Source organism: Sinocyclocheilus grahami, unplaced genomic scaffold, assembly GCF_001515645.1.
Source record: "Sinocyclocheilus grahami isolate Dianchi unplaced genomic scaffold, SAMN03320097.WGS_v1.1 scaffold44.1, whole genome shotgun sequence".
In the NCBI taxonomy this organism is placed as follows: domain Eukaryota; kingdom Metazoa; phylum Chordata; class Actinopteri; order Cypriniformes; family Cyprinidae; genus Sinocyclocheilus; species Sinocyclocheilus grahami.
The window spans coordinates 2491123-2561594 of record NW_015505223.1 but is presented as its reverse complement, the minus strand read 5'-3'; the positions used below and the strand labels follow the sequence as shown (position 1 = coordinate 2561594).

At 34.9% G+C, this 70472-nt stretch overlaps 4 protein-coding genes across 5 annotated transcripts in view; 2 read left to right on the top strand and 2 right to left on the bottom strand.

Annotated features, from left to right (window-relative positions):
* Positions 1–1018: 1018 nt before the first annotated feature.
* On the bottom strand, positions 1019–17189 carry slc45a1 (solute carrier family 45 member 1). Of its 2 annotated transcripts, XM_016268256.1 has the most exons (10): positions 17002–17189; positions 14149–14582; positions 12481–12573; positions 12084–12308; positions 8873–9753; positions 7725–7878; positions 6836–7012; positions 6544–6749; positions 4840–5065; positions 1019–1598 (listed from the first exon to the last, which is right to left on the bottom strand). In XM_016268256.1, the coding sequence occupies exons 2-10, from the start codon at positions 14570–14572 to the stop codon at positions 1570–1572; spliced, it is 2415 nt and encodes an 804-aa protein (XP_016123742.1). In that variant the 5' UTR covers positions 14573–14582; positions 17002–17189; the 3' UTR covers positions 1019–1569. The 2 variants fall into 2 exon arrangements, with proteins under 2 accessions (XP_016123742.1, XP_016123741.1); XM_016268255.1 differs by lacking the exon at positions 1019–1598 and having other exon boundaries at positions 4571–5065.
* A 1940-nt stretch (positions 17190–19129) lies between these two features.
* prxl2b (peroxiredoxin like 2B) lies at positions 19130–30477 on the top strand. Its single transcript, XM_016268257.1, has 7 exons — positions 19130–19295; positions 20761–20965; positions 22192–22243; positions 22353–22416; positions 22651–22726; positions 25061–25179; positions 30088–30477. Exons 1-7 carry the CDS (start codon positions 19233–19235, stop codon positions 30112–30114), a joined length of 606 nt encoding a protein of 201 aa, XP_016123743.1. The 5' UTR covers positions 19130–19232; the 3' UTR covers positions 30115–30477.
* Positions 30478–33896: 3419 nt separating this feature from the next.
* mmel1 (membrane metallo-endopeptidase-like 1) lies at positions 33897–60233 on the bottom strand. The gene is made up of 24 exons (XM_016268253.1): positions 60088–60233; positions 57761–57925; positions 57005–57034; positions 56463–56525; positions 56197–56358; positions 56025–56105; positions 54993–55088; positions 51801–51919; positions 50950–51015; positions 50725–50859; positions 50532–50621; positions 48074–48210; positions 45671–45764; positions 45356–45484; positions 44753–44851; positions 43064–43147; positions 42817–42920; positions 42664–42722; positions 38823–38942; positions 38464–38597; positions 37111–37176; positions 36925–37020; positions 36449–36525; positions 33897–35501 (listed from the first exon to the last, which is right to left on the bottom strand). Exons 2-24 carry the CDS (start codon positions 57915–57917, stop codon positions 35402–35404), a joined length of 2298 nt encoding a protein of 765 aa, XP_016123739.1. The 5' UTR covers positions 57918–57925; positions 60088–60233; the 3' UTR covers positions 33897–35401.
* Positions 60234–63626: 3393 nt separating this feature from the next.
* miip (migration and invasion inhibitory protein) overlaps positions 63627–70472 on the top strand; it is a gene marked incomplete at its 5' end in the record, with an annotated part of 11883 nt that continues 5037 nt past the window's right edge. Inside the window, one exon of the mRNA XM_016268320.1 lies at positions 63627–63648. Coding sequence (XP_016123806.1) covers positions 63627–63648 — 22 coding nt within the window. The remainder of the gene's footprint in view (positions 63649–70472) is intronic.

Sequence of the window (70472 nt, the reverse complement as noted above, 5' to 3'; positions counted from 1 at the left end):
TTTTTTTTTGGTTGCTTTTTGACCACTGCTTTGTATAGTTTGGTTCAGGATTATAAATAAAAAAAAAAACAGTCTTGTCTTTATAAAAGCCAGTGCCTCTTGGGTCTTTTTTAACGTTGCGTTGGGGGGTTGCAAAACTTTTTTTAAAGCTGTTTGAAACAAGATTGGACATGCAACAAATATGTGAAAGAGGACTGACCTTAACATGCTCAAATTTAGGTAAAAACTAAAAGTAGTGCCTTGCACAAAGGTTAAAGGATTATTTCACCCAAAAATAGAAATTTGCTAAACATTGTACTTGCCCCTCAGGCAATCCAAAATGTAGATGAGTTTGTTTCTTCGTTGGAACAGATTTGGAGAAATGTAGCATTGCATCACTTGCTCACCAATGGATCCTCTGCAGCGAATGGGTGCCGTCAGAATGAGAGTCCAAACAGCTGATAAAAACATCACATTCTACATGACTCCAGTCCATCAATTAACGTCTTGTGAAGCAAAAAGCTGAATGTTTATAAGAAACAAATCCATCAAGACTTGTTTTTTTAACTTCAAACCATTGCTTCCAACTAAAATACAAGTCCTCAATCCATATTTTTTTCTCTAGTGAAAAAAGTCGTCTCGTCTGAATCAGGAGAGAAATATGCACAGATCGAGCACCGTTTACATGCAAAAACAGTTCTAAACGAATATGTCACTGCATTTGAGTGCGAGAAGACAACAGGGGATGGACTTTTTCATTGGAGTTAGTATTATTTGGATTATACACTCATATTATGGCCAGTGCTTTATAGTTAGAACACCTTTATCATGGATTTGTTTCTTACAAGCACTCAACTTTTCACAAGATGTTAACTGATGGTCTGGAGTGGTTTGTATTGTGGATTACTGTGATGTTTTTATCAGCTGTTTGGACTCTCATTCTGACGGCACCCATTCACTGCAAAGCATCCATTGCTGAGTAACAGTACATTTCTCCAAATCTATTCCTATGAAGAAACAAACTCGTTTACATCTTGTCCATTTCAGCAAAGCTTCATTTCTGGGTGAACTATTCCTTCAATAGATTCAGTTTGACCTCCATTTGAGATCCTACTGCGCCCCCCGCTGGTTAAAGCCCCTTCACCAGTCTTTGTACATACTTATATCAGAACGACACCTGCAGCAGAAAACCTTCGTCCTGTGACAACTGTTTAATTCTCAGAGCATTTACCTGTACAATGCAACTTACTAACATCGCTTTCCTTAGTGGAAGATCTGTACATGTTTGTGTAGATAACACATGACTGAGGAAAAGAATGTGATTATGAGTTTCGTCTCATTCAGTTCTTTATTCGCTGCTTCTGAAATTGCTTGCTACCTGGAGTTTTTAAAGGTTTGATGTGCTGCATGTATTGCAAAGCGAAACAAACAAAACAACAACAACAACAAAAAAGATGCTTAGCAATACGGGCGCACAATTGTGAGCGCTCTGGTGGAGAGTCCATATCGGTTGTCCAGATTTGTTGTAGTCACCGAACAATACATTCGGCTTGTTCTTCCGCACGAGGCTTGTTTCCGTATTGCGATCACTCACACCCCAGCCTCAACGTCCGCTCTGCCTGATAATGACAAGAATGACTGTCATTACAACGATCACGCCAGACCACAGGGAAGCAGGCATGAGAGCGTGCGTTCCATGACATGGCTCAGTAGGGGAACCATAAATATGTAATTTATGTTTTTCTTATAAATATGTCATTGGAGCGTCCACCAGTGTCAAGCCATGTTACAGTAGGCTATGGCAAACATGCGAAAGGAATATTCGTACTCATAAGGATGTGTGTAGCCTAGTAGGTAGCTAGTATTCAAATAATAAGCCTAATCACTTTAAATATACTATATGCAAACCGAAGAACCAATAGACACACACACACGTTCTCTGTTTTACTGAGGTACAGTTCGAAACAGAGGCCTACAGTAAGGCATCAGTGCGGCTTTACATGCAACCAAACCGACAGGTCTTCAAACAGTTCATTGACATGTTCACAGGATACATTTGCTTTGGATATGTGAGAGGGGTTTACTTTTATTAAAAGCAATGAACCACAAAAAAGAGAGTTCGGGCGTGCTATCAACAGTTTTGGCTTCCTCCTTCACGAGGAATCGACAGTAAAAAAAAAAACATTTCACATTATGTACAAGCCAGATGAAAGTAGTCAGGCATCACATGTACTCAAACACGCTCTCTCTCTCACAAACACACACACACACTCTACACAAGCTTGCCGTCATGCAGTCACTGTTGCAGCATGCTTATGTTTAGAAATCTGAGTGAGATGCATAGTCAAAATCGCAGCTCTTTTACCCTCTCTCACATCTCCAGTACTGCGTACGTGTGGCGTAAAGTGAGGAAGGTGTATCTGAAGCAAGCGCAAGGAGTCTGAGCTGTTTGGTTGAGTGTGTACGGGGTCCAAAATTAACTTTTACCATGTCAGCTGGTAAATTTAGTGTACACTAGGGTCCAGAAGTCGCTATTAGTTTGAAACAACAAAATTTAAAACAACAAAAATAATTACATTATTTGCATAATCGGAGTGAGATTTAAAAAAAATAAAAATATTTACTTGGTAAACTCAGTATTTGGTTTGTCTGCAAACCAATGCTGCAATTGAAGCTGACAATTTACTGTAATAAAATAATGTGTATTTTTTTATACGTATTTATTTTTCATTTATTTGTAATATTATAGTTTATATATATATGAACTAAATTATAGGATATAATTTTGTTCATTTTTACATAAAAAAAAATCAGATTTCTTCTCATAAAAATTAAGTTTTGTATGTATTTGTGTTATATATGTAATATTATATCATATGAAATAAAAATATTTCATACAATAATCGAAAATGTATTATCCTTCATGTGCTAAATTTAATAAGAAATGAATAAGAAATCTTTCTGTTTCTTTGCTTTCCATGAAAAAACTTTGATTTCAGTTTGGTCTCAGACTAATGGGCCCCAGTGTACAGTATGTATATTTTTTGTACTTTTGAAAAATGAATTATTTAACTGTTTAACCTTTCTATATTTGTGTCATACAAAATCTGTTACTAAAACATCATGATTCTGCTCTTCAAAATTTTGTTTTGGTGAAATTTGTCTGGACATAGTGCACTGAAGTTCTGATCAATAAAAAAAAAAATGGTTTCCTATAAACATCCGATGAAGTTTTCCACTAGAGTATTTGTGTCATACAAAATCTGTTACTAAAACATCATGATTCTGCTCTTCAAAATTTTGTTTTGGTGAAATTTGTCTGGACATAGTGCACTGAAGTTCTGATCAATAAAAAAAAAATGGTTTCCTATAAACATCCGATGAAGTTTTCCACTAGAGAAAAAGTTGTTTTAAAGGGATCATATGATGTTGCTAAAAAGAACATTATTTTGTGTATTTGGTGTAATGAAATGTGTTTATGCGGTTTAAGGTTAAAAAAACATTATTTTCCACATACTGTACATTATTGTTTCTCCTCTATGCCCCGCCTTTCTGAAACACGTCGATTTTTACAAAGCTCATCGGTCTGAAAAGCGAGGTGTGCTGTGATTGGCCAGCTATCCAGTGCGTTGTGATTGGCCGAATACCTCAAGCATGTGACGGAAATGTTACACTCCTTACCATACTGTGATGCCCTGTCCGGCCGGAGCGACGAGACAAAAACATTCAAACCCATTACAAACGAGGCATTTGTTGCATCCAGTGGGGACATAATTACTGATTATAATGACTTATACTGTCTTTTTACGTGTTGCGTTGCGTTGCATCGCATCGCGCCGCGTAAACATAAAACCATGTCTGCATTTGTGATCGGAGAAATTACAAACAACAAGCCCTACTCTACACTGCTACTCTAAATATGAAAATGTACTTACAGTCTGTGAGTCAGAACAGCCGGCATTGTAGTCTACTCTCCCAGTATCAGTAAACAGTCCTCCATAAAATGTGCTGCACACATCTGAATATTTGGGTTGAACTGTTCTGGAACAGTGTTGTAAATACAACTTAACCACTGATTTCTAGTCGTGTCCTTCCAAAAGAGCCGGCGGGCTTGCGGTAACCACATGTGACGACCCCGGGCTGGACTCCGCTTCGTCCACGGTGAAAGCCGATCCGGTGATCCACAGCGCGAAGTTGAAGTATTTCCTCAGCGACCAGCACGGATCAGCTCTAGGCATGACGAAGCAGATATCGTCCTCTTTTGGAAGACCAAACAAAGTAGTTTCGCTTTCACAAAGAAACACACAGCGTCTTCAGGACATGGCGGCGGCGGCAGCAACAATACTACAGCGAGAATCAAAGTTACGCCTTCTTTCTTTGCGTGAACATTTGGGCGGCATTATGCAAATCTTCCCAGATAGTGACGTAGACATGTGGGGGCGTGTTAGAACGAGCCGTTTTAGGTAGGCGTGGCTGACTCTTAACTTTTATAAAGAATATCTCTTTGGATTTGAGACTTTAGTCTTTGCAACTTTACAGATCTTCTTTATGCACCAAGAGCTTGTAACACTCCAAAGAGAAAGGAAAAAATTGAAATCGCATCATATGACCCCTTTAAGATGCACGACAGTCATTGAACTTTTATTTACTGGACTGTTTGAATTTCTTTGCTTTGATTCCCGGATATCAATGAGCTTTAGACTATCGTTTTTACATTGTGATTTAATTGATGTTGCAATTCACGGAAATTACCAAACAGCTGTCTGCTGCTTCTGGGTTGTTAATTTTGGACCCGGTGTGTGAGAGATCAGGTCTAAATGTGCAGCAGCAGTGGCTGCGTCTCACTCTGGGGAGGCTCACCCTCGGGTGGTGGCAGATGGTACACCACACACAGTGAGGAGTACAGGCACCCCACAAATGACATCAGACTCGAAAAGTACATCACGCCCTGGGCCCCACCCACCAGCGATGTCAGAGGGCCCATCGCCACGGAAACCAAGATCTGTGCCAGGAAGTACTGGCAGCTGAGCAGGGAGATGTCCACCCCCATACCACGCCTGGTCCCATCCTCTGATGAGCCGCAGAACTGCAGGAACAACATGTGGACATGCATGATTGAGGTAGGGTGACCATACGTCCTCTTTTTCCCAGACATGTCTTCTAAATTGCCTAAAATGTCTGGGTTTTAGCTTTGTTTTCCTATTGTTGTCAAACTTGCTGAATGTAATGACTGAAACGTTGTTTGACCAATAGCGTGCGGGCATCGTACATAATCGACCAATCGTTGCGTGTGAGCAGGTGGGATTTACAGAGAACGTATAAAGCAATGCAAATACACATACATATAATGAAAGCACGTCAATCAATTTTTTTTAGGCAATTTAGAAATCTCGGTCAGGACATGTCTGTGAAAAATAAATACATATTTTACCCTAATTGAGATCAATCAAAAATGAAGTCAATGACTAAGGACCTAGTTTTCGTTTTAATTTTTAGTTTTAGTAATTTTGTTATGTGTTTTTGACATTTTTTATTAGTTTTTTTTAGCTTTATTTTTATTTTAGTTTTAGTCAATTTACTACTTCACTTTCAAAATATTTCAGTTAGTTACTAAGGCAACATTTTAAATGTTTCATCTAATATTATTATATGATTTATATTTATTTATATTTTAATAGAATTAGTTTTAAAAAGTCAAAAAGATAAAAATATGTAGAACTCAATCAACATGCAGCTGAAAACCACTGAAATAATTTTAGGTCCCTCAGTTCATGAAAACTGAAAAAGAAATGCATGCTTTTTATTGTATTTACAGTGGAAGTCTATGAGGCTAAATATTACAGAAGGTTTAAGAGCAGAAATGTGGAAAGTGTTGCCAACAACAATATTGCAAATATTTATTTTATATACCTAGTTTCTCTATTATATCCCTATTTATGTGTATTGTGTAAAAGTTGCTATGTTCACTATAGTCATGACTTTAAATAATCGATATAATTTTGCACATACAGGGTTAGTAAGCAATTTTGTTACTGTTCTCATGTTCCCAGCTAACAAAAATATGTTCCAAGAACATTTAGCTAATGTTCCCATTAAGTTATGAAAATGTTATTTCTAAAATGTTCTCTGAACATTCAAAACTTCCATTTTTAAAAATGTTTTAATAACTTTTTTTTGGTCATGCGAACATTAATGAAACATTCCATTTCATCAATTTGAACATTACTTTTGAAACAAGTTGTTACATTTAAAAAGTGTTAGTTGAATGTTCCATTAATAATGTTTAAATATGTTTTATACAGTTAAATATTGTTTTATATGTTATAATGTTTTTGAAAGCATTATTAAAAACCATATAACTTTTTTCAGAGAATGGTCTCTGTTAGCTGGGTTCACAAAAATAATATTTCATCTTGATGATATTCTTATGAAATAGAGAGTATTTTAATGTTTATACTGATACTGTGCCCCATAGACTTCCATTATATGTACAGTCCCATAAACACAATTTTATTTATTTTTACATCTAACTATATTCTCTTTCTGTTCTACAGATGTTCTCACCTGCGGGCTCTGGTAGTATTCACAGAGCAGAGAGTAAGGCAGCGTGCAGAGAGAAGAGAAGAGAATGCCGTAGGTGACGCAGAGAGACAGCACCACGTACAGGTTGGTGGAGAGAGTGGCCAGCCCTGTGCCCAAACCAAAGGCCAGATAGGCGAAAAAATACAGAGAACGCAATGAGAACCGCTCCTCCAGCTTCTCAAGAATGGCTGCAAGAGGAAAAGACAAAAGAAAGTAATGTTACTACATAGAATCTTTGTGCATGCTCAAATTGTACGGTCACGCTTTTACCAACCTGAATAAAAAGCAGCACTAAATGCATAGATGCACATCCCCCAGCAGCCCATGCTGACGCCTGAATTGTAGCGCTTGTACTCCTCTGAATCGTGGTGGGCCTTTGGGTCTCCACCAAACACAACCTCCCCCATAAAGTCAGTGTAGAAGAGCAGCATCCCCTCAAATGATAACCAACCTGTGATGGGAGATGAATGATTTAGACTTAAACACTTTTGAAAACCATTGTATATTAGCTGAACCACATGCTCTTCATTTGCAAAGTTGTGCACATCCTGTGGCCGTGGAGTTTTTGTTAATTAACTTTTTTGGCTAGTTTTACTATGTTTTTAGTTACCTATAAAAGCACTCACAGATCAATTTAACACATATTCAGATCTGTTCCCTCAAATCAGTGTCATTTTAGTTGTTTTTTTTTTAATATATTATTATAGTATTTATTAATATTTTCATTTAGCTTTTATTTATTTAATTTTTTTTTCATTTTAAATAAATTTTTAGTAATTATATGGTACTTTTAAAATAATATTTCTTTTTATTTCAGTTTTAGTAATTTTAGTACTTCAACTTCCATCAATTTTATTTCAGTTAGTTGCCAAGGAATCATTGCTAAATTAGTTTTTTTTATTATTTTTTTTATTTTATTTTATCTACTGTATATTTACATTTTGTTTTACTTCAGCATTCTTTCAATTAACTTGAATTTATTTTGAAAATGATTGAAATAAGTTTTAGTTTTAATGAACAATAACAACCGTAAATTCAGAAACAAAAACTGCAAATGATGTTTGAGCTTGGTGATGGCTAATGCAACCATGTGAAATGTGCTCATTATTAAAACAAAAATTATTATTTTGTATATGCCTAATGAAATTCAAAACCTTTATTACCCAGAAAATGGTTGGTGCACAGGCTTCGTAAACATGGAGGCATCCTGTAGATGGCAGTACAGAGCAGTTTTATTGACATTTGAGAGTCTGCTGCTTCATGGGTGCTGCTGAGGTCACTGTCATAATGCATGCCATTCAGCAATATATTTGCCACCTTGGGAAAAGAGCAAAAACATGCTAAAGTTCAATGGCAAGCCAAGTATACATAAAAAGCATGAATACACACTTAAAATTTAAAAAAAGAAAAGAAAATTACAAAAAGTGAAATAAAGTGTAAGTACTAAAATTACGACAAATAAAATCAAATAAAAATAAAACTATACAAAAATATAAAAAACTAAAATCTAATACAAATTACAAAAGCACATTACAAAAAAAATACTTAAACTGAAACTACAATTAAAATGGAAACTGCAAATGTGACAATAATAGCTCATTCAAAATAATAAATACTATAATAATATAGCCTATAAATAATACTAAAATAAGGAAATTAAGGAACATTATTGTAAAATTTGTTAAATGGATTTGGGTGGTACTCTTGTGAATGGCGGCGGACGCTGATTAGGAAGAGAAGAATTGTTTAATAAAGTTGTTATTTGTGTTTTCTTTTGCGCACAAAAAGTATTCTCGTAGCTTCATAGAATTACGGTTGAACCCCTGATGTCACATGGCCTATTTTAACAATGTCCTTACTATGTTTCAGGGCCATAAAACTTAGAAAGCTCTCGGATTTCATCAAAAATATCTTAATTTGTGTTTCGAAGATGAACGAAGGTCTTTCAGGTTTGACATGAGGGTAAGTTATTAATGACAGAATTTTCATTTTGAAGCGTATTTCTTTAAATTCTCAGGTAATATCAATGGTATGACCTATTACAGATGCGCCCGAAATTGCAACAACAATGGCTACATATATTATAATATATATATATATATATATATATACAAATTGTTTGATCAAAATAATTGCTAGGGACAATTTAGTAGTCGCTGGATATTGGTAGGGACATAGGGTACCTAGCGTCCCTAATAAATTCTGCACCCTTGACTTGTGTATGCAAATAATACGTGGTTTAGATACTCATACAGGCAATTTAAATTAGGTAAAAATATATGTATGTACATTAACTACAGTACACACTGACCTGTTGACTGAAGGTGACAGTGCGCCTACGACCGTTGTCCAAACCGCCGCTTGGAGCAATTAGCGGGTCCTCCATTAAGGCCAGACTCTGGGGGCGCTTCAGTATCCCTGAGGTACTGCCTCGCTGTGATCCCGATGCAGCCTGTTGGCCCTCATTAGGCTGGTCAGTGGGTTCAATGGCTTGCTTTTGCTCATTAGCTTGCAACTCCTCAGTCGCCAACAACTCTCCATTAGGCTGCGAGAGTTTGTTTTGCTGTGCAACTTCATTTGCGGTAGGCGCTTCGCTTTGAGGAGGAGGGGGCGTGTCCCCCGGTGGAAGAGGCGGAGCCACTGACTCGGGTTCTAATGGAGTCTGCTGTCCAGTGTAGCATTCAATCAATACTCTGTCTATATAGGAGGTGCCTAAGGAAGAAGCAAACTCATTAATGCCTGTGAGCAAGTTATCCCGACTGATGAAGCTGCCGTATTTGGGCGTCAGAGGACTCAGAGGGGAAATGGGGCTGGCGAGGCCTGCGTAGAGACGTGCGTTGGCGCTGCTTGAGCGGCCCAGTTGATCCTGGTAGTGGCAATTGGAGAACTGCCTGTTATAGAGGGCTTCCTCCTCGTCCTCATCATCCTGGTCCATAGCGGCTCCGGGAGGAGGAGGTGGGGAGGGCGGCAGAGGAAGATTGGGGCTCTTGAGGTTTCGGGCGCTTCTGGTTTGAGGCTGAGGCTGGGGTAGAGGTCGCTCAGGGATACTGGTGAGGGTCATGGCCGTGGTGGCGGCGAGGGTGATGCTGGTGAACAGGTATATGACCCGGAGCTGGCCACCCATTGACCTTCCGAACTCAGTTTTATCCCAGTTAATTCCACCCACAATGTAGCCGAAGCCGCCGCCAAGACCTGAGTTAAATCAAAGTTGCAACAGTAATGTGATTGAGGGTTGCTGTTTGTAAGTAAAACTTTTACATCTTTATTGATTATTAAATAATTATAATTATTTTATTTATTATTAATTTATGTATTGTTGGTGATTGAAATAAATCTTAAATAAAATAAACTAGTAGGTGAAGTGCTAAAATTACTACTACAACCAAAACTGGAATAAAAAGAATAAATACAGAAAAAACTAATTTAATAAAAATGACAAAAGCAAATTAACAAAATTGCTTAAACTGAAACTAAAATTAAAATGAAAACTGAAAATATAAAAATAAAAATAAAAGCAAATTCTAATTATATACTGTAAATGATATTATTAATATTATTAAATACTATAAAAGTATATAAATAATGATAAAATAAGCAGTGGTGTATAAAGTACCTGAAAGCCATACTCAAGTAAAAGTACAGATATCTTACCAGAAAATGACTTTGGTAGAAGTTGAAGTCACCGTTTAGAATATTACTTGAGTAAAGTCTGATATTTATTGTACTTAAGTACGAAAAGTATTTTTTAAATCTTAAACATACTTAAGTATTGAAAGTAAAAGTACAAGTAAATGCAAAATGGAAAAGAAGCAAATAAATATATACTGTATAAAAAAATGTTCATACACAGTTGAGTAGCAAGATTGTGTTCAGTTTTAACTCTTTCTTTCAGTTTGTATTTTTGGGTAAGAATAAGAAGCACTTCATCCGGTACTTAGTGTATTTCATTCCAACATAAGAAAACATTTCTGGAATCTGCATCTGACATAGCATTTATATGTATTTACACAGTTAATGCATCTCAGAGGGGACATGGATGCATTTAAACTGCAGTTACAGATGAATAAATAGGCCTAATGTTTTGTTTTTTTACATAAAACGTTGAAAATAATTTAAAACGTGAAAAAATAGTCGAAATGTGAAATAAAAACCGCCAGTAGGTGACAGCAAGTGACTGTTAATGAGTGAGTCGTTCATTCAAACTACTGATTAATTCAGAAACCAAGCATTTGACTGTTAATGAGAGAATCACTGAATCATTTATTCAACCGATTCGTTCAAAAAGCTGATTCATTCAATAAGCAAACACCGTCCATTACTCAGAGATGCCAAAAAGTGCTGTGATCTTTGTTTGGAACTATTTTCGTTAGCAAAATTGAGCAAAAACAAGCAATATTACCTCTAAAATGTAAGTCACTTATTGCTTTACTGAACTTGTATAAAATGATTATTAAATGTGTTATCATGCTATCTGCAGAAAAACGGTACTCTTTGTGTGATATAGATTAAGTTAACTATATAAAATTATATAAATATAAAAAACATACAGAAGCATTTTTAGAATGCAAAACAATTTACAATCTACAATTTAGAATGCCTGGAATTTTGAGTTTTAATAGACTAATAAATCAACATGCGTGCACTCTGTGTGCGATTTGGTAATATAGCCTACTTGATAATGTCAGATCACACATCATTACAACAACACTTACCATATTAATCGCAGAAGATATACTGTATATCACACACCCCAGACTCGACTTGAGTGGAAAATGAATCATCCGTGGTTGTGCGCGCACTTGTATGCACATGAGCAGGAGTCTAACTTGCAAACGCAAGACCACTGATTTGTCAAACCTGCATTCCTGCAGACCATGTTCTTCTGACTCTTGACTATTTTTGTAGGAAGTAACGAATATGCTTCGGGGAAATGTATCGGAGTAAAAGTATACATTTTAATTCTGAAATGTAGTGGAGTAAAAGTAAAAGTTGGCTGAAATATAAAAACTCAAGTAAAGTACAGATACTCCCAAAAAATACTTAAGTACTATAACGAAGTATAATTACTTCGTTACATTACACCACTGCACTGAGGGGATTTTTTTTTAAATATTGTAAAATGTGTTGAATGGATCTGGGAGTAGTATAATTTCATGGCTAAATGAATATAGTCAAATTAGCCAAAAAAAACTACAACTAAAAACCAAACAAGAATTAAAAATGTTGTCTTAGCACCTAACTGAAATAAATTACTTTAAAGATGACACAAGCACATAATAACATAATATTACTAAGACTTCAACTAAAATGAAAATTGAAAATATAAAAATATTAATAAATATTATACTGGTATATAAATATTACTAAAATAACCCTGATGTGATTACACATATATTGGACTTTGAGAATTATGAGAAAAATAAAGTCCTTATATGAGAACCACGGCTCAAGCAGTTAGCTCAAAAACAAAAATGCTTTAAATTAATAGCTAACCATAATTAATATTAAAGTTTTTCTCTGACCTGCCAGAAGAGCGTGTATATTCAGGCCTCGGTCTTGGTCCTCTGGGCTACACACATCCATCATGTACGCATGACTGGGGTTGTCGGCTGAGTCGGCACTGAAGTCCATCAGAACCACGCCGCACACCGTCAGCACGATGCCCCACTTGTGATCGAGGGTGGTGTCCGCCAGAGCCGATCCAATGTCCCGTCCATTCAGCACCAGTGTTAGACCCAGCAGAGCCCCTACAATCACACCAAAAGAAAGAGCGGCATTTAAATTAGTATTATAATCAATTAGAAAAATAATAATAATCTCATCTTAAAACCAGAAACTGTAGTTTCGATGTCACATATTAAACAGCAAAGAGAGAAACAGCTGCTTGATTGAACAGTAACTAAATTCAGAACTGCTTACCTATCGCCAGGGCAAAAATAAAAGGTCTCCTGCGGCCAAAGCGAGACGTGCATCGGTCACTCCATGCCCCAAGAATTGGTTGCAGAAGGAACCCTGAAAATCATAGAGGGAATAAAACTTAACTGGCTAAATGTTGGCTTTGAAAATTTGCATTAGAAGTGCCAAAAAGAAAACAATTTCACACAAATAGAAAAACTGTGTCAATTTACAGACTATTTCTTTTATCTTGGCCATTCTTTCCAATATAATAATGCTTTTACAAAGTAGTCCTTCTAAAGGAATATGATAGCTTTGTGTGAGGAATAGACTGTGTTCATGAGAAAAGTAGAGATTTTGGAATCTGATTTACAAATGAATCATTTGCTTGAACTGAATCTTGTCTATGGATTGGTTGATCCAGTTTACAGAACCAGTCTGAATGATTCCGTTTGATCCCAGTATTTGAATTTTACTCAATGATCTGGTTACATCAGTTAACAGACAACTTTTTTTGTACAAGACTTTGAATATAGCATACTAGTTTTATGAATTATTTTATTTACATTTATGCATTTAGCAGGTGCTTTTAATCCAAGGTAAGTCACACTGCATTAAATTGACAAATTTATCATTATAAAACGGATAGTTCCGGTGCTTGATTCTGATTGGTTGAGCCAAGTTCGAAGCGGTTGTAAATTCCTCTACAAACTCTACGGCAACCACTTTGTTGGAACCACAACCGTTTCTGAGGAACTACATTGTTTACATTGTTTTTATTTTGTGAAACCTTACGATGTATATGGAATAACCGTTTTATAAAAGCAATAAGCCCCATGAAGCCGTGGTTTACAGTGAATTTACAACACCCCTTAGCTGTTATAAATTCACTGTAAACCACAGCTTCTTGGGGTTTATTGCTTTAGTTCATGCTTTTCATGGGAATCAAACCCATGAACCTGGTGTTGTTAGCACTGAACTACACTCATCATTCGCTTAATTTTTTGAGCTTGACAGAAAACGTTCACTAACATTTTTAAAAAGTCATATAAAGGTTAGGACAAAACATTTTTAAAGTAATGTTTATGGAATGTTCTTATCACTTTAATAATATTTGGTATACATTCTCATAACATTACAAAAAACATCCTTAGAACAACATTCTTTGAACGTTCTCATGTTATTTTTACTTGATGAATGTCCTTTTAACGTTGAGAGAAAACGTTCTTGGAATACTAAAAATAAACGTTCAAATTACATAATATTTTGGGTGAAAATAAAGTTACCAGAACATTGTATGAAACGTTTTAGTAATCTTTAATTAACGTTAACCACAACAAGAAAACTGGGCATTTTAACGTTCTTAGTATATTAAAAATAAACGTTCAAATAACGTTATACCTTGGGGGAAAATAAAGGTAGTAGAATTTTGTAAGAAATGTTTTAATAACCTTTAAATAATGATAGAATCACCACAAGAAAACTGAACATTTCAACATTCTTAGAATATTCAAAATAAACATTTAAATAACGTTATATCTTGTGCGAAAATAAAGTGAGTAGAGCGTTGTAAGGAATGTTTTTGTAACATTTAAATAATGTCATAATCATGACTGGACTGGATTTGGGTTACCTACTTTTGTTGGAACCACACGAGGAACTGTTTGAATGAATCCTTTAAGATCTACTTACCTAAAATTGGACTGATGAACCACACTAGACTGTAGAACTGGTCGGGCAACCCCATCTGAAGTAACATAGGTGTGACATACGCCGTTTCCATTGCGTAGCTGAACTCGATCCCAAACAAAACGCAGCCATTGAAGAGAAGCTCGGGACAAGTGCGTCTCGGAGGAAGTTCGCTCAGGTCAAGCTGTTCCAGGGGACACGGCGTGTTCGGCGGTGGTGGCGGAGACGGCCGGATCAGTTTCCGTCGCTTCGGGTGCCTCTGGAAGTTGTTGGCTCTATGACTGAGGTGCCGTGTGGTGGACGACGGGAAACTGGATGTTTTGGACAGAGTGGGTCTCCAGGTGTCTTCCTGGGCAATCCCAAACTTCCCCCCTACGGGACTGGACAACAGGGGGTCGCTCGGGGTGCCCATTCCAGGAGATGACATTCTGCTCACACTAAAAGGAGGGAAAAAAAGATTGATGCACATTTCAAAAAACAAGAAAAAGCAATCTATCCCTGCTCCAGCACAGTGTCATCTGCACAAAGCACTCTAAGGGTGTACTCACATTAGGTGATCTGAACCGGTTCGTTTGACTAGTGTGATCGCTCCGTACGGTTCGTTTAGCCGTCCCTGGCTTGCTTGGAAGATGTGGGCCAGAGCACGGTTCAGTTGGGCTCGGGCACAGTACGGATGTAGTGTGATCACTTACAACACCGGAGCGCGGAACAGCTACTATTTTGTGTGCACTACTGTCATCATTACGAGCGCAAACATCTTCTATTGCTACTACTAAAGTACACTTTTCAATTAATTTAATTAAATCAAGTATATTTAGGTTTAAAACGGGTCTGGTTGTCACCTTATTGATGAACAGGAATTGTATTGATGAACTTGCAAATTCGTATATTAACGTCAGCTGCCTCCATATTAATCCTCTGATACATGCAAGGGAATTCGTGGCCTAATGGTTAGAGAGTTGGACTCGTAACCCAAAGGTTGTGGGTTCGAGTCTCATACCGGCAGGGATTGTAGGTGTGGGGAGTGAATGTACAGCGCTCTCTTTCACCTTCATTACCACAACTGAGCAAGGCACCGAACCCCCATCTGCTCGGGGGTTCTACTACTTGTCGTTTCTTGCCCCAACGGCATGTGTGTTCATGGTGTGTGTGTGCACTTTGGATGGGTTAAATGCAGAGCACTAATTCTGAGTATGGGTCACCATACTTGGCCACATGTCACTTTCACTTCACTTTTCAAGTGAAAATCGCTGCATTAGCGAATGCAAATTATTAGCGAAAGTGGTTTTCTCCGTGTTATCTCGTACATGACATAAGCATGCTCCGGCCCGGATTGTTTAGTGTGAGTGCAGGCCAGAGGGGGAGTGAGGAGGGGGGATAATCGTGCTCGGGCTCGGTTCAAGGCAACTGTGCCTATAGTATGAGTACACCAGGGTTCACTAATAAGTGAAGCCCTAGAAGAACCATTTTGATTCCCCAAAGAACTTTTCAGTAAACAGTTCTTAAAAATATAATTTTTTTTCTTATTGTGAACCCAGCTAACAAAAATATCTTCTAAGAACGTTTTGCTAACGGTTCCCATTAAGTTATGAAAACGTTATTTCTGAATGATTCAAAATGTCCAGTTTTTTAAACGTTTTAACGTTATGCAAACATTAAGGGACATTCGATTTTATGATTTTGCTAACATTATGGGAATGTTACTATTGAATGTTCTCTAAACATTCAAAACATCCAGTTTTTTTCTAATATTTTAAAAAGTTTTTTCTTGGTTATGTGACCATTAAGGAAACATTCATTTTTATCATTTTGCAAACATCATGAGAACATTACTATTGAATGTTCTTTGAACGTTCAAAACATCAATTTTTTTAATGTTTTAAAAACATTTTCTTTTCTTGGTTATACAAACGTTAAGGGAACATTCCAGTTTTATTATTTTGCAAACATTATGGGAATGTTCTCAAAAAGTAGTAACATTCAAATAATGTCCGATGAACATCCAGCTAAATCGTTTTAGGAAAAAAAAAAAAAGTTCCATGAATGATGTTTAAATAATATTTTTGTGAAAACATTTTTGAAAGACTAGGTCATTCTGAACAAACGTTCTATTAGCATTACTGGAAGAATGTTTGTTCATAACTTTGAGAGTACCTTGTCAGAACATTAGCCAAAGTTCAGAGAACATTTTACTAATCTAAAGAACATTTTTCTGAAATAAAGAACCTGGAAAGATTTCATGGATGTTAAAGGTCCCTTATGGAACCGTCAATGCCAATAAAGAACCTTTATTTTTAAGAGTGTAGGTCATGGTGACATTGAGATAGGAGAGCAAAACAACACAATTGCTTAAAGCCATTGTGAAAAGCTTCACATTAGTCGTTTTATACATCAAATTGTATGCAGCAATGTATCGTGCTGAAGCGCCATTGCTTCAAGGAGGTCAGTGATATGACACTTCTTCTTTCCTCGTGCACACGACGTACTGCAACCAATGCGCAGCTCCACTGACAAGATGCGCATTGCACATGTGGTCTGTCTCTCCATAGCTGAGGAAGCAAAACGCATAACTGCAGACTCGTTCCTGCACACTTCTGAGAAATACACGAGATTGTGTCTATTAAGCAAGAATAAGAAGCGCACATAATGGTTGATTTATAAAAAAATATTTAATTATGGATGAAAAGGATGCTTGCATGAAGAGCAAGACGTGTTTATTTTCAGTTTGACCACGCCGGCCGCACTTCAGCGGTGTAATAATCACCCTAATCATTGGCTTTCAAGCTAAAAATTATACAATCGACTCCACTCATGTGTTCTTTGTGAGAGGCGTGCGGATGGAAGCAGAAATATTACCTTTATCCGCGATGCTCTTCATGCATTACTGGTTTGCGAACAGCAGACGGAAGGACTCATCATGTTGACGCTGCTGTTTAAGGTTTCATGTTTTTTCGTGCGTTCTGGCGCAGTCATTTCTCAGCTTTTATCGTGCTCCTCCGGTCATCCCCTGTTCTCGCATCTCTCCTCCTCCAGTCCATCGGCTCTCCCCCGTGACGTCACAGCATCGCCCCCCGCGCCAAACTGCAGCATCAGCATCAGCTGAAAACTGACACCTGTCTTAAAAAGCCCTGTGGACCTTCAAGATGTCATCCTGAATTAATTATTTATCATTTTCACTTTTGTCATAGTTATAACCCGAATAACAAAAACACATTCTAAAAAATGCTGGGTTGTTTCAACACAACTTTGGGTCAAATAAGCTGTTAGGTTAGTCTATACACTCTAAAAAATGCTGGGTTAAATATAACCCAGTGCTGGGTTAAAAAGGGACAAACCCAGCTATTGGGTTGTTTTGAACCCAACCGCTGGGTCAAAACAGCCCAATAGCTGGGTCAAAACAACCCAACCGCTGGGTCAAAACAGCCCAATAGCTGAGTCAAAACAACCCAACCGCTGGGTCAAAACAGCCCAATAGCTGAGTCAAAACAACCCAACCGCTGGGTCAAAACAGCCCAATAGCTGGGTCAAAACAACCCAACCGCTGGGTCAAAACAACCCAATAGCTGGGTTTGTCCCTTTTTAACCCAGCATTTTTTAGAGTGTATAGATTAACTTAACAGCTGGGTTTTAGTCCATATTTGACCCAAAGTAGTGTTGAAACAACCCAGCATTTTTAGTATGTATGTTCTAAGAACGTTTTGCTAACATTCCCATTAAGTTATGAAAACATTATTTTTGAAGGTAACTTTTTGTTAACTTTTGTTATGAACGTTTGTACTTTTTTTTTTTTTTTGCCAGAAAGTTAGCCAAAGTGCTCTGTTAGCTGGGAATGTGATATTCCATTCATTGATATTATGGTTGATACCTTTATTTGACCCTCTAACTCTAGCACTTTCTATTCTATTTTAATTCTACTTTATCTATATTTATCTTCTTTTTTATTTAAAAAAACAAACAAACAAACACTAGCTTTTTCTATTCTTCTATTCTATCTAGTTGTTTTTCTTTGTGTGTGAGTGTGTATATGTGTGTGTATAATATATATATATATATATATATATATATATATATATATATATATACACCTTGCTACGTGTACTGCGTAAGGCTAATCAAGACTTGTCATTTGCACTCATATATTGTTGCTCTTTTGTTAGTTTTGACTGCTTTTATTGTCCTCATTTGTAAGTCGCTTTGGATAAAAGCATCTGCTAAATGACTAAATGTAATGTAAATTATGTTTAAATTAAAAATACAAAATATCATATACATGTGTGTATGTGTTGAAAGGTGCATACTGTTTGCGCAATTAATAAATAAGTGATTAAACTCTTCATATTCGACATTACTGGATTTATTTGATCTCTTATTGTTTTTTGTAAACTGATTGGATACTTTGCTTTTCTTACTCAAACAAACAAACAAACAAAACATCTCTTGGTTAGATAAAGTGCCTAATTTTGTAATAATAGTTATTTTATTTGTATTTTATTGTATTTTTATTTACATTTTAATCACTTTTATTTTATGTGGAAAGTACTTGCAAACTAACACCATTCTGAAGTCAATGATTTACTATACACACTGATGTAGTGTATAGTATCTCTCTCTCTCCTCATGGTCTGTATTGATTATTGAATGTAAATCATTACAACGTTCAAATGGCAGACAGACAGACTGAAGTGACTGACCTTTGATGTGCAGATAAACCACACCCTAGAATTATCTTATAGAATATGTTAAACCTAATCTTGGGCTCAAAAAATATAATATAAAATATTTAATATTGAGTTTGCACGGGGAAAATATATTCGGGGTGTTAACTTAAGATAAGATGTATTGTTGCACAAATAATGACACAGAGTTGCCACTGTCATATTTATGTAATATGCCCCGCCCCTCGAGCGCATGGTTTGAATTCCTCACGCTGTGATTGGTCGATACGTCTGTCGCTCACCTCATGTCTTACACAAGTGGGCGTGTGTATATAACAGCGGCGCGTTTGTGTTCTTGTGTAAAGTGCACAAACCGCTGAAGGAAACAAGGACGAGTTTCACACCTAAGGGCAAAAAATAGACTCTAAGAAAATGTCATCCGTGAATCTGACCAGCCTAGGAGCCAACCAACTGAAAAACACCACGTCTGGAGAGGTAATAATTCACATGAAATGTTTCTCTTAAGTACGAGACGACATATGCAAACTGCCAATGAATGAATCAATTCCTAAACTTAAATAGTACAAAAAGAAACCTTGTTCTTGAAAATAAGACATATTACCTTCTATTCAAGTCATTTAAATGACTATTTTAAGGTATTTTCATGAAAAATAAAACACTTCCTGTTCTGATGTTTCGCATGACTTTGTAAACAAAAGCAATGCTGTTTTTCCTCTTGAATGCATGAGCTCTTCTCACACTGCTCCTGTTAAGATGTAATTGATGTTTGTAAAGTGAAGACCCCCGGGATCAGTGTGCTCTCAGTCTTGATGTGATATAAACACATTGTCACTCCAGGTGTGAATGTGAACTCTTTTGCTGCTTGCAGGTGTCAAATGCAATGAAAACACATTACAAGTCTTTATAATGTAAACAACACTTCAAACCTAAGCAGAAGTGGGTATCTTTTAGGGTTTTCTTGTTCTAATTGGGTGCATTTTAGGTACCTGTACTGTAGTGTTATAAAATATTTTAAAAATCTATTGTAAAATATTAAAGGGGTCATATGATGCTTTTTTTAAAGATCATTATTTGGTGTAACAGAATATGTTGACATGCTTTAATGTTCAAAAAACACATTCTTTTTCAAATACTGTACATTATTGTAGGTCCTCTATGCCCCGCCTCTCTCAAACGCTTCGTTTTCTACAAAGTCCCTCCTTCCGACAAGCGCAGTCTGCTCTGATTGGCCAGCTGACCAGTGCATTGTGATTGGCCGAACACCGCAAGCACTCGTCGGAAATGTAACGCCCCTTACCATAATCGCGAGCTTCATCTCTCAAAATAAATGTGAAGACAGAGCCCGAAAGGGGAACAGAGTCGCGTGACAGACACAGTGATGAAGCTAGTATGTGTTTTCAGTACACAACAAAGGAAAACTTGAAATCGCATCATATGACCCCTTTAAACACATTGAATATTATTAAATTAATATTAAATATATTGAAATGTAATTAATAATATTAAACATTATGTATGTAATAGATTTGCCTTCTAAGTGATATTTATATATACATATATATATATATATATATGTATTTTTTTGGAAGGTATATTTCACATAAGGCAAAATCATATAACCATGAACAAATAATGTCCATGGGCATTAATTTTTTTTCTGACTCACAAGTTTTCTTTGTGTTCTATATGAAAGTGACAAATATGTTGTCTCTTAATTATGAGACTACCAATTATGTATAACAGTTTTTAAAAGAATTAGAAAATGAGTTTTAAATGACTTGACTTAAATGAAGCTTCATGTATAATATCAACTTCCCAAAATAAAGTAAATAAAGTTTCATCCATGAGCTGTAAATAATGAAAGAAACATGGAAGCCCTTCCCTTTTTTAATATATCTTGTCGACATTCGTTCTGTTTGTCTCATGTTTTGTGTCTTAGATGGTGGAGATTGGTTCTCTGTGGCAGGAGCAGACGGTTGTTCTCTTCTTCTTGCGGAGGTTTGGTTGTCAGGTGTGTCGGTGGATGTCAGCGGAGGTCAGTAAACTGGAGAAGGACCTGAAAGCAAACGGTGTCGCTCTGATCGGCATCGGACCTGAAGAGATGGGAGTGAAAGAGTTCATGGATGGGGGATTCTTCAAGGGCGGTGAGGATTTGTCAAATAGCTTGGTATATATTTTAGTATTGTTCCTAATTTCTTAGTTTTGCACTAATGTTGCTGAAATATAGACTATAGTGACAATAGACTATAGTGAAAAATCTAGTAAGTTCATTAAACCATCACAATTTTTTTGGGGGGGATTTTTTTAAATATTTTTTTAAGAAAGATAGAAACATTTAAACCTTTGAATAAAAGGAAACTATGAAAATGCACATTTATTTTTTATATATATTTTTTATAAACCGTTTTTAAGAGATATAAACATTTCAACTTAAACTTGAATAAAATGAAACTCTAAAAAAGTTTTTTTTTAAATATATTTTTTAAAAGATATAAACATTTAAACCTGTCAATAAAAGGAAAGTATGAACATACACAACATTTAATTGTTTAAAATATTTTATAAGACATTGTTTTTAAGAGATATAAACATTTAAACCTGTAAATAAATGGGAAAACAGTAAAATAATGAATTGCATAATATTATGAAATGTAGATGAAATATTTCAGATTGCGAGAAATTTCTAAATGCATGTAACTGAGTAACATTGATCATGTGACTTTGTGCAGACTTTCTTGCTACTATTGAAGCAAATGATGCTCAACTTTTCGACTCGTGCTGAATTCAGGTTTTGTTAATGCATCTCCAAAGCAGGAGATACCAGATTAGTAAATACAATGGTAACACTTTACAATTAGGTTCATTAGTTAACATGAACTAATAATGAACTGCACGTATACAGCGTTTATTAATCTTTGTTAATGTTAATTTCAACATTTACTAATACATTATTAAAATCTTGTTAACATTAGTTAATGCACTGTGAACTAACATGAACTAACAATGAACATCTGTATTTTTATTAACTAACGTTAGTGAAGATTAGTAAATACAGTAACAAATGTATTGCTCATGGTTAGTTCATGTTAGTTTATACATTAACTAATGTTTAACTAATGAACCTTATTGTAAAGTGTTACCAATACAATGCTTTGCATTCTTTCTTCTGAAATAAGTGATAACCTCAGGTTAAGCACATTATGTGGGTTTAGTGTTGAATTTACTGGTGATTGAATTCCTGTTTTTACTGTAATTTTATGACCTGTTACTATGGTTACCATGCCTGTGTTTACCTTGGGTTTGCCACTGATAAAAGTTGTCATTACCATCTTCCTGACCCTGTGAATTTTTAACTTTGTCTTTGTTTCAGACATCTACATTGATGAGAAAAAACAGTGTTACAAAGATTTAGGCTTTAAAAGGTATGAGGGAACTTGTAATATATGTTTTCATGAATATTTTTTGAATGTGTGTGATGGACCGTGATGCAAGCATGTCAAAATGACCAAAGATCTTGGTTTCCAAACTTAGGTACAATGCGGTGAATGTGATTCCAGCTGCTATGGGGAAGAAAGTACGAGAAATTGCCTCAAAGGTATTTCTAACACATTACACGTTGCCATTAATAAAAAAACTTTTGATTGTAAATTATAATTCAGGTATAGTGATACTTAAGGATTAAATTACTTGAATTAGATATCTTGTTTGTTAACCGTTTTTAATAATGGCCTCATTTGAGGCGTTAAACAATAGGTTATTTTACGATGTGCATGCAATCTTAAATCTTTTAAAATCTTCTGTTTCCTATTTGTTACACGCTTTCTTGAAGGCAAGCGCAGAAGGAATTCATGGGAACTTTAATGGGGATCTTCTGCAGAGTGGAGGCATGCTCATCGTCGCCAAAGGTAAAATGACATTTTAATACATTTCTGTCATATTTTCATTATTCTGCATACACACTCAATGAAATGTGTGGGTTGAGTCTTGTTGTTAGATAGGCATGCTATTATAATGATTATCTTTTTAGTTTCTCTGTGAACTGATAAAAGTGTTAAAGAAGAGATCTGAACCTTGCTAATAATGGCCTCATTTGAGGCGTTAAACAATAGGTTATTTTACGATGTGCATGCAATCTTAAATCTTTTAAAATCTTCTGTTTCCTATTTGTTACACGCTTTCTTGAAGGCAAGCGCAGAAGGAATTCATGGGAACTTTAATGGGGATCTTCTGCAGAGTGGAGGCATGCTCATCGTCGCCAAAGGTAAAATGACATTTTAATACATTTCTGTCATATTTTCATTATTCTGCATACACACTGAATGAAATGTGTGGGTTGAGTCTTGTTGTTAGATAGGCATGCTATTATAATGATTATCTTTTTAGTTTCTCTGTGAACTGATAAAAGTGTTAAAGAAGAGATCTGAACCTTGTCTACAGTAAGCAGTCTGAATTATTGTCACTAGAGGGCAGCATGACCGCACATATATAAAATCTAGCACATGCAAATCTGCTCTATGCTCAACAGTGAGAAATAATACAAAGTAATCTGCCTGTAGCAGAGATTAACATTTTGGAGTAATGCCTTGATTAGTTTCTGTGTCTTAGTGTAAACAGTACCCTCAGGCCATTCAAGATGTAGATGAGTTTGTTTCTTCATCAGATTTGGAGAAATGTAGCATTGCATCACTTGCTCACCAATGGATCTGCAGTGAATGGGTGCCGTCAGAATGAGAGTCCAAACAGCTGATAAAAACATCATAATAATCCACAAGTAATCCACACCACTCCATCAGTTAACATCTTGTGAAGCCAAAAGCTTTGTTTGTAATAAAAAAAAAATCCATCATTAAGCATAATCTTACAAGTGAAAACAGTTATAAAAAATATTTCAGTAGGAAGGGTAATTATGGATAATAGACTCATATTTTGGCCAGAAGCAATGGTTTAAAAAGTTAAAACACCTTAATGTTGGATTTGTTTCTTACAAACAAGATGTTAATTGATGGACTGGCGTGGTGTGGATTACTTGTAGATTGTTGTGATGTTTTTATCAGCTGTTTCTCATTCTGACGGCACCCATTCACTGCAGTGGATCCATTGGTGAGCAAGTGACGTAATGCTACATTTCTCCAAATCTGTTCGGATGAAGAAACAAACTCATCTACATCTTGGATGGCCTGAGGGTGAGTAAATTTTCAGCAAATTTTCATTTTTGGGTGAAGTATTCCTTCAAGAGCACTACTTTAGCAGTACAACAAGTACTTCAGCCAAGAGTTTAATTTCTTAAAGGGATAGTTCACCCATAAATGAAAATTCTGTCATTATTTACTCAACCTCATGTCGTTCCAAATCCGTAAGACCTCCGTTAATCTTCGGAACACTAAGTAAGATATTTTTGCTGGAGTCTGAGAGCTCTCTCTGAAGGAGATCGGAAAAATAATCCATGTGACATCAGGGGCTCAATCGTAATGTCACAAAGCTACGAGAATACTTTTCGAGCGCAAAAGAAAAAAACGACTTTATTCAACAATTCGTCTCCTCTGCGTCACCCTAGCGCCATTTTGGAGAGTGTCCACTGAACATAAATTGCGTATGCTGTTTTGTCAGCTGTGCCACGCGGATACGCAGTTTACGCCGTTTACGCTTTGATTTGAACAAAAACAGCGTATCCGCATGGCACAGCTGGCAAAAATATCTTAATTTGTGTTCCGAAGATGAACGGAGGTCTTACGGGTTTAGAACAACATGAGGGTGAGTAAATAATGACAACATTTTCATTTTTGGGTGAGCTATCCCTTTAAGTCGTGTTTATTAACTGGTAAATCATGTTTTGGATAAAGATAATAAAGCCTATTTTAGGATCATTAACTTTTTGTGCAATGCAACATTTTTTTCAAGAAAATTGAACATGTTCTCCCCCAGTTCTTATCACTTGAATGCAACCAGATGTTTTTTGGGTTTGTTTACAATTCTCATTAATTTCTTGATGATTTTTATCATTAAATTCTCATTACTGTAAGAGAGTAATGAGAATATTTATGTCTGGACACAATTATGTTTTTCTAATTAAAATCTGCTTAAATTAAATTCCTGTTTAAACAGGCGTGCCATGATGTATAAATACTTTACTATTTAAATTACAGTACAGTAATTATATTATCTACCTTACAATAATGAAAATTAAAGGGAAAATTTGCTTAATTGTGATGAAAACAATACCCTAAATTCACCCTGTTCAGGTGGAGAAAAGGTTCTGCTGCATTTTGTCCAGAAATCGCCTGCAGACAACATATCTCTGGAGGACATCACCAAAGGTCTCGGGATCTCGGCGAGCGTCCAGGCTGGTGAAAAGCCACAGGTAAAGCAGGAAGCATTTGTAAGGTTAATCCTCAGATGCTATATATACTATACTATAGTTCAGTTTATCAATGGGTAAACCAGTCAGGAATTCTTCCTCCGAGGGATTTTATGCTAACAGGACCAGCAGTGCAGTACATAATGATATTTGTTAGGACTGAATAGAAACGCATCAAGTAGAGATTTTTAGTTTTCTTGATACAGATTTAAGCTTCTGTGCATACATCAGCTATTTTACAACAACATTGACTGCAACTTATACAGACAGAATTTAAAGCCTTAACATTTATTTGATAATATTAGTGTTACTGTTCTGAGATTTCCATCTCTACTTATTATTCATTCAGTCCAGCAAGTCCCAAATAAAATGAGGTGAAGTATCTTTATTATGTAAATTATTTAATTCACTGGATTATATGAGAATAGGCATTACCACATGTATTTGATATAAACTATTTTAAAATTGAGTTTCTTAGCAAGATATGAAATTGTGAATAGATTCACAATTTCTCATACTGCCCATCTCTAAAAACTATTTGAGTGATTTTTTGGGGGTTTAAAATGACTCATTGAACAAGTGTTTCAGTATTCCTCTCAGGCTGATGCTTGATATTATAAGGTCAAAGAGCAAGCGGTTTTTCTATGCTTTTCTCCATTTTTATGCTTTTACTTTAATTGACTCAAGAAATATGACCACACTATTACATTAGCGCATGTTTTGAAGCCATTGTAAATACTCTTATTGTGTAGGGTTGCTTTACAAGGACAGTTTCACTGTGGTTTTTACTGCAGTAACAAATTTATAGAGTGTAAGATTTTGGGTTGCATTGATCCATGCAAGCACACAAGAACGTGTAAAGACAACCATGGTAAAACTAGGAAACCTGAGACAACCTTACCTTATTTTGCTGAATTTCACGTACAATTAAACCCTTACAGGCCTCCACAAGATATACTGAAGAATCTGTTTTCTGCCGCAGCGTGACCCAATTCATATCAGCGAGCAACTTAACAATCCGCTGTTCTGTAAAAAAAGGCATGAATCTGTCTGATGTTGGAGCACAGATGCTTTAGCTTATGTAAGTGGATGTTTGAACAAGTGAAGTGATTGTAGGATAGAACAGAGTCTTGTTGTGAGGCTGATCTCCTGGTTTAACATGATCTTAACCGCCCGAGTCCCCATGATGCACCTAAGAGTAAGATTACAGAGGGCTCATATTACAACGAAACCCACTAAAACCAACTGATGTATTTCCCTAGGCTGCTATTTTTGCTGCTGGTTATTACAGGGGGTTTTTACACAGAAGTGCAGCTCTTATTGTCACGCGTGGTCTGAGGTAAGGAGTTTACGGTGGTATCCTGGAGGAAATGACACGTTTGGCATCTCTCTTCCTTGACAAGCTCAAGATGAGAAGTAGACGAAATGACCATGTTCTTATGGTTCCATGTGTGTCCAATCTAGAAAACAAAGACTTCCTCTACAGAGAATCTCCAGAGAAAGAGAAGAAATAGAGTAATTGTTGGATTAACCCTGTAAAGCCTGTCATATTTAAAATATTAGTCAGAAAAAAAAAAAAAATTAATAAAAAGGAACAGTTTATTTAACAAAAAAAATCGCTATTTCAAAAAAAAAAAAAGCAATTTGTTTCAGTTACTGATATTTATATGGCCAAAAAGTAAGGTGAAATTCTGATAGCTTAAACAGTGAGATAATTATATCAGAAGCTCCCAATAATATGACATTTAAATGCTTAGTTTTTCATATATGTCTATATGATACTCATGACTAACATGACTTTTCAAAAAAAAAAAAAAACGAATAGTATAAAAGTTATTCTTACATTTACTTCAGTAAAGATTTCACATCAAAAAGATGTTTACCACAAGGTGAATGTTTTTACAATTATATTAAAAGGCCTTTTTTTTGCTAAAAAAGTATAAACTACCAATCAAACGACAGAAAGCATGTAGTAGATTATGGACAACTGTTTTTTTTTTTTTTTTTTTTTTTTTTTTAGCAGTTTGATCATTTAGAGGCGTTAGAAATGTGTGTATTTATGAGTAAACAAGACCTGCAGCTTTATAGGGTTAAGAGTAGAAATCTTTGGGTTTAACTTTAGTAGCCATTGTATGTGTAGATGGTCAAGTCTGTGCACAAAGCAGACTTTATAATGCACAAGTCAAATTGACTACTTTTATGGTGCTTTGTTATCATCATGCGAGCTTAACTGTTCCAGTCCTCATTTACTTTTATTATGTTGATTGCATGTAAGAAAGAAAGACATGCGTGAGAAAATAATGACACATTTTGTTGCATGTTCCAACTGAGATTTTCCTTACATTACCTGTATTTACAAGTACAGTCACTCCAAGAAGTATTTGAACACATGAAATAGTCTAAATGTCTTTGCATTACATGACAAATGATGCATTCCTCTAGATTTCTGGCTTGCATGCACAGGGCTCCAATAGTGTGGTTTGTTAATCACCATCTTGCAACAATTCAGAGATTACACCACATTGTTTTTCTTTTGAATGACCAGATGAATTAATAAAAAAAAATGACCAGTAGGGATTTGGTTTTGATGAGATGTGGTTTAGTAGCGTAATGGAATATGAACCAAAAAAGATACTTAGAAATGTTCTGAAACATATTTGTGGACCCTCAGACAAAACATTTAATGCCGAAATGACTAAAGAACGTGGCATTTCTTCATAGATTGGTTAGTGGTGCTTCTTGTAATTTGTAAAATAAATGTCTTAGTAAACAATAAAACAAAAGCATGTTAAAATATATATACCAGTGCTATTTAGGATCATTGATGTACTGTATAGTTTTTATCATTTTAAAATTAAAGTGAAAACTGAAAATATAAGCTAAAGGTTTAGCGATTTTGTTGTTTTATTAGTTTTTATTTTTTTTTATATCTATATACTATTTATTAGTTTTAGTTTTATTTAATTTAGTACTTTGTAGAAAATGAGAAATGATATTTTAGTTAACATTAATTTTATTTCAAGTAACAAAAACAATTTTAGTGGTTAATAATAACCCTGTCATTGCAACAGGTTTGTAGCTTCTAATTGTTGAAAAATATATAAAAAAATTTTTTTTAGCATACTAGAAAGTATCAGATTTGTATAACAATTCTGATAACAAAAGTCAAGCAAGAGATTTCCATTCATTTCATCAGTGCTGTCTGTGCAAATTGTGTCGTATGTTTTTTTTTCTGTGTCTATTATTGTGGTCTCATTTGTTTTACTTCATGCCGAAGTCAAAAGTCTGGTTTTAGGATGGGTCCATTGAGTAGTACCACACCCCTAAAACTACCAAAAGACATTTAGTCCATCCAGAGAATAAACATGGTGTCATTCAGCAGCGTATCTCCGAGCAGATCGGCCCCAAGGTTTTTTTTGCACCACCTCAGGAAGGAAAGGGCCCAACAGACACAGTCAAGAGCCCAAACCCAGTGTCGTCACTGAATGACAAGAGACAGTCTCAAGGGAAATGTGATATGAGATTGAGTAGACTTCAGACACTCTAAGAAAAAAAAGGTACAAAACTCTCACTGTGGCGCGGTAGACAAATTGTTATTACAAATTACATTACGAAAATTGTAGTTAGTAATCTGGATTGCACATATCTGACTACTTTATGATTACTGCCATTGTGTGAATAATATGTAACCATGTAATCCATAAAGTAACTGTAATATGATTTGATTATTTTATGTTTTAAAATGCTCATAATTACAGGTACTTTAATTTTTGGAATATGATTATGTAATCCAGATTACTTGTAATCAGTTACTACCCAGCATGAACATTTTAGGTACTAATAAGTACCATTTAGGGGTAAACAAGGTACAAAGATGTACTTTTTAGCTTTTGTACCTTAAGGTGCCATCCCAATGACATCTTTGTATCTTTTTTCTTTCTTCTGAAAATGTAGCCTTGTGTTGCCAGACTTTTGATTTCAGCATGAAGTAAAACTGTCTTGAGCTGAATAACGACACTGTTGTCTCCTGTAGAGCTGCTTATAGCTGAATTAAGCATGTTTTATAATTGACAAACTTTACACTGTTATTGAACTGAACTGAACAAACACTGAGCTAAATTGAGCTGAGCAATGACGCTATTGTCTTTTTTTTTTTTTGAGCTGCTTTACAGCAGAATTTGTCTCATAATTGACTAACTGCTTGATTGATTCTATTTATTACTGTGAAGCTGCTTTCAAACTATTTGTATTGTATAAAGCGCTATATAAATAAAGGTCACTTGATTTTCTGCGCGCATTTGATTCTTCACAATCCAGTTTTTTGTATTCCGCCATTAGATGAATCTCAGAATTAAACGGTTTGTCAGAAATGCATAAGATGGTTATGGTGACTGAAATATTCTATTAATATAACGAAGCAAAAAAAAAGCACCACAGCTGCTCTTTTTGAATAGATGTTGCTTTGAAGTTCAATAACAGGACTTGTCGCAGGTCTTGTTTACCCATAAAAGACCATCGGCGTCGTCTTTGAGCCACCGATGTCATTTCCTCTGGAGTGTGGGATGTGCTAGTGACTTTCACACGGCCGTAAATGCATTGACAGACTGACCTGTGAGTCTAAGTTCTACTTTGATTTTAGCTCGAAAAATTGACTTTCCTTAATAAAAGGGAAAGTTCACCCAACAAAATGTCAATTCTCGTGTCATCCCAAACCTGTGCCTTTTTCTTCCGTCAAACACAAATCTTTTTTTTTTTTTTTTTTTTTTTTTTTTTAAATGTGTCAATGTTGTTTTCCTTTGTCCATACAATAAAAGTCAATTAGATCCCATATTATATAATACTCAAGTCTTAATAATTAATTTTTACACCATCAACCAATTTAATGATTTTACCATTTTGTGTTTTTTACAGTGCAATGAAGATGTTTGCACACGATAGAGGATTCATAGTTCTTCACGGATGAATGGACTGTTATTTTCCCACTAAACTGACTTGAATCATCTTTATATTACATGATACTTTGGTTTATATTTTAAAATATAATGCAAGAACATTTATAAGCATTTTATATGCATTGTTGATTACTAATGCTGCTTTGATCCTCAATATCTTTGACAAATGCATTTAAATCAACCATTGAAAAACAGTTTGTATTTAAAGCTTTGCATTAAAGCTAAAAGATATTCTTTTATAAACTTACATTTATTATGATTTTTCCAAACACGTCTAACCAAATGTGACTTGTTAATTGAAGAATGTGAATGACGTATATATTAAAACTCTCACCAAAGTATATTTGTGTTTTTAATGTATGAATGTTTAAAAAACAACGGATGCAGAATATATTTGTTGCTTTATATAAGTTTATTTTTTGAAGCTTACATATTTTCTCATGTATCATAACAATATTTCAATGTTTAAGGTAGCTAAATAACATTTTGAAGCCATATATTTTTGCTTGAACAATCAGTATTGGCAGAACAATATAATTACAAGGCATTCACTGGAAAGTCATTAAAACATATATGGTCTCAATCAAACATGGCTCCCATATAATATCAAGAGCATTCTGTCAGTAAATATTAACTGAGACCTTTCAACAGTCAACATGTCTATGTACAGAATAAGACCAGCCCCAGACATATTCATTTAGCAGCATCTGTGGTCACGTGGCATATTGTAATATGAGGGAGAATCTCACAAAACCTGCAAAGAACATGTCCAGGTCATATTTCAACCATTAAAAAAAAAATGTGTGTGTGTGTGTGTATATATATATATATATATATATTTGTTATTAATTTATTGGCTTTAAAAATGTTATAATTTTTACTAGTCCAAAAACAGGCTTCATTTTGAACATAAAGAGAAGTTTATATTAAGTTTATGGACATATGCCACCTACCTGTACTTTTCTTCTTTTGATTTTGTGGCGAAACGTAACCTGGACATGTTTTCATGAGATACATCTTTGGACTGAAAAATAAAATTTAAAAAATAACAACAGAATCTGTAAAACTGAATTGTGAATCATTCTTGTGTCTGACGAGTTCTTGGCATTGTTCCATAATGCACTGAAGAAAGTACATAATTCCTGATTTCATAATTCTAATTAATGTAATAATAATTATCAGCTTATTTCTAATGAAACACCTTGAAAACCAACTACACGCTGAATACACTGAAAATGCACACAAATGCTATTTTACAATTCACACTTGCCGAAGTATTTGATAGGTACTTATTTCTCTTTCAGGTCAGATTTCTTCAAGGCAGTCATATAAACAATCACAGAGGGTGATTTAATATATTTTAATTTCACAGGATACAAACTAGCAATTTTAAAATGAGATTTGCTCAAAAGCACACATCAGCAATCCTTGGCACAAATATGTTGTTCTTTAATGCGGTATAAAGAACAGGTAGTTCACATCACACCTCATTTTATTGGTTCTCAATATAACAAATGCCTCAAGGCCAGATAAAATGCACAAATAGGCGTATGGTTGATGTATGCGTGCTATTATGAAGTTGATAGTGTTGCGTATTCATATGTAACATATTTTGCCATAATGCACCTTGATAGCATTGTCATCATTGGCAAGTAAATCAACCGAAACGATGTTAAATACTGTACATTAATGAAACATTACAATACTGCACATTTCTCTTTGTACTTTAGCTCTAGAGCATAATATATGTGCATTATTGGCTGTCGTATTGTTTCTGAATCACACTGGATTCTGTCCACGCCAGTATCTGCCCTTATAAAAGTTCAAATCTTTCCAATTTCGATTTTTAATGAAGAGGCAGAGCTGCATTTCTTGTCTGCCAGGGTGTTGCATTGGAAAATGCATGCACTAATAATTGAGGGATTATGTTTTATTTGGCATTTCATCACTGTAAAACCCTTTCCGCCACCAAGGTTTTAATATTTAATTTGTTCCTAAGTTGCTTGCATTCAATATATCGCTCGCCTCGCGTGCATCAAACAGTATGTGCCATTACAGTGGTGTCCAGGTTTAGATTGGCTAGCAATGAAGCTTCAAAGGTAGATATGAACATTCAAATGATCAAAGTCTCTGTCGTGAGAGATAACAGTCATAATCAATAACCCAAGGCAAGCCAATATTGACTCCGCTATAAGCTTTCAGAAAACTTGACAAAGCATTTCTTCTCCTGACATCCGTTTGATCTTTTCCATCATCTTATTCTATCATTTTTCTTCTGTCCTGTACAGCTCTTTAGTTCTGCTGTCATTACTGCTTAATCAAGATGGAAAATAACAGTCACCAGTCTTGACCGGATCTCTAATGAGGGCCGCCTCCCCTAAAGTGTCGCTTCGTCCTCTACGCTCCAGCTAACACATGAACCCCTGCCGCCCCATTAGCTCACATCTCAGATCAATTTGTGAAATTACGAGATGTGACTTTGCCTAAAATCACAAACCCACTGGCCGAAAGATCCTTGAGCGAGACCTTTGCATAAGGAATCCTTTTGGTTACATATTCCCTGCTGGAAAATCATGGTTTATGTGCTTTTATAGTTAGTATAGATGGTTCATCAGCTGGGCATTGGTAGACCATCTTGGCCAGGCTGGTTAGTGTTGGTAGACCAGCAACAAGCCATGTTCTAAAAATTTAACAGTAAACTTTTGGTGTTACATGCCACATTTATGTACAAAATGATACATCCCCTGCTGAAAAATCAAGATTTTTTAATGTGATTTTATAGTTGGTTAAAACTAATCTAGATGGTTTATCAGCAGGACTTTGACCTGGTAGACCATCTTGGCCAGGCTGGTTATAGTTAGTAGACCAGTGAAAAACAGCTACCATGTTATAAAAACCAACTTAACCACTTTAATGTGGTATGACCTGTTTTTTCCACCAGGTTTAAGTGAACATTTACACCAGTGATCATATAAGCAAAAAAAATGGTGTAGATCAAGCTAGTCTAGATGGTTCATCAACTGGACTTTGACCTGGTCTTTTCCTAGCTGGTTAGAGTTGGTAGACCAGTAACAAACCAGCTACCATGTTCAAAACACCAAATGAATCACTTTAACTTTGTAAAACACTATAACCTGTTTTTCCAGCAGAGTTATGTGATGTGAACTAGGGTTGGGCCGATAGACGATGCCATCGTCCATCGCCGATGGCTGATAGACATCACGATGTGGAGCCGGCATCGTGATCCCCCCCCCCCCATACCCCGCAATACGCCGCATCCCAATGCCGTGTTCGGAAAGAAAATTACGTATATACGGAACCCCTAAAGGGAAATACGAGATGGGAGGAAAATTTAGTTTACTTTTTAGTTTCACTTTCACTTTCGAGATTAATGATCGCACCTAGTCTGTTTATACTACGGAGCGGCAGTACTTACCACTTTTACAAGATTATATGTTTATCAGTGGTGCTGAGGATCTGCAAATCATTCGCCATCGTCCTCAGTCATCTCTCCGTACTCTGTTTATGTGGTAAGTGAAATTTTATGTACTGTAATGTAACAGGCAACCGTTACACAGTGTCTACACCGGACGCGACAGATGTCGTGTCGCACTGCGCCGCATCAGCTAAAGTCTGTCTACACTGGACGCGACAAAGCGACCGTTGAAAATTATTTGACATTTGTGTCAGCACATCATAAATAGAATGTGGCAACAGTTTACTGTCGGGATTTGTCGCATTGCGCTGCGCCGCATCCAGTGTAGACGGCATCACTGATTATGAGTTCTATACACTGATCTATATATAATGAATCTCTATTATAGATCAGTGGATCTATAGTATTTTGCCGTGCCGCTCGCGTCCGCTGTTGACACGGTGTTAGGAATTCGTTATTTGTTTTCCATGCCTTATAAGGATTCACGCTTTGGGCACGCCCCCTAACTCCCCACGTCAATGTCATCGTCCATCGCGATGTTTCACTGTAGACATCTTTCGATGCCAATTTTGTACCCAACCCTAACGTGAACATTTACACCAATGACCATAAGCAAACAAAAAAATGGTTGTAGAGTATTAAAACTAATTTGTGAACAAATATTGATTACAAAATGTGTTGCTTCAGAAAATGATCTTGATCTGATAAAAAACAAATACAAATTCTATTTCTGTATCTTAATGCTTTAACTATGTTTTTAAGAATCCCGAATAAAAACCAAACCAGGAGGATTGAATGGTTAAAGATCCCTCAGTTTTAATACAACATGTCTCTCTAGATCCGATTCTTGCCCCTAAACATGCTAAAACATTGTGTTAACATTCGCAATGAACAGAAATGCTCTCTGGCTGAATGAACAGCTTGTATGAAACAAACAAACAGTCTGAGTGACCCGTTGCATCTAATTCATTCCCGTATTGCAGCGGCTTCCTGCCATTATCTGCTGGCTTTAACAGAAGTCTGTCACGTAATTGCAAGGCAGCCATGAATCGGGGCTATTTATGGACAAAAACACACAAAGCCTGAAGCGATATGGTTTTAACAGTCTTAAGGTTGTCGTGTAGTTGTCAACACGGGCCCTTTTACATAACGCTAAGCCCTCGATTTTAAAGAATGACAGATTCTCGTAGCTCGCACATATACATTGGGATTATTTTGTGAAAACAGCGCTCAATAGGACTCCAGCTTTTGCCTCTTTCCGCTGCATGCTTTAGAAAAGAAAAGAATAATTTCTTATAGCATAATCAAAATATTTTAAGGCTGCTTATTATGAAACGAAACATGATGCCTTGACTGGTTTCTATTCAAACCACAATCTCTATCGGCTTCCAAGCCTCCAGTTGTTAGCTGTTTTTGGGTCGCTTAAGCAAAATTGACGTAATCTAGCAAAATCTGGTGTCAATAAGCCCTCCCGTTACAATGAACTATTGTGTTTACACATGTTTTTCAATGACAAAATTAATAATGTGTCAAAAGAAACCTGTAAATATTCAAACAGGACCTATAGATAATGAAAAAGCATGCCTCTTTTTCAGAAAAGCAACACCCTCAGTGCACGTTCACGACGCCTACACTTGTTGGTTATATGTGCGCATTTGAAAGTTCACAGTAGACATCTATGCAGTCACACATGTAGGTGTCTAACACCTTTGTCGTGTCTGTCATATCAGACTAACAGACAGGCAGCTGCCACAGCACAACATAATATGATCCAAGCTCTCCTAACCGCTGCCTGGTTCGTATAATATACACAGACTCCCGTAACTTCACCGGCAGGTTACCACACTTGACATTTCTCTTCGGGGTTCATGGGAGTTCCTCGAGCACAATGAAATGCTTCAGAAAATGCCTCAAAGTTCTGGAGGGACCCTAGAACCCTGTTAAAAACAAAATAACATGGCACTCAATCAATTATAAAACACCTACAGCAGACCTAAAAACTATTTAGACACTAAAAAATGTCTGAATGTCTTCAGAATTTTTGCTCACTGACTTTGAAAAAGCTGTGTTTTGCTTAAAAATATTGTAATAAAATATATGTATTACATATTATTCTCATATCTATAAAAAATCGGTTAAGGAAAAAAAAGTTGCTTTGTATATGTATAATATAAAGTACACTACCCTTCGAAAGTTTGGGGTCAGTAACTTTTTTTTTTAAAGAAATGAATACTTGCATTCAGCAAGGACGCTGAATTCAACTGATCACAAGTGACAGTACAGACAATTAAAATGTTACAAAATGTTTGTATTTAAATAAATGCTGTTCTTTTGTACCTTATATTCAGCAAATAATCTTGAGAGAACTGTTAAGCAGCAAAATATATGAAGCAGCACAACAGTTTTCAATACTGATAACAATCAGAAATGTTTCTTGAGCGGCAAATCAGCATATTAGAATGATTTCTGAAGGATCATGTGACACTGAAGACTGGAGTAATGATGCTGAAAATACAGCTTTGCATCATGGGAATACATTATATTTTAAAATATATTCAAATAGAAAACTGTTATTTTAAATTGGAATAATATTTTACAATGTTACTGTTTTTACTGTATTTTGAACAAATAAATGCACCCTTGGTGAGCATAAGTGACTTATTTTAAAAACATAAACAAAAAAAGCATCTTACAGACCCCAAACTTTTAAACAGTAGTTTTAAGATTCCAGTTCAAAGCCAAGTTATTTTTGCTTTTTGTTTTTGCTTGATTTTTCCAAGTGTGTTTAATAGCTTGTGCTAACCATGTTATCTAATGCACTGCCATGCTTAAGTATGACTTAGATTTTCATCTTTAATTGACAAATCTCGCAGAAAGATCTTGCCTGTATTCCAGAGGGCTGTGTGGGTCAGTTTTGATGGACTGAATGGCGTACTCAGGGCGACAGGCACCACACCAGACCTACAGAAAGCATGAGACATTTTTATATTCAATAAAAATAACCCAATAACAAATGAACACATTTTAACATGGAGTTGTTTTACCTAACTTGCATTTTATGCTTGAATGTCATTTGCAGAACAGATTTTCTTTTGAGATTCTTTATATGAACACATATTTTTGAAATGTGCCTGTCCAAATAATGACATTTCAAATCCAAGTCCTTCAAAGCAGCACTCATCCCATCGGATGGCATGATTCAATGACTGATTTCATGCCTTAAGCACATATTAGAGGTTAAGCAGCACCTGTATCTTTTAAGCAGTGTCAGTTTAATTTGATACGCTCTTTGTGAGACTGACCTTGCATGGGCATCAAGGTGAGCACATGCAGGCGTCCTAAAGTGGATGTCATTCATACCTGGGCAAAGTTTAGAAAGAAGAGCTGTTTGTGATCCATTTCCAGTCCGGGAAGACGTGGCTCCTCACCCTCCCTCTCCACCCACTTCATATACGCCTAATGTCACACACACAACAACAAGATTTTTAATATGTAAGCACTTCTCACTGTGTTTCTAGTTGTTTCTAGGGATTTAATTCTACAAACCTTATATGCTTGACGAACGCCACCGTTGTCGGCAATATTCTCTCCTAGTGTTGTGATGCCACTGACCTGCAACAACATTAGTGTAACAATGTTCAGTGTTATTTATATATTATTTATATCATATTATAGTATTTACTAATATTTTAAGTCAGCTTTTAATTTAATATTTTCAGTGTTCTTTTTTAAAAAAAAATTGTAATTCTTGTACTTGTTGTTATTAGTTTTATATATATATATATATATACTTTAGTACTTTTTTGTTGTTGTTGTTGTTTTTAAGTTTAGGTTTTTCATATATCTAATATTTTCTTTTATTTCAACTTTATTTTGATTAACAAAACTAAGTTTACAATAACAGCACTGTTTTTATAGTCTTTATTTGTTTTGATTTTTTTAGGAGGAATAAAAAAGATTTGTTTACGGACTGAGCTATAAAATGAACACTGCAAAAAAAGATTTTCTTACTTCGTATTTTTGTCTTGTTTTCTAGTATAAATACCTAAACATTCTTTAATTAAGATTTTAAAAAATATATCTGTCAATGGGGCACGAAAGAAAAACTTGTTTTCCCTTTGAATTAAGATTAAGATTTTTATTACCCCTTTGGCAGATATTTTTTCTTAAGCAAAACAAACAAATTTTGTATACATTTTTTCAGAAAACAAGACTTAATATTTTAAGTCATTTTACTTCTCAAGTAAATGTATCTTTATTTAGGAATGTTTAGTTATTTATACTAGAAAACTACAAAAAATACAAAGTAAGAAAATAATTTTTTAGAGTGAATGTGTATATTATAGTTGGATATTATAGGTTTTGGAAGAATTGATAGACTTTGATGCTGTGGCAAATCTGAATACAGATTAAGACATTGCTGGCATATTTTATGAAAGTCAGTAAAAGTATTTAAACATCCTTAAAATAACCAAAATACAGAGAATGCAGTGAATACATTACCAAATTTACAAAAAAAATCAATAAATATAGCACAAAAAATGCCAGTGGGGTAAGCAAATATGACTACTAAATAACGAGTCATTTTCAATGTTTGTAAAAACATTTTAATTTAAACATTTCGGTCTAGTTTTAAAATCCATTCATTTTTAGTGGCTAAAAAAAATTATTTTAGTTTCAAGAATTTATACAAAGTAATTTTTTTGCTTGACCAACCAGCAGATTTTTTAATATATATATATATTTTTTTTATTTAAGGGCAGTGGAAATGCTTACTTTGGACCCAAAGCAAGCATATACTACAAGTACTGGAAGTACAAACCATATATTTGTTATTTGTTCATTTTTAAAAGTTCATATACAGATTCTTTCCATCCTACTGAGTAAAGTTCAGCTTACATTTTGGCCTCCTGCAAGTTTCCAGCTGAATTTGCCGTACTGCTCCACCATGCATTTAGATTGATCCTCAAAGCGCTCGGCAGAGGAGTTGCTCCACCAGTTGTTCATGTTCCCATCCTTGTCAAAATTGCGGCCTGTGAAAATAAATATTTCTTTTTTTGGATCACAGTCATATTCTAAACAGACAAGCTTTGTGGTTGCTGGTTTGGTCAAATGAAGAACAATTTATCCTTGATATTTAAAACCCATCCTTTAGCGCAGAGTTTAATACATCACACATAAACAAGATTATCAACACTGTTTATTCAGCCACTGCTAACTGATAATTGGTACAATCCATCAGATGAGATGCATATTACCATGATCGTCAAATCCATGAGTGATTTCATGTCCTATAACCATCCCAATTCCACCAAAGTTTAAAGCTTGCAGCTGTTTTTCACTGAAGAACGGAGGCTGGAGGATGCCAGCAGGAAACACTGAAAGAAAGATGGATGCATAGAAAGAGATGAAATCAGCATAATGCCTGGGTAATTGACCAGGAAATGCGTTTTTGAGATACTAATTGAGTGACATGAGAAAACAACTCATTTTAACAGTAACAGTGTTAACTTTGGACACTTTTATGTCATATTTTTCATTCAAACTAACAGGTTTAAGCTTTTTTTTTCTCAGAATTATTCTGAAGGTCACATTAAAATTGGGTTTTGTTTTTGTTTTGTTTTTTGTTTTTTAACCAAGACTATATTTACACTTGTCCTAGACACAAACTTTCAAAATACTATATTTGATGTTAAAAAAATAATGCTTTAAATATGACAATTTATCATTATATATTTATATTATTTATATATATATATATATATATATATATAGGAATGAGATTCACCTCTGTGGGTCTCAAGACTAACGCTAAGACGAAAGATGTGAAGCACTTTTACATGAGGACTGCATCAGCACTTTAGGAAACAGTGCTTTAGGACACACCCACCAAATATGGAGAGAGACTTTATATTATTTATATATATATATATATATATATATATATATATATATATATATATATATATATATATACACACACACACACACATTTATATTTAATGCATGATTTGTTATATATGCATGTATGAATTCTGATTACATATATTTTATATATTTTTATATTTCATTATTGTGTAAAAATGATTTAAATCCGTTACCAGTGCTAAGTTGTGGCATCAACCAACAATTTTGTCCCTAATAATGTTAGTTTCAAAGGTTAGCTACTTTTTTAACAATAAGAACGCAAATGTCAACAATGTGGTACATGAGACATGTTAGAAGAAAACACAAAAATGGAGGTAAATATTACTAAATATTTTTACCTTGCATCATTTTCAATCAAGCCATGCAAACGCTCAGTCAAACTGTGCAAAACGTGTTATAATATAATATAAATGTATGCATTTAAAGATTAGGGGTTTGCAGTATCGACCAAAAATGATATCTCAATATAATTTAGTAGGTGGCGGCAAGTGCCTGTAAGGAGTGATTAATTGAGTCATTCATTCAAATGATTCGTTCAAATGGCTGAATCATTAAGAAACAAAGCAAGTGACTGTCTTTATAAATGGATCATTGAATCATTGACTCAAATGATTAGTTCAAAAACAGATGTGAATGAAACAATGCAGTATTTCTCTGAGAAGCGCAAATGTTATTAAAAGACAATATTGTGTCTAAAATGTAACTCACTCAATATTAACTTCTTGTTTACTTGCTTTTGTTGAGCTATTGTATAAAATCAATATCACATTCACTAATGTGCTGATATTTGGGAAGACGGCACTCTTGCTTGTGTCATATTACTAAACTATATAATTTCTTATAAATATAAAAAAAAACATACAGGGGTATTTTTTTGCTTTCATAACTTGAATTATAGTTGGCATTCTGATTGCATTCAAATAGGCTTTATCATGCAGTGAATGCTTTTGGAAGCTCAAGACGTAATTTGTAATAAATTTGTAACGTAATTTCTTTGTTTTTTGCAAAGCGAGTGACATACTCCATAATGTCAAGTCGCACATCGTTAAAACAACAATTACAGTATTACCGTAGACGATAATCGCACACCCCTAGGATACATTCTAGCTATAAAATTACCCGTAACAAGACAAAGGAGTTTTCCTGTTTAAATGTTTAAGCTGTCATTTCCATCACAGTGTGAATGGTCATTTGAGATCTTTAACTAGTTCAGAAAAATAACAGTTCAGACAAAAATTCAAAAGATAGTGGAATTCATGTTATCAGATACTAAAAACAGTGTGAAAAGTGCTTTTAAAGAGTCTCCACAAGACTCTAAAGTGCCCGTAGCTGAAGAAACGCTTAAATAATGTGATGGTAATGGTGTATACTAGAGCGCAGAAGCTATATTAGAAGGACAGAAACGTCTCTGCTGTGTATCGTCCTCCAGCTATACCAGAGCTAGAAATGACACTGTGCCGACAATTACAGCTGCCGCTCTTGTCTCTCAAATGGCAATTCAGCTTGAAGTGTTTCCCGGATTGTCCAGGAACATTAAAATGTGCAATCTAAGAGTAATTATGTGGAAATTTCTCCTGCTGAAAATCTGCATAATCACTTGGCTTTTGTAATCTCTGTATTAACCCAGCCTGAGTAGCGTGCACTCGGCGTCCGCAGTCCATCTCTGGAAGCACAAGCTTTGTGGGCAGTGGAGCTTGAAACTAGCTTTGTTTAATCTACAAGAGAAAAGCACTACAGGCATTAGAGCCATTATGACAATGGGCTGAAAAAGCGTTCATACTGAGAGCCCTCAACAGCTTAGGAGAAATCTGACCAGAACAAATACTTCACAGAAGACCCCCGTTTGGACAACGCTGCTGTTTTTAGTTTGCGGATGTGGAAGATCCATTTAGGCCACTGTGAATCTCAATGCTGGACTAGACTGGTCTGTGCTGGTCTAGCTAGTGGACCTGGAAAGGCTCTTTGCTGTAGATATACAGGAAGGATTTCTTAAGTGGAGCTATAATAGTGTGCGTTCAATGTTTTGTATGATTTTCATGCTTTTTTTTACTAAATTGTCCATTTGTGGTAAATTGATGAAAGAAAATTATTTATATTATAGAATACAGAATAGATTATATTATAGAATAAAATTTGATTTCTTACTAAATGTCTGTGAACTTACAAGTCTGGTTTGGTTTGTGTAAGTACAATGCGTTTTTATTTTTTTATGCATTAAATTTTTTTTTTATTATTATATATTATATAATGTTGTATATTATGTTAAAAAATAGGATATTATTTCTGACTATATGGCTGTGAACTTACCAGTCCGGTTTTTGTTGTGTTAAACACATTATTTTTGTAATTTATTAGATTTTTTTACATGTATTATTTATGTATTATTATATATTACATAATATATTATATTATATTATACAATACAATATTATTTCTGCCTTTCTAACTTACCAATCTGTGTTCTGTTGTGAGAGTTAAACAGTTTTATTTTTGCAATTTATTTAACTTTTACATTTATTATCAATTTATTGTTATATATTATGTAATATCCTATATTATATTACAGAACAGAATATTCCTGCTGATTATATGTCTGTGAATTTACCAATCTAGTTGCTGTTGTGAGAGTTACACTTTTTTTTTTTTACATTTTACAATTTTACATTTATTATAAATTTGTTTTTATTATATGTTATTTAATATTCTATATTATTCAATAGAATATTATGTCTGTCTATATGGCTGTGAGCTTAGAAATATGGTTTCTGTTGTGAGAGTTAAGCACATTTTTATTTTTGCTATTTATTTCATTTTTAAATGTATTATTAATTTATTATTATATGTTATAGAATATTGTATATTATATTATATAATAGAATATTACTTTTGACTATATGGCTGTGAGCTTACCAGTCTCATTTCTGTTGTGAGATTTAAACACATTTTTATTTTTGTAATTTATTTAATTTTAAAATGTATTATTAATTTATTATCATATTATACAATTGAATATTATTTTTTATTATATGGCTATGAATTTACCAATCCAGTTTCTGTTGTGCGAGTAGAATGCTTTTTTTGTTTGTTTATTATTATATATAATATAATATTCTATATTATGTTTTATTATATTATGTAATATTATTTCTGACTTTATGGCTATGAATTTACCAATCTGGTTTCTGTTGTGTGAATAGAAAGCGTTGACCACAGCCGCACCAATAATCCACCTAAAACATTCACAGAGACAAAGAGAATAACTTAGTGACGGGTCACGAGAGAAAAAAAAACTCATTCTAGCATTTATTTATTTATGTTTCGTACATGTCAGGATCCACGGGCTCCCTCAGCTTTTTATGACCTTTCTGGGCAGAGGCTGCCAGGTTTTCCAGAATGTTCTCAAAATAGTTCTCCTCACTGAAATTCAGCTGTGAGCAGACAGAGAGAGACAGATAATCACACAGAAGCATTTCTGTCCAAGCTGCCATCATTCATGTATTCAAGTCAATGAGATATTAGTTGGTTTGGATGGTCATTTCTTTAGAGGTCAAAGTTCTCTGAGTTTCCATACATGTGTGTATTCCTCGTCCAGTTTCTTATTTTCCTCTTCAAGGATGTGGTCGGGATAACCGATCTGTTCTGATATTGCCATGGCCTGCAAAACATGGAAAACAGGCGTTTGGAAAGAGAGAACAACTTGTAGATAGTAGGAGCAATTAATAATAATACATTTACGTTTAGTCATTTAGCAGACGCTTTTATCCAAAGCGACATACAAATGAGGACAATGGAAGCAATCAAAATCAACAAAAGAGCAATAATATACAAGAGCTATAACAAGTCTCAGTTAGCTTAATGCAGTACACGTAGCAAGGGTTTTTTTAAATAATATAATAAATAAAAAGAAAACAGATAGAATACAAAAAGATTAGAAAGCAAGTGTTCCTTTTTTTTTTTTTTTTTAAACAAAGCAGACGCTTTTATCCAAAGCGACATACAAATGAGGACAATGGAAGCAATCAAAATCAACAAAAGAGCAATAATATACAAGAGCTATAACAAGTCTCAGTTAGCTTAATGCAGTACACGTAGCAAGGTTTTTTTTTTTATAATATAATAAATAAAAAGAAAACAGATAGAATACAAAAAGATTAGAAAGCAAGTGTTCCTTTTTTTTTTTTTTTTAAACAAGCAGCAAATGAATAGAGTGCAAGTCTAAAAGGGACAAGTGTTTTTTTTTAAAGAATAGAATTAGAATACATATTATTAATAATAATAATAAACTTTATTGTTGAAATAACACCTTTCATACAAGAAATTCAGCTTGAAGTGCTTTACAATAAAAACAAATAAAAATAACTTAATTAATATAACATAGTATTAAATATGAAACCCAGATTATAATGATAATAAAACTGATGTTTTAAACTGATGTATGTGAGGGAACTGCAGAGGAGTTGTGAGTTGATAATTATGCTAATAATCAATGAAATCATAAAAAAATCTAATGTAATAAATAAATAATTTATATCAGTAAATAATTATCAAAATAAAAATCAAAAATTTCTTATCACCACTGGGTTTTTATAGAAGTTGATAAAAAAAATCATAATTATTAAAATGAGCATTTATATACATATATATGATGAAAATTACAGGCCTCTCTCATCTTTTAAGTGGGAGAACTTGCACAATTGGTGGCTGACTAAATACTTTTTTGCCCCACTGTATATATATATATACTTTCATGTCATGTGTCCATTAACCAACATCAGCGAGCCATGAAATTATGAATATAAATTATTGAAATATTAACTTAAAATTTCAGAGGGTACTTCAAGTAAATATTTTAGGTCAAATGTGTTCAGCTGACAAAAAAGAATGGAAGACCCTAGGATAAAGGAATAAACTCCAGAAATAAAAGTACTTCATCACACTCTAAAAAAAACAATTCTGAAATTCTGAGATTTTGCTATTTCAACTTATTTTTAGTTAAAAAAAATTTTGTAGACATAACTAATTTTGTATAAATTGTCCAGACAACATGAAAATGTAAGTTTATTGGCCCTCAACTAATCTGAAAGTTGAATGAACTGTAACTTGTTTCAAATCAAAAGCGCATGTTGAAAAAGCATGCAGTTGCATCACACCGAAAAAAAATTAATATAACAAAAAAGGCAGCAGGCTAACAAAGTTTAAGTTGACTCAACAAATAGTTTTTTTTACAGTGCTGGAGTTATGGCCATTAATAGCATCTGACCTTCTCCCTGGCTTTTTCCTTGGACCGTTCATCCATCCAGCTCAGTTCTTCCAAAGTTTCCACATAAGCGTCCTGAATCTTTTTGATGAGTTCACGCACCTGAACAACAGTGCAGAGACACATTTAAAGTCAACATTACAACACTTTTTAAACTCGTTATCATATAGTTGAAATAGCTTTTTGCCTATTGGTTATATAGTTGGCAAATCATGAAATTATATGGAGGCCTATGTGACGTCTGCTGAAAAGGATAGTTGTTTTGATGAAATGATGAAAACAAACCTATTTATTTCTTCAGAATAATATGCATGGATAAATCATACACAATAAGACCAGAATTAAGAACATAAAAAGGTGCATTTTGATTGCTATTGCTATTTGACTGTCCTAGAAAAACTATATAAAGTTTTATATATGCCATGCAGAGTTATATCAAATAATTTAGGATCATTCATCCTAACTTATACGGAGTTGACTTACTGTCAAATCGCTGAAATCATCATCAGAACCGATAATAGCCAATTACATGAAGTTTTGAGGGAGGATGTTCCTGTTTTTTCTAGTGGTGTGTTTTTGCAGGCCAGTTTGGTGTTTTAGTCTTACCATGCGTTTGCTGTTTCCAGAGAAGGTCTCCCGGACGTACAGGGCCCCGACGGCGTTCTCCATGTTGCCCTGGACATAACGGACACAGTCTCTCCACCTGGCCTCCTCTACTGTAGTGCCATGCAAAGCCTGAGGGAACACACAATGCAACCAAGAAAAATAAGACCAAAATAAGGTTGAGAAACCCCTATATTAAACATAAATATAACCTAGTGGACTAAAACAGTAACAGACCACCAAAACACAGTTTTTAAAGCAGTGTTAAATGCCACGAGAGCTCTCCTGTGTTTGTGTTTTGTTCAGAGTGAGGCTGACCTTTCTGTAGTGCGCTCTCACGTCTTTGAAGCGCCGGCTCATACTGCTGACCCTCTCCATGATGAGCATCCACGCCAGATAGTTCTGCAGAGTCCTGCAGAGATCACATGTGTGCTGATCATTTAATGCCATCCAGCAAGATATACTATGCAACTTGTACATTTTTATATTTACATTATTTTAATTTACAAATTTTTTAATACAATATATATATATATACAGTATATATACAGTATCTCACAGAAGTGAGTACACCCCTCAAATTTTTGTAAATATTTTATTATATCCTTTCATGTTACAACACTGAAGAAATGACACTTTGCTACAATGTAAAGTAGTGAGTGTACAGCTTGTATAACAGTGTAAATCTGCTGTCCACTCAAAATAACTCAACACACAGTCATTAATGTCTAAACCGCTGGCCACAAAAGTGAGTACACCCCTAAGTGAAAATGTCCAAATTGGGCCCAATTAGCCATTTTCTCTCCCCGGTGTCATTGTGACTCATTAGTGTTACAAGGTCTCAGGTGTGAATGGGGAGCAGGTGTGCTAAATTTGGTGTTATCGCTCTCACTCTCTCATACTGGTTACTGAAAGTTCAACATGGCACCTCATGGTGAACTCCATGCCCAAGAGGGTTAAGGCAATGCTGGAAAATAATGGTGGCCACACAAAATATTGATACTTTGGGCCCAATTTGGACATTTTCACTTAGGGGTGTACTCACCTTTGTGGCCAGCGATTTAGACATTAATGGCTGTGTGTTGAGTTATTTTGAGTGGACAGCAGATTTACACTGTTATACAAGCTGCACACTCACTACTTTACATTGTAGCAAAGTGTCATTTCTTCACTGTTGTAACAGTGTTGTAACTTCTGTGAGATACTGTATGTATGTATATATATGTATATATATATACTGTATATATATATATATATATATATAAACATAACAAAATTATTAAAGCAAATTCAAATAAAAACTTACATTTAATTTTAATAAATACTCTCAGTACTCAATGCTTTGGATTAAAGCACCTGTCAAATGCATAAATCTAAATGATTATTAAAGTGTAGGAAGAAAAAATAATAATAAATGAGATCTCAATCGTGTCTAAAACTGAAATAAAAATGAATAAAAACTAAATGGAAATATTTTTTAAAAATGAATAAAAATAACAGAAAAACAACAAAATGAGTAAGAGTATTTAAGACTATATTTTATATATATATATATGATTAAATAATAAATGAATTAATATTATGATAGCTTGCATGCAATTTAAGGATGCAATGTTTGGACCAAAGCATCTGCCATACATAAATCTAAATGTATATTAAAGTGTAGGAAGTGTAGGAAAATTAATAAATAAGATCTCTTTAATAAGTCAGGTGTGTCTCCTAGACAGCAACTGAAATAAAATGTAAAAAGTATATAAATGAAAACACTTCTATAATGACAAAAACACAGAGCAAAATTACTTAAATCATAAACTAAAATGAAAACATAAAAATGAATTTAAACTAATTAAAAAATGTAATAAATACTATAATAGCTTGAATGCAAGTAGCTTTGGATAAAAGCATCTGCCAAATACATAAATGTAAATACATATGAATAGTGTGTGGGGGGGGGGGATCTAAATGAGATCTCTTTAACAAGTCAGTTGTGTCTCCTGACAGCAATGAGATTAAATAGAGCGCGGGTGGAATTAGAAGAAATCTCAACAATATCTTAACCTATGTTCAAATACTTGCAACTTAAATCTCAATATAAACTCAAATATTCATTCAATATCAAATTCTCTACTCTTATGCTCTTATTATTATTACTAATGACATGACAATGAAGAATTAACTGACATTTTTCGTGTGTCAAACAGTTACATGATCTAAAACATCACCTGTGACTGTGCTTGGAAAGAACATCTCTGAGCTTCTCCAGATAAGGTGAGCAGTACACAACTATGGGTTCGTCTGGTTGCACCGTTACTGACACGCTAGACATGATACCCTGGACATAGCGCGTCCAATTAAAGCCCTGAAATTTCATAAAGAGATACAATAGAAATGTGTGTACTCTAAAATCAAGAAAATCACAATCTTATATCAACAGTCAGTGACCATCATTCGGACAAGTAGAGTGTTCCTCTGTCAACATCCTTGTTCACACAGGAATCAGTACGAAACACTGAGAGAAAAAATAGTGCACAAAAATAAAAAATAAAAAACATGACTGAATTTACTTTGAATAAAATTTTGGTTTCTAAAGACTGATTGGAAATCGTGACATTAATCACAATAATTTTGTTCTATTAACAGTCATCGTTTCCCTTCAGATTTTTTTTAAGAATTAACTGACATTTTTCGTGTGTCAAACAGTTACATGATCTAAAACATCACCTGTGACTGTGCTTGGAAAGAACATCTCTGAGCTTCTCCAGATAAGGTGAGCAGTACACAACTATGGGTTCGTCTGGTTGCACCGTTACTGACACGCTAGACATGATACCCTGGACATAGCGCGTCCAATTAAAGCCCTGAAATTTCATAAAGAGATACAATAGAAATGTGTGTACTCTAAAATCAAGAAAATCACAATCTTATATCAACAGTCAGTGACCATCATTCGGACAAGTAGAGTGTTCCTCTGTCAACATCCTTGTTCACACAGGAATCAGTACGAAACACTGAGAGAAAAAATAGTGCACAAAAATAAAAAACATGACTGAATTTACTTTGAATTAAATTTTGGTTTCTAAAGACTGATTGGAAATCGTGACATTAATCACAATAATTTTGTTCTATTAACAGTCATCGTTTCCCTTCAGATTTTTTTTTAAAGAAATTATTCATTTTATTTATCAAGGATGCATTAAACCAGTGTTTCCCAACCGGGGTGCCGTGTAAAAAAATTATTTTGTAATATTTTTAAATTGCTAAAATGGTCAAAAAACATCTATTATATAATATAAATTTCTGATGTCGCCAATAATTAGAGATGCACCGAAATTTCGGCTGCCGAAAATTAGTTCACCGCTCAAGTTTCAATTTCACGTGGTGTGACCCTATGGGTGTGACGCTCTGCGTATTATCTGCTCTATGCGTGTGCGCTCCGCTCAGTCGCTCCACTCGTATACCATTCATGCTCATCGGAACAGCAAAGTCCACTCAAAAATCAAGCTGACAGGAAACATCTATGTAGTATTGTTTCTGTCTGCAATAGCCCTACTGTGCTGTAACAAGGTGTGGTATATGGGCATCTCTGGTAACGCTGCCCTCTCATTCATTGATCTGCTAACCGCTGTTATGTTATGAATGTTATGCTCATGTGTTCTGATAATAATAGCTTTCTAGGACTAAACATTATTTGGATAATTGGTAAAAAAAACGTTATTTTTTATTTGTGCTATCATTATTAATTTCTTTATTTTTTCTTATTTTATTACTGACTGCTTACTTGTCATTTTTTATTCAATTCAAAGTTTGAAATCAAGCTATCTCGTGCTACTGCACCAAAAATACCCTACCGTAAAATAAATAGAAACACTGAGTGAGCAAGAATTTGTGAAATAGCTAGTTATAATGGTAATTAAATAATGTTTACATATGTATAAAAGCCTACATTAAAATCTGTATAAATTGGTCTCTTCATTAGACATTAGCCTACTGATTGCCACCTGTCACGAATTCGGTCCATGGACTTCCGTTTATTCACCACCAGAGGTCACCCTTTCCTTTACATTGACTCTCGCACAACACAAACTGTTGCATAGCACCCCGGACTACATATCCCATCATTCATTGCACGATTTGCACACTGCACTGATTGCACTCATTGCGCACAGCTGTTTCTTATCACCTCACTCACTATATAACACCCACTCAAACCACCTTTCTCGGCTGAGTATTGTTTAGCCTGTACCCCTTTCCGAGTATCCGTGTTTTCCTTGTTTTGCCTTGCCTGTTTTTGCGGTTTCTGATCTTTGCCTGTTTTCCTGGATTTCTCCCTCTCGTCTCGCCCCTGTGATTCTGTCTGCCGATCGGTGACCTACGCTAGCCCTAGGACTATTCTTGTGTTTTTGCCCGCCATATACCAGTTTGCCATTGTTCGACCCTGCCTGTTATACCACGTCTCTTGAATAAAAGCTTGCAGATGGATCCACACGTCTCACGTCTCGCCAGCCCCGTTACACCACCATTGATGGACACAATTTTTTTATAATATTAAAAATATCTGTATGACATTATATTCTGCAGTTCTTCCCTGTTGTACCGAATATCTATACTTTTCAAAGGATCACATCGAAGTTAGAAAAAACTGCCGCGACTAAAAAAAGGTTGGGAAACACTGCATTAAACTGATCAAAAGTGACAGTGAAGACATTTATATTAACCAACAAAAATTTTGAAAACAATTATCATGGATTCTACAACAATATTAAGCTGCACAACTGTTTTTTAACATTGATAATACATGTTTCTCGCAAGTCAGCATATTAGAATGGTTTCTGAAGGATCATGTGACACTGAGGACTGGAGTAATGATGCTTTGCATCACAGGAATAAATGACTTTTTACAATATATTCACATAGAAAACAGCTATTTTGAATTGAAATAATATTACACAGTGTTACTGTTTTTACTGTATTTTTGATCAAATAAATGCATCATTGGTGACCATAAAGAGACTCCAAAACATTTTTAAAACTCTTATCAAGACCTCAAACTTTTGAACAGTAGTGTATCTCTACCAGCTTTTCTGATGCAGTTTTCATTGACTACACTAAAGTCTGATGGGGACGAAGTGCAAAAGTAAAAATATTCCATTGAGAACCCCATATTGCCTTCTGCACTTACATTGAGGTTGAAAGTTTGCTGCACTTCTCTCAGTGTCATTTTGTTGTACAGCACAGTGATGTCATTGCGCTCTTCTGCAGGTGAGGTAGCCTGTTGAAGCACAGAGCTGACACTCACATGACTTATGCATGACATTTAGAGTATCAGAAGCATTTCAGAAAGTTTATGTTTTGCTTTCTCCAGTTCAACTCACGTTCGCGATGTCTGTCTCCAGCTCCAGCACTTGAGTCATGTCCTCCCACACACGCTTTTCATCTTGGGTCAAGTTCCTGTCTTCTCGTGCAATCCTTGCTATGGAAACCATGAACTCCAGGTACGCCTCGCGCACCTGCCCACAGACATACATGACACATGATTCATGTGATTATACCGATAGCATTAAGGGAGAGAATGCATCTCACAAAATGACATAACATACCTTCTTATAATTCCCATCGCTGAGGTAATAATCTCTTGAAGGCATTCCTAGAGCTGGTTGGTCAACCTGTGAAAACAAAAGGATGTAGTTTAATTTGTTATCTGAATTGCTGCTTGATTACAGTATGCATGAGATCATCCAATAGTGGAACGTTCAACGTTAATCCAATGAAAAATCACATTCTGTTTTATTAGCTCATGCTCCAAATGGCATTTTAATCAGATGCTATTAGGTCAAATAAACTGCAATTAGCTTCTGTGTATTTTAAAGGTGATGTGCCACTAAAACCAAACTGACAACTCATAACATCAACTTGGTATTTCTATTGTACATATTCAAAAATATATGGTATACATGGTAATTCATGGTACTACCATACCCAGCAAAAAAAAAAATTGTTTTAAATGTTGTATGAACATTTTGCTAATGTTCCCATTAAGTTATGAAAATGTTATTTTTTGAATGTTCTCTGAATCTTTTTTTTTTTTATGTTTTAAAAATGTTTGTTTTTCCCTTTGGTTTTATGTTAATGTTATAGAAACATTCCAATTTATCATTTTCCAAACATTATGAGAATGTTTCTTTTGAATGTTCTCTGAACATTCTGAAACAAGTACTGTAGTTACATTTAAAAAGTGTTAAATGAATGTTTGAATAAACGTTCTATTAATGTTACTGGAGAACATTTGTTCAACTTTGCTAGAACGTTTCTGTGACTTTCTGTGAATGTTCCCTGTTTGCTAGGAAATAAATATCCAGAAAACATCAAATTACCATCTATGTTTTCCATACTATGGCATTTTTATTAGTCATACAAAAGAATAAACTATACAGTATATACATTAACTTACATGGATAATGTAGCGGCTGGAGTCTCGATCATCTGGCCACACAAACATCTCCAGCACGGCCTTCTTATTGTACCGAGCGTTCAGAACAGCCAGTGTGTCCTCCAGGCTCCACGCTTGCTCTGTGAGATCAGAGTTTGTGGTTTTTAGTCCATGTCTGTTCGCTTTGAGGCAATATATATCTTATACATCTAAGCGTGCTCCCAAAAACTTTGCACAGATACTTGATTAATATCAGTGGTGGACGAAGTACACAAATCAAGCACTTGAGTAAAAGTACAGATCCGAATAAAATATTACTCCAGTAAAAGTAAAAGTACTCCGTTTTCAATTTTACTCGAGTGAAAGTACAAAAGTACTTGATTTTTTATGTACTTAAGTAAAAAGTACCAATAGATGAATGTTTATTTTGCTTATTAGTTTTATATAGGCTACTTTTATCATTTAATTTTATATTAGCATATCTTTTTTATAATCCTACTGCTCAAAATACCTCGGATTTTCCCAAAATAACCAATAAGGAAATAATGAATATAAAAAGGAAATTATAATTAGATTTTCATAATGATTTTTTTTTCTTCTCAAACCTTGTCTGTGATGTAAAAACACCCCTGGCCAAATGCCCCCCGAGGGCATCACTTCCCACTTTGATAATTACTGTAGTTGCCATGTTCTGAACATCACATCCTTTCTTTTTCCCTCAGATGTAATCTATCTAGGTGGTTGAAAAAAAATTACCTCAATTTAGCACCAGCTAGCTCGTTAGCTAGACAGTTAGCATCAGCTAACATTATTGACTTATTTCACCCTTTACAGCAGATTTAGTTCACAAACAACTGACAGCTTTGACCTAAATATGATTTTCAGTTACAATAATTAATCCTAAAATTCGACATTAGTAACTTATTTTAACAGCATCAGATGTGCACGCGCTCACAAGATCTCCCGGTTTTTACTTGTGAATTCAGTTCACTGGAGACTCGCACTAAACGGTTCATTTCAATCAGTGAGTTGTCGACTCGAGAACAGCTGCAATCGGATCATTCCAATTCGTGAATGAATCGTTTGGTGCGATTTGCGAACCGATTTAACAGGTTCATTGAAAAGAATCAGTTCATTCATGAATCAGACACAGCTTCTGCGTCTCAGAGCACATGATATATTATAAGGAGTAACGATAAGTTGTATGAAATGTAGTGAATTCCATATTCTTATGGAATATTTGGAATGTAGTGAAGTAAAAGTTACTTAAAAAAACGACTCCAGTAAAGTACAGATACTTGAAAAATTTACTTAAGTACAGTAACGAAGTAAAACTACTTCGTTACTGTCCGCCACTGATTAATATGTTCTGTTTTTCCTCTATTATCAGCGGTTTTCAAACTGTGGTGGGAACGTAAGATGTGAGAGTGGTGCTGTGTTTCAGAAATTTGGAACATTTCAGAAATATGGAAAATATATGTTCTCAAATACAATCAAAGTTTCTTGATGCGAATAGTTGGTGTTTACATACAGTAGTTTTGACAAGTGTCTCCGTGTCTTTCATGTGCGTATTTCATGTATCACTTTCAAATAGCAATGTTTCCCTGCATTCTGATCCAGTGCCAGATTACCACACCCCCTTATTGAAGCTGCTAGCTGATTGGTTGCATCATTAAGACCAAACCCACCCACATCCACAACCATAATTGGGAATCGGAATTCGGCATAACATACAGCACAATCTGTGTAGTCCGATTCATGAACAAATGAGTCGGTTATTTTAATGAATCGTTTGAAAAAGGTACCCTGCGTCTCAATGTTCATACTATCCATCCTAAATAGTACATGTGAGATTAAAATAAGTGTGTCCCAAAGCATAGTATGTTGAAAGAAGTATGCCAAAAGTCCCCGGATGGTCTACTATTTCAGGTCGATTTTTGAAGTGTGGATCCGTGCACACTCTAATGGCTAATATTACCCACAAACCATTGCACTTTGATGAATGGTTCGGTTGAGAACTACAAACATGAATAAAAAGCGTTAAAGAACTACAAACTTGGTGGATGTGCGCGACAAACGGTTTAATAGAGAGGTTTAGATAAAGGGGTTTGAGTTACTAATAATCAACATTTAACCTGGTAAAAAATTATTTTAAATATATATATATAAATATATATGCTCCTTTATGGCTTATGGTAATGCAATGAAATTGATAAGTAGGCCTACCCAATTTAATTCTTTGACAAGGAAAATGAAAATTGATAGGACAAATGCATTTTTTCTCATTTCACTGAAGAGGACAATTCACTTGATATGTCTTTCATCAACTTCCTGTTTAAATAGAAAATACATTAAAACAGGACAGAAAATTGCATTTGTCAAAGCATTTTAAGGGATCTTGCAACATGAAATCATATTTATTGTGTAAATACACAATTCTAGTCTAACTGCACGTGATTAATCAAGAAAAAAAAATCGAATGAAATGGTTATTATTTTTTGGCTCCATTCTCCATTTAATTATCCAATGAATTCCCAATGGACAAAATCAGGTCCCACATTTTTCTTCTTCTTTTTCACCCAGAAATGCATCACATTACGGAAGTCAAAAGCTTGCAAACGCTGTTCGGCTGACTTTAATCAGCACTGAGTGCATTGCATATCATGACTGGTTAATTTCACTTTTATTCAAAATTCTGGAAACTTAACAAATTACCCATGAAATCACCTGTTGTTTGCATAATAAGACAAGAGTGATGGTTTTCCAAAGACCAGTTATGGTTGTGGTTAAACATCTCCATTGGCGTCTACAACCAGCATACACTGCTTTAAAGGCACATATTAAATCAGTCAGGTGTGTGTCTAGGTTGATGTCTGCATATGTAGATTATACTCCAGCCATCTTCTTCTATTATGTTGAATTATTCTGCTCCTTCTCAAGGTCTATAATGAGCCACAGAGCCAAGCATCACAGTGGGTCACTCTCTTATCTTCTCACCCTCCTCGACACGGCCCTATCTCCCCCTAAACATGACAGATGAGCGGGACAGCACCTGCTCTGTGAAACCACTGGACGTTTCCATCAGTCTAGTGCCTTATCAACACCCAGCGACAGCACTGCTGGAGCGATTGCATTTATCCCATTTAGATAAGCCCAAGATGCTGCCATTCTCTGTGAGAGTGAATTAGAGATGGCCGCCGCTATCTCTAGTACCTGATGTGCCGTTCCAGACCTCAGAGGCCACGGGCCAGTCGCCGATACTGTCAATGAGCCTGAGAAGAGGCTGCGAGTCACGCTGCTCAATCAGAACTGCAGGGGGAAGCAGAGAGATGAGTCTAAATTGGATTTATACACAAAAACAGCATACAGAAACTTAGTAGGTGGCCTTCATTTTCAGTAAAATATTAAACAATTATATATTATTACTTGGATTTTTATTTATATTTTATTAGAGTTTTATTAATATAAATGAGCTTTTTAAAAATTTTAGCAATTTTGTCATGTTCTTTTGTCGGATTTATTAATTGCGTGTGTTTCTTTTTAATATTAGTATTCAGGTTTCATTCATTTTTATTTCAACTTCAGTTTAAATTTGAGTTGTTATTTATTTCCAGTACTTTTAGTGCGTCAATGTATAATTTTGGTTTAGTTTAAGTTTTTCATCTGATATTAATATTTTGTTTCATTTTATCTTTGTTTCAGTTAACAAAAATGTTAAATTAAATAATACTTGTAGTTTAGTTTCGATGCATTAAATAATAGTTTTAGTTTTGGTTAACCATAATAATAACCCTAAAACCAATCAGCTTCGAGATAAATGATAACATTATAGTTTAATTCAAGCCATTTGAAGAAAAAGAAAAAAGTTCAACTTTTGAACTCATTCCATAAAGCATTGCCAATTTGTAGCAAAATCAAAAATGACGATGCAAAATCAAACTCATAGATTATAAAATACAATATATTCAAAGTTCAATATACAAATGTAAAGTTTTGGAGAATGTCGCGGAACTTGATCATGTCATTTGCATGCTATATTTGCAAGTTGTAAACAAAGTTTATTGTAGTACGTAGCTTTTTCAGTCTTTCTACTTCCAAATTTTAATTCAGTGTGTTACTTGCCATTTCTTTGTAAATGTTGTAAAAAAAATTCTGACATCAACTCTAATCATAACAGCATACTAAAAATCAGAACATCAACTATATAATATAGAGTATATATTTATCACAGTATTGTGTACTCACTCTCATTCATGCATGAGCTGTAGAGCGTTTTGGCTTTCTTGAAGGCATCTCTGTCATCCTTACTTTCCATCTCCAGAACTCCTGTGCAATAATAGATCAGCACCAACCAGATAACAATGTCTACACAAAACTATAATACACATCGTGGTTACGTGAAGTTGACGTAACTGACCCTTGAGTACGATCTCCAGCTCATCTCTCAGGATATTGAATACGCTGTGAAGTGAGCTGGTTTCGGGAATGACGTGACGCTCTATCCAGCCTCCGCATGCGTACTGATAGAAGTTCTGGCACGGCTCCACGCTGGGGTCCATGTTCTGGAGCAGTCGGGCCGCTGTATCATTGAACAAGAAATCATTTCAGATCTAGAATATCATGAAGTTTCAGTTGAAGTTTTGAGGTGGTGTAAAGTCAAAGCTTTCAGACGTTTGGTCTTACCGGCAGTGACACACTGTGGGGTTGTACAGACATTGCTGTCAGCGTTTGATCGATATTTCAGCCCTGTTGTGATGTGGGGAGATAAATAACATTCATGAGGTTAATAACACAACTGAGATCATGTGACATAATCCACTCAAACTGCACGTGCAGACTGACGTTCTACAGAGAGAGCTTACTGCTTCAGCTTAACACTGGAAAACTGGAATAATATAATGCAGTTTACTGAAACAAAGTTGCCTTTTATCTTTCTCTTATCAATCAAAACGTAGGCACATTTTGCAAACCTGACACTGGCTGGTTTGAATCACTAATAGTACGCATGACAGTGCTTATGTGTAGTATATATACTGTACATAATATATACTATGTGCAATCATTTAATATTGTACAGCATATGGAGTGATTATACAGGATTTGTGGCAGGACAAAACTCATAAAATGAAAATCAAAAAAAACAGCACAATGAAATGAATGATGTGGATAAAATATGCCAAACTACTCAAAATGTGATTTATGAACAACTTCACAGCATACTGTACCTTTTGAAGATTCATTGATGTTAAAACGCTCTGAAATATAAGAGAAAAATACAAGATCTTAAAGAGAGCTGAAGAACCTTTTGATACAGCAGATGATTCTTGTAGGTAATTTTATGTTTTATGTTTTAAATTATGTGCAAATGTACGAGATATCATTTTATGATATCTCTATACACTTCAATTATGAATAAATAAATATTTTATAATTATTATAAAACAATAATAATTATAAAATATATAAAAATGTATATTAATAATTAATACTAATATTAAGCATTTTATTTTTAATACAATGTTAACTCATATAAATTATTTATTTTGTATAATACATTAATATTCATTTTAAATATAATTTATCAATTAAAATAAACATAATTTAACACTAATTATAAATAAATATAATATTTATAATATTTTATAAATATTAAAAATATTTTATATATGTATTAAACAGTAATATTAATGATTAAATATGAAAATCATTGATATTTAGTTTAAACACAATTTTAATAATTTTCAAATATAATTAAACACTAATTATCACACAATTGTAATAAATAATTTATGCAATTCCTTAATATTAATTTAAAATATTTTTCTGCTTTTCTAGAGACTTCTATAAAAGAAAGGTTGCGCAAGCTGCTCGACGTTGGATATAAACAAATGAATGCAAGTTATTTCTTAATGTATTACAGCGATCTTGAACATGTTTGGGTCTTTTGGGGGGAATTGCAGCAGAAATCGGCTGTTTCCCACCTCTCAGAGCTGAAGTGTAGAGCACAATGAGTCCAGCCAGAGCGCAGCTCATCAGAAGCACAATGACAGACAGTCCGATCTCCACTACAGTCCAGCGATGCTTCCTCGGTTTAGTGCTTTTCTCCATGATATCCATTTGGCTCTCTGATTTTCCCATTCTTGGAGCTGTGGAATAGAGTATTGAAGTGTTGGTGGAGCGGACCGAGTGCGTGCATAATTGTGTCTGAAAGCCACAGGTGGAGCATCAGTGCATCCTGTTTTCGACTTTTCCCCCCCAAAAAAACAAAAAAAAAATGTTTACGTGGAAGTGGTGTAGTTACTGAATAAGAGAGTGATATATTTACACACTTCAAACAATGCTCCAAAGCGACCCGAAATAGGCTACATAGTTTTTGTCCAATGAATTGAAATACAAATAAAAACGCTTTTAAGAAGATTGCACTCACACAGATGAATCTAGAGGTCAAATGTTTGGTTTATAAATTACAAACTTCACCTTTAAAATCAACGTGAATTATCATTCACAACCCATTTTATTTTGATAATAAGATGTATTTTTAAATAAAATGACGGATTCAGTATGAAAGGGGGCGGGACTTGAATTAATCCATCGATTGATTGGATTGTCCGGAGGCCATTCTGCCACGGGATAAGAAAAAAATAAAAAGACAATTGGGACTTTTTTTTATCTCAGAATCCAGACTCCGAATTGCAAGAAGTCAACTCGGAACTCTGAGAAAAATGTCAAAGTTTATATCTCACAGTTCCGACTTTTTTGTCTTAGAATTGCAAGAAAAAAATCCAAAGTGTGAGATAAAAAGCCGCAATTATTTTATTTGGTTATTGTTTTAGCCCGTGGTGGAAACTGTCTTCCATAGTAGAGTACACACCAGAATTATGCAAATCTGAATGCGAGTTTGCCATAACAATACCAGATTTTCTAATACTGGAGCAAGCTTTTTTTCTTTCTTTTGAATAGCCTGCAGTGATGAATCGTTAACAATAGGACCGAGAATGTGTATTAAGAAAGTAAACAGGACCATTTGATTTCATATTAACTTGAAGACATTAGGCAACCAACACATGACGCAGTTAATGTATATATGCACTTGGTTAATGCACTCAGAAGGAGCAGCAGCTTTGTGCTGGTTTCATTTTTAATGATGGTTAGATTCAAGCAGGGCTATATATAAGGCATTCTTGAGATGTCTCCTACCTCATCACATCATAAAATGTATGTAATCTGCGGAAACCTGACGTGTTTCAGAAATGGTGTTTTGCCTCGTATTGGTGTCAGCACTTTTTCTGTGTCTTGGAAGCTGGAAAGTGCTGATAAATTTCCTGTAAAATTTTTAATTTCCTGACTCAATTGATGTCTGAAAGCAAAACAATGATCATAGAAAACAGGCTCATCTGGAAATGAGTAGTTTTTATATTGAGTTTCTTGTGATGTTAGTTTTAAAGCTGTCAGCCCCTTTTGCAGAAGGCAAAAATTATATACAGTATGCTTTTGGATTCTTAACCATGTTGATAAATACACACAAATACATGACTATGTGTATGTGTATGCACTACAACATTATTAGAGACATGCATTTAAACTACTGTTTGCACTAAATCCAATTTTTCATATTTTTGATACTATGAAACATATATTTATGCAGTATTATACATAGTATATATTGTCTCTCCCAAATCTTGTGCGTCTGTCCATATCAATAAATTGTATTTCCCACATACACCAAACAACAACATTTTTGCAGGTCAAAGGTCAGTTGCATTTTTTAATGTTCAAATATTCCATGTAGACTGTCAATTAAAACGACACTTGGGCTAACTTAAACTTAACATTTAATAATGATAAACTGTTTAAAAAATATTTTTAAATGAAGCGCATGTCACAAATTTAGGCTTGCATGCAATTTTCATTTATCATTTTCATTTATCACTTGACATGGTGACCAGTACCTCTCCAAACCACTCATTTGCATATACGCATTAAGAAAATTTGAATTATTTTTCTTAGAGAGAAAATTATAGCTTATAGCTATAGAGTCGCATGCAGCAATGCCTTTGATCAAGCAATCTAGTCGAGAAAAAACAGAAATCAATAGACAAGAAGCTGCATTAATCTAACCAATGACTAAATCACGAAAATCAAGAATAACTGATGGGCAAAAATCAATGGAGAAGCATTAATTAAAAGTCCAGCTGTTTGCATCCATCTCTAAAAACGGTCCATAACTCCACCTGTAAACTTCAAAGAAACTCTTCAATTCAATTTCAACACAAAACCCCCTCACACTGTAGAATATGCAAAGCCATACCTCTCTGAAGATGGAGTCCTTGTTGGCCGTTAGGACGCCTTTCAATTTCCCAAACACCCCTTCTGAGTTTACACCCAGAGCTGGTGTGTGGTGAAATGAATCAGCGTCCAGACAGCTGGATGTCGGAGCGGCTGTCTGTGCTGATGTTCCTCTGACTGACTAACTGACTGAGTGAGGGAGATGCAGAAAAGAGGAAGAGAGAGAGAGAGAGAGGGAGGGATGTAAAGGAGGAGGGGCGATCGAGGCGCTATTTTTGCCTGATGCTGGTGGTTTGAAGAAAAATCAAGAGGGGCTTTAAGAAGAGGGACAGATGGATGGTATCAGTAAATAACAATTACCATATATATGTATGTAAATACATGTGTGTGTATTAGTATATTATGAATTATTAATAACTATACATTAATTATTGTATGTATATATTAAAATATGTTCATATATTAATTAAAGATTCAAATATTAATAGTTATATATAATAAAACTATTAATTACACACATACTGTAGATACAAATGCAGAACACATTATATATTGTATCAATAAATATCAATAATTCATATATATATATATATCAGAATCAGAAAGAGCTTTATTAAGAGCTTTATTGCCAGGTATGTTTGCACATATGAGGAATTTGTTTTGGTGAAAGAATCTTCTACAGCACAAACACATTACAGTGACAAGACAGATAATAAAAGTAGAATAAGTAAATAGGAAATAATGAAATACAACAAATATTTTAAAAAGTACACACTATACAAATAGACAATGGATGACATTTGTGTACAAGTATGTTATGTACAAATGCAAGGAAATGTGAATAAGAAGCACGGTGTTTTAAATAAATAAATGTATAAATAGTGTTGTGTATTACACGATTATTGCCAAGTTAACTGTTGATGAGATGGACTGCCTGAGAGAAGAAACTGTTCTTATGCCTGGCCTTTCTGGTGCTCAGTGCTCTGTAGCACCGACCGTACAGCAACAGTTCAGAGAGGAAGTGGGCTGGGTGTGAGGGGTCCAGAGTGATTTTGCCAGCTCTTTTAATAATTTTGGATGAGTGCAGTTCTTGGTGAGTGGGGAGGGTTGTGCCAGTGATTCGCTCAGCAGTCTGGACTATCCGCTGGTCTGATTTGGTAGCTGAGCTGAACCAGACAGTTATTAAAGTGCAGAGGACAGATTCAATGACTGAAGAGTAGAACTGTATCAGCAGCTTCTGTCTCAATGTGCTGTTCACAGTGCTGTTCATGATGGTGAGTGGGGAGGAGTGCAGGGAGGTTCCTCCTTAAGTCCACGATCATCTCCACTGTTTTGAGCATGTTCAGCTCCAGGTTGTTATAATTGCACCAGACAGCCAGCTCTTTAACCTCCTGTCTGTAAGCAGACTCATCACCATCCTGGATGAGGTCGATAAGTCTGGTGTCGTCTGCAAACTTCAGGAGCTTGACAGAGGGGTCAGTAGAGGTGCAGTCGTTGGTGTAGATGGAGAAGAGCAGTGGGGAGAGAACACATCCCTGGGGGGCACCAGTGCTGATTGTGCGGCTGTTTGACATCAATTTCGCCAGTCTCACTAGCTGCTACCTGTCTGTCAGGAAGCTGGTGATCCACTGACAGATGGAGGTGAACACAGAGAGATGGGTTAATTTGGACAGGAGGAGGTTTGGGATTATAGTGTTGAAAGCCAATCTGAAGTCCACGAGTAGGATCCTCTCATAAGTCCCTGGTTTGTCCAGATGTTGTAGGATATAATGCAGTCCCATGTTGACTGCATCATCCACAAACCTGTTTGCTCGGTAAGCAAACTGCAGGGGGTCCAGTAAGGGTCCAGTGATGTCCTTCAGGTGGGCCAGCACATGACTTCATGACCACAGATGTTAAAGCCACAGGTCTGTAGTCATTAAGTCCTGTAATTTTGGGTCTCATGGGATGGGGATGATGGTAGAGCATTCAATATTGAATTCAATTTTGAATGCAGATACCGAAACAGCCAAAAACGGCGATAAAATATTATGTAGAGTTTATATTATTATATTAGTGTGGCTAAGAGAAACTACTCTGAAAAGGTGAGAATCCAGCACCTTTATATGTTTGTGTTTGTGTGTGTGTGCATTTGTGTGTACAATTTTTAATGATAAATATAATTTTTAAGACCTGGCTGTTTCAGTATCTGCATTCAGTGGCCATTTTTGATAAAATGATAAATATATTGATAAATACATTTTTGCATCCAAAACCACAAGAAAACCACATTCACACACATTATATATATATATATATATATATATTAGCACCTTTTGACTGTTTCTGTGTTATAATTTGTGTGTGTGTAATAATATACAATATAGAATTTTAGCCCCTTTTTGGTTGTTTCAGTATCTGTATTCAGTGGCAAATTATTATTATTATTTTAAATGAAAAATTATAAATGTATTGATAACTACATTTTTGCAACCAAAACCATAAGAGAACCAGAGAAAGATTAATCATAATATAAGAATGAAATCATAATAAAACGGGGAAAAAAACATAACTTAAACTTGAGTTTTACATTTTCTGTTAAAAACATGAGTGGTATTTCCCTGTGCAAGTTGCAAAAAGTGGCTGGCAACCACCTAGAACACTCTAGCAACGACCTAGCAATGTGCTAAAACCACTGAGAACACATTAGCAACTGGATAGCAAAGCCCTAAGTGTTTCAAGCAAAAGTTTAATACTTGGTTAGTGGCTTGTTAATAGCATTACAGTAAGCGGAATAAAAAATATCCCAAAGATCTTATTTATTAGCTGTCTTTATTTCACCTCCCAGCACCTGTTAAACAGAGGTAGTTCAAATCTGGAAGAGGAGCACACAGGTTAATGTCCGCTGGCTTCTCATTATTCACAGGCCAGGTGGACTGAAGATGGCAGCACAGTCAGGGAGCTGACAGGAACTGACATTAGCTTGGCGGGGAAGTCAGCTTCACTCCCACCAGTGTCAGATTGAAATGGCATGGTGCCCATACTCATTACCAGCCTGATTAACCACTGTAATTAGCTGATATTAGAGAAAGCGAGAGCCATCGATGGCGGCGATCAGCACTGGTGCAGAACTGCCCAGCTGTCCATATCAGTTAGCCCATCATAACACAAGTCGAGGGATAAATGCTAGAGACCAGAATAGAATGAGAACAACCTTTAGCTCACAATAGGGAACATGGGTGAATGGCTGCTAATTACAGGCGTCCATTAAAGATGACGAAGCTCTGCAGGCTGATCCCGACATATAGAATCAAGATGAGTTTGTTGAACACAAAGTAGATATTCCTTTCAAATTTATATAAGCGCTTTATGGTACAATTTTCTTATAAGCACGCATCTTTCCGCTTCACAGGATGTTAACTGATGGAGTGGTGTGGATTACTTGTGGATTATTGTGATGTTTTTATCAGCTGTTTGGACGCTCATTCTGACGGCACCCATTCACTACAGAATATCCATTGGTGAGCAAGTGATGGAATGCTACATTTCTCCAAATCTCTTTCTGTGAAGAAACAAACTCATCTACATCTTGGATGGCCAGTGGGTGAGTACATTTTCAGCAAATGTTCATTTTTGGGTGAACTATTCCTTTAAGGTTTGTGATTTGAACAAAACTCTAATCCTAGTTTGCCCATGCACTAATCATTTACATTTTAGGACAGCAATATGGTGCAGAAATGACATATTTGACCGTTAAAATCAATGTGAATTACCATTTACAACTCATTTTACTTTGATAATATTTATTTCTAAATGAAACATCGCATTTGATATGAAAAAATGATGGGGTGGGACTTGATTCAGTTAGAATTAAACACCAGAATTGTGTCAATCTGAATGCAAGTTTGCCTCAAATAAATAATAAATAGACAGCAATTAAAAGCATTAGCAAAAGTGAAATATTCAATTTTGAACTATTAATCTCAGCATTTGTCATAGTAAAAAATCCAACATAATTGTATATGCATTATTGTAATATTAACAACAAGACTCACAAAAGAACAAGTACTACTCAGAGAACAAAATATCATTGCAATAAATATTAGTTCATAAGCAGAAAGCTCATTTAAATAATGGGCTTTTAGCAAATATTAGCTAAGCTGCTGTTTTAAGATAAGAGTTCCACCTTAACAGCTTAATTAAAAAGCTTTCAAAGCTTGTCAAAGCTATGTTCCTAATCATTGAGACAGTGAAGAATTTACCTGAGCGTACTCAATCTTCAGTCTTACACAGCACGGCAAATAAATCTCTAATGACTGAATTTGTTCTCTGTGCACCGGTACACAATTAGACACGTTTTGCCAAGAAGAGCCGAGTCCTCAGTCTGCTCCCAGGTGCCTGAGCATTCAGATGACAAGCCATGAAGCCAGTAATAAGTGCATGCAGACATCTGAGACCAAGAGCATTTATCTTTGCTTCTTGTCACATTAGAGGCCGCAGGTTCACGTATCAGCTACAACTCAGAGGGAGAAGCACGTCTTCACATTAAGGCCTATATGCAGGAGAGGTTTTATTTTACTAAGAGAGTTCATTGTGCTGCATAAGATTAAAGTGCAAAGGTGCACAATAGCGCTTGGAAATTCTGCTGATGTTACGTTTAATAAACATGCATCTTGGTTCCAGGAAATTGCAGCCGTACAGAAGCATATATTAAGGTCAACACTTAGGCAAATGCTCTTTAAATGGCAACAATCAAACTGGATTTTGACATTTTCTGAAGAAAATGTGCTCGTGTAAATCTCACGACCATGAAGTGGTTTCAATTTAACGTAAGGCAAGACATGCACTGGTCAGTTTGGTGATTTTGGGCTATTTGGCTTTTAATAACGTGTTATTACAGACTAGTGGAAAGACAACATGCAAAATACACTTTTAAGTGTTTATTTTATTGCACTTTATCTATATGCATCTGTAGATTTCAATTACAATACATATATTTAAAGGCTGTTAATGAATCAATTGTATTTTATTTTATTATTTTTGGCTGTTGATAGTATTTACTGATTTATGGAGTGATAAAAAGAGATTTAACTCGGTCAACAAAATGAAACAAGAATTATGAAACTTACTTTAACCAATGTTAAGATTTCTGCTCTGGAAATGTATGCAAATGAATGCATATTTAATTAGATAATGCCCCTTTCATACTTAAACATAACATTTCATAAAACTTGTAATACAAAATAGTTTTTTTGCCATTCTTAACATAATCGATCAACTGGGGAAGTTTGATTATTAGTATTACTATTAGTTACATTTTTTACCCTATTCTAGTTTGCCCTAACAGAATTTTCATGTATTTTATCATCCACCAGGCAAAGATAAAAAGATCATGTCTGCAGCTAAAATTATGCAGGACTATTTATGCAATAAAGTTTAATATTTAGGGTTAGTGATGTGAACAAACCCCTATTAAACCAGCATATACTGTATCGTTGCATGCACTTAAAAGAAAATGTTTTTATTACATTATATATTTTTGTTTTATTAAGATTATGGTGCCAATTTATATGGGCATTTTTACACTCTTAAAAATCAAGATTCTTTATTAGCACAGATGGTTCCATGACGTACCTTCATACAGTCTTGCCACTCCTTTATTATATAAAAAAAGATTGCTTCGATTTTTAAAATGTTCTTCCCACTAAGAAAAAAAAGGTTTTTAAGAACCAATGAAAATGGTTAAAAATGGTTTTAAGAACAGTTCACGGAAAAGGCTCTTTAGGAAACCCAAAAAATGCCTATTCTATGGAATCATTGCAAAAACCCTCTTTTGGAACCTTTATATTTATTTTGTAATTTACAATACATGAATTCATCCACATTTATGTTCATATGAGCCAATTTGTTTCACATAATCAAAATGCATTTCCATATTTGGTGAATATATGCACAAATTTGTCCAATTAACAGTGTGACGTACTATGATGCCTTAAGTTAAAGAAAAGGAATTGCATGCTGGAGGTGAGCGAAACGACTGCTGAAGACGTCTGTCTTTAGTCCAAGCAGCTCTTGGCAGATTGATGGGCCTCGGTCATGGTGTGGTGACCTGCCCTACACCACACACTCATTTCATTGCTGATTGACTGCTATGTTCCCTTCAGGAGATTTACTGCTCGAATTTAACTCATCAGACAAGGAACAGAAGGTGCAAAACAAAGAGACGGCAAGAGGCCATCAGTCACAGTACACCCTGTAAACGGAAAATAACTTTTTGTTTGGCCAATTAGCTCATGAATAATCTCAGAAAAGCTAGCATTAAACTAGCTTTGGACTTAAATCTAATATTGCTTAAGATCTCAAAGCTTAGCGGTCAAAAAACTCTGAAGACCAATGTTCCAAGTCAACATAAAATCAAGTGGGCCCCTATTTACTTTCTTAAAGGAATAGTTCACCCAAAAAATTATACTCACTCTCAGGCCATCCAAGATGTAGATGAGTTTGTTTCTTCTTTGGAACGGATTTGGAGAAATGTAGCATTCCATCACTTGCTCACCAATGGATCCTCTGCAGTGAATGGGTGCCGTCAGAATGAGAGTCCAAACAGCTGATAAAAACATCACAGTAATCCACAAGTAATCCAAATGACTTGTGAAATGTTAAGACGCTTTTAACTTCAAACAGTTGTTTCTGGCTAGCACATAATTAAACATTTGCTTTTCTCCAAATCTGTTAAATGAAAAAACAAACTCATCTTCATCTTGGATGTCCTGAGGGTGAGTACATTTTCTGCAAATTTTCATTTTTGGGTGAACTATTCCTTTAATTCATATTCTTGGTCAGATTGTGAAAATCTTATTGGTAAAAAAAATCGAAAAAATAAAATAATAATTCTCAAAATAATAATCATCAAAATGAATCAGAATAACTTTTTTGGCCAACATCATCAAACCCTCTTGTTTTTCACCCTCTCCAAACACCTGTTAAATAAATATCAAATAAAAACAAACAAACCAACAGTTGTGATTCTATCAAATATAGCAATGTACCACGTTTCAAAAGTGAAATATTTCTGATTTTGCCATTTAGCAGAGTCTTTCTTATCCAAAGTGATTTTCCTACAACAAAGGGCTTTGCTCAAGGTTTCAGGATCTAAACCCACAACACTCGGGTTATTAGCCAAGATCTTTAACCACTAAGCTGCACTTCTCAAAAGAGCCTTGTGATAGCACTTTTAATCACATGCACAACAAAATAATTATGCTGTACTTTAGGCGTCTGCTAACCTGTTATTACTGCCCATGTTACCAAGGCAATGCGAGGAAGTGCATGAATTCCCTTGTGTAGAGGTTGACCTCTCTTTCGCATCATTACAGTCACTTTACTGTTGTTTTATACAGCAGTGAAATGATTTTGATAATTCAGAAAGTGAACTGTCAGACCTTGTTGCCCCGAGCTCGTGTGTTCTTGCTATATTCAACAGCACTTGGCTTGAGACTTTTCATCTAGCCGGCTAATCCGTCTTATCTTAATAACATCCACCCTCTATCTGGCACATTGCAGAAACAATCGACCCAAAAGTGCTCTTTTATCAGCCTGTTCAATATCAGGATACCTGTTCTACAGAAACCTCCTCGGCTGATCTTATCGCTTTGACTCGACTGTTTATCAGGATTTTTCACTGTGACAAGTTCACATTTTTGTGCTAAATATACTTTTATTCTGTTAAAATGTTATGCCTTTAAATTCATATTCAATATTTGAGCATGCATTCTAAGAAAATATATTTCCCTACATATTAACCATCAATGTATCAACTAGTTGAATGTATATTGAAAATATACAGAATAATATATTGTGTTAATAGATTATAATATATTAAATAATACATAAGAAAATGGCTGCTTTTCATATATTGAAAAATATGTGACAATATATTTACTTATATATTGTAATGTATTATATTCAATAATACACTTGATAATATATATGGTACTGTGTGTATATAAACATATTTGGTGCAATATATGTACACGATATAGAAAAAAAAAATATATTGCATATACATTGTGGAATATTACATATATATTGTGGAAGTGTGTGTGTGTGACTTTAGTAAGACATTTGTTTTTTTCTACTTGTATAACTTGTGACATGAAAGTTTATGAATATGTGTTCAACGTTATGTGTTAACTAATGAAAGAGAAAAAAAGTTTCAATAAAGCTATTACATGCAAATCATAGTGCAGTTTTGGTCTTCATTGCTCTGTATTTTATTTATATGTATCAATATATAGCCATGCGTGGTTCATGAATATATTGCAGTAGCCTATACTAAAAAGTACTAGTTTCCCATATATGGAAATATATGATTTACTATATCACATTATATTTTCCAGTATATTCCCATATATTTTTGTTTGGGGAAGCTATTAAGATTTCAGGACTACAGAAATCCAGTTTTACGACCTCGAGCTTCACTAATTCTGGTAATGGGAAACAGTTCAAAATATGAATCTGAAACATATTTATTTCTTAGAATTGTCCTCTTGCTCATCACACATCAACATTTTTAGCAGTTAGCATAAAAGCCCAATTTAAATTAGCCAAATACTGCCCTCTGTTGGAATATTTAATACATAAATCCACATGCAACTAAAAGACATATTTTACTTTTATCTATAATTCTCTAACATTTAAAAGAAACTGTTTTCTTAGACCCTGTGCAACCTGTTCTGAAGTATTCCACTATTTACATCTTGTCCACATGTTGGTTTTTCTTCCTTCAGCCGTGATAAACGATCCCTCATTAATGAGCTATAAAGTATTCAAGCAGCATGCAATAATTGTCTACAGCACAAACTGTGAAGCGAGAAATTATAGGTACGGTTAGGGGTGACCCGACTCCGTGACCAGCTCTGTTTAATGTTAATGGGATGCAACACAACAGTGCAGTGGTCAGTCTAATGACATTGCACTTGCCTGGACACCTCCGAACACATGAAAGACGTGCTCTGAATAAGGAGAGACACTAGTGTGCACTGCGCTGCAGGACAGCGTCCATGGCATTACTGTCCTCCTCCTCACTAGCGCGCGCATGCTGTGCTTTGATTGCTGCCATTATGTCCAGACAGCATAACTGAGAGTCACGCTGAACACTTCGAATCAAAACACAAGATGCATGGGCACATGTACAAATAAATGTCAATTCATTTGAGAGGTTTAAAGCGTACTGGGGTGTGCAATGTTGTAAAAAAAGAGGATTTATAAATAAATAAATAAATAAGCTTTATGAAATCATATACTGATGCTTGGATTTTATTCCCAAATGCAACGAAATAGTTTTTTTTAATAGATAATAGAAATTCTATTAAAAAAATTATATTGCATATAATTAAAATAATTGTATATATATAAGGCTGCCATTATGTGCTTACAAATATAGTAAAAAACAATATTGTGAAATATTATTACAATTTGAAATAATAATTTTCTATTATAATATATTTTAAAATGTCATTTATTCCTGTGATGTAAAGCTGAATTTTCAGCATCATTACTGTAGTTTTTAGAAATCATTCTAATATGTTGATTTGATGCTTGGGTGTGTGTGTGTGTGTGTGTGTGTGTGTGTGTGTGTACCTACTTAACCATATTTTGGGGACAAATTTGTTTTGGGTTGTACCCAAAAGTGAGCAAAACCTGACAAAATCGCCAAAAACCTCCTCTTGGGGATGTCCTCATTTGTAAACTGGTATAAAAATAAAGTAAACAAAGTTAGTAGGGTTAGGGGTGGGTTTAGGTTAAAAAGTGTATAACTATCTATATAAAAACAATAGAAGTCTGTGTAATGTCCCCATTTAGATAGTTAAGTAATCTATTTTGGTGTCTGCATTAAGGTACACATTTTACAAAAGTGATTTTATAAAGCATCTTAAATGCACGTGAAGTGTCTACTTCAATGTTTTAAATCAATGATCAAAATACGGGTGAAATAATGTTCAACCATCATTCAGTGGAAAAAAAACGGCACACTTAAATTCTGACCTGTACTCATTAAAATATGTAAAAGAAAAAGTGACCATACTACATTTTTATTGTATTTTAAATGATTAAAAACTTCTTGCTGACAAACGCGGGTAAACCGAGTGGTTTGAAAGATAGTGGTAAAGAATAAAAATGCCTTTTAATTTTATTTTGGGGGCTGCACTGATTGTTCATGTCATCTAATGATGCTTGTTCTAAATATTCTTTTGTAAATCATGGTTAAATGTATGATCTCATCATATATATGCGCTTTTTTGTTTTTTCACACAAAAGTGTGTATAATATATGTATGTATGTGTGTGTATATATATATATATATATGTATATGTGTGTGTGTATATATATATATATATATATGTGTGTGTGTGTGTGTGTGTGTGT

Bases quoted from the DNA above. Each gene is read 5' to 3' on its own strand.
- slc45a1 (XM_016268255.1), bottom strand. From the start codon at position 14,572: ATGTCATCTCCTGGAATGGGCACCCCGAGCGACCCCCTGTTGTCCAGT. The intron at 7,013-7,724 runs GTAATAAAGGTT...CTCCCATCACAG, and splicing joins GTGCACCAACCATTTTCTGG to GTTGGTTATCATTTGAGGGG. The intron at 6,750-6,835 runs GTTGGTAAAAGC...TTCCTCTTGCAG, and splicing joins TAGTGCTGCTTTTTATTCAG to CCATTCTTGAGAAGCTGGAG.
- prxl2b (XM_016268257.1), top strand. From the start codon at position 19,233: ATGTCATCCGTGAATCTGACCAGCCTAGGAGCCAACCAACTGAAAAAC. The intron at 19,296-20,760 runs GTAATAATTCAC...TTTGTGTCTTAG, and splicing joins AAAACACCACGTCTGGAGAG to ATGGTGGAGATTGGTTCTCT. The intron at 22,417-22,650 runs GTATTTCTAACA...GCTTTCTTGAAG, and splicing joins TACGAGAAATTGCCTCAAAG to GCAAGCGCAGAAGGAATTCA.
- mmel1 (XM_016268253.1), bottom strand. From the start codon at position 57,917: ATGGGAAAATCAGAGAGCCAAATGGATATCATGGAGAAAAGCACTAAA. The intron at 45,765-48,073 runs GTGATGTTTTAG...TGATCTCTGCAG, and splicing joins CTTTCCAAGCACAGTCACAG to GACTCTGCAGAACTATCTGG. The intron at 38,943-42,663 runs GTAAATTCATAG...TCTTTCTTTCAG, and splicing joins ACACAACAGAAACCAGATTG to TGTTTCCTGCTGGCATCCTC.